The 72,089-nt window shown below is 43.8% G+C and overlaps 1 protein-coding gene and 1 gene segment (V, D, J or C); both read right to left on the bottom strand.

Moving 5' to 3' along the window:
* Nucleotides 1-13,112: 13,112 nt before the first annotated feature.
* LOC140461073 (uncharacterized) lies at nucleotides 13,113-55,872 on the bottom strand. The gene is made up of 11 exons (XM_072555856.1): nucleotides 55,769-55,872; nucleotides 55,290-55,646; nucleotides 33,719-34,036; nucleotides 28,907-29,209; nucleotides 28,505-28,822; nucleotides 23,693-24,052; nucleotides 23,291-23,608; nucleotides 17,344-17,646; nucleotides 16,936-17,253; nucleotides 14,887-15,207; nucleotides 13,113-13,832 (listed from the first exon to the last, which is right to left on the bottom strand). The coding sequence occupies exons 1-11, from the start codon at nucleotides 55,812-55,814 to the stop codon at nucleotides 13,450-13,452; spliced, it is 3,345 nt and encodes a 1,114-aa protein (XP_072411957.1). The 5' UTR covers nucleotides 55,815-55,872; the 3' UTR covers nucleotides 13,113-13,449.
* Nucleotides 41,851-55,255, bottom strand: LOC140460168 (igW chain C region, secreted form 1/3-like). The segment is given in 4 exon segments: nucleotides 41,851-42,014; nucleotides 42,503-42,808; nucleotides 44,016-44,330; nucleotides 54,083-55,255. Coding segments are annotated over 3 exon segments (585 nt in total).
* Nucleotides 55,873-72,089: the final 16,217 nt, after the last annotated feature.

Genomic DNA, 72,089 nt, shown 5'->3' with positions numbered 1-72,089 from the left:
TCTCTCAGGTGTAGTTGGTGCCCTACCCATACACTATCCAGCTCATCTCAGAACCTGGTGTTTGTGCTCCAGGGTTGTAAGTTGCCTTGGGAGGCCATAATTTGCTGCCTCTCCCCTGGAGTGAAGGGTTTATAATTTGCTTTGGGTTGTGAGTCTGTTCCTCCTCTGGTAACGGGCACTAAGTTATACTCTTGCATGGTTCATCCAAAAGAGGGAGCAGTTGGTCCCTGCTGGATGGTTTTGTAGGAGGGGATAGAGTCAATCTCCCTTTCCTCCCGTACTCTTTCTAATCTTTGTTCTAGCTCCTTTATCCTGTCCTCCAGATCCTCAATTCATTCTTGGCCTTTTCTCCACCTGCTAGTGAAGGCATCTACTTGTTCAATTCGGCCTGTAATTGGTACACTAACATTTCCCCTATCTTTTTAGTTTTATTTCGTTTCTGTTTATCTATCTATCCACTGTTATCCTAATGTTTGGGATGGATCCCAAACCCTTTTCTTCATTTGCTCTGTCAAACCCTTGTCTGTCTGCCTTGTATTTCTCAATAAGGGAAACTGCAGTATCCCCCTTAAAACTTTGATCTGCCATTTAGCAGATTGTGTAGCCCAGATAACACCAACAGTAAAGTGTTCCTAACCAGTGGGGACTTCTCTACCCCGTGGCCGATAATACTGTCCCAGTGCCGTCCGTACGGCTGGAACAGCCTCCTAACAAGGTGTGCTCCCCATTAGTGGGACTCTTTACCCTCCCGGCCACCGTCACTTTTCAAGCTCTGTTGTTCTACCATGGACTGACAGAGTATCATAGTTACTCAGAGTGTCCATGTTCCTCAGCTTGGTAACATGGGCTCCACTGAGATTTGGCTCTTGGTCAGAGTGATCAGCTCCTCTTCCTCACCACATTGGAAATTGCAAATATAAACAGCACCCAACTTTTAACTTAAACTCTAACTGGACTCTGTGTTGCTCACCCCTACAGAGTCCAATGTTACCTGGATTTGCCACTTGTGCTTCACAACTCCGAGTACCTTTGACGCTACAATTCCCACTTCAAATCCCAATCTTCACGTGGGGGAGGCTAGCCCTCTTAACAACTGGTTTAGGACGGGGTTTTTGAGACAGGCACTACCTTGTCCTCTGGCTGTTTCAGCACAAGCAGCAGGTTCTTACAACAGTTAATACAGTTACCACTTATTCTCCACAGACATGCACTTAATTTTGTTTTAACTCAGTACTGTAGCAAGTTAGACATTGCAGTTGGTATACCTTTTAAACTGTGTCCATGGCCCGGTCAGACTCTTCCTGTTTGCAGGTACAAATTGGTTCTTACCCTGGCTCCCTGATCGTGGCCTTTGACCAGGGCACCTGCTTGCAGCGCCCATTATTGTGGGGAAAATCACCAGCCTCAGAGTCAGAGTCAGGGTTCAACGACAGAGTTTATTGTACAAGGAAATACAGGAGCTCTGGGGAGAGAAAGACACCAACAGCACAGTGGTCAGCTGTGAGTCTTCTCTCAACCTGGAGCACATGTCAAGATACTTTTATATATTTTGTAAGATAATAGGTCAGTGATGAGGTCCTTGTCTCTGTAACATAGTTTGTTTATTGTAAACATGGCAGAATCGTTGTCAGTTTCAGTACAGATATTGTCAGTTTCAATGTCTGAGCAGAAGTCCATTGCTGTAGTAATTGACGCTAGTTGCTCTTCCTGAGAAGGACAATTACTGCAGCCCTGGCTATTAGCACTTTGTCTTGAGTCTGTATCAAACTGTTAGCATTTCTGTCAAAGGTGTTGGTGGACCCAGACACTTTGGCGGGCACTATGCGCTACTCATGTGTATTCTGTCCCCCACCCGCCTTAAACTAATCAGATAGGTTGTGAGTGCATTGTGCTGGCATTCTGGTGGCTCCAGGCAGTGTCTGTGTTTGCTCTGCTGCCTCTCGCCATATTGTGGTTTAGCGGCCATCTTGTGTGTCAAGTGGCCAATTTATGGCTCAGAGGCCATCTTGTGTGTCTGTGTGCCTATTGTCACACTGCACCGTGCCACCTCCCACTTCACTTTTTATCCTGTTCCCAATGATAGTCCCATTTCAGAATGTTTGTGTAACATAACCAATTCATCTTCCTATGATCAGGATTATTTATCCAATCAATTACTTTCCTAATCCTCTGAACAATTTTATATGAACCACAGAATTTTGCTTTCATTTGTTCATTTTGTAACAGCATCAATGCTAAACCTTCGCTATCCTTGAAACATTCCAATTGCTGAATGTTTCCTTGGCCATTCTTTCATTTTCACCTGTCAAACATTCAAATGCCTTTGTGCTACCCTACATGCTCTTGGGAGTCTTCCTTGAACCATAGACACATTAACCATTATTGAGGAATCATCTTATTTGTTCAAGAATTTCTCCCCAATTAACTTCAATAGACCTCTAATCTCATGACCAGAAACCAACCCAAACCAATTCAAAACCAGTGGATTGATCTGTGACCCTCTGGGAGCAAATAGCAAGAATCTAATTCTTTATCCTACTCCTGTGGGTATCCATGACAGTATGCCTTGATTGTGCTTTTGAGGGTCTGATGATCCCTCTCTAGAGCTCACTGTGTTTACGGATAATACACAAATGACTTCAATTATTTTATTCCCAAACTGTTCATGATTTGCTGGAAAGGTTTAGACACAGAGTCATAGAGTCGTTGAGATGAACAGCACGGAAACAGACCCTTCGATCCAGCTCGTCCATGTCAACCAGTTATCTGAACGTAACTTAGTCCCATTTGCCAACACTTGGCCCATATCTATCTAAACCTTTCCTATTCATATGCCCATCCAGATGCCTTTCAAATGCTGCATTTGTACCAGCCTCCATCACTTCCTTTGGCAGCTCATTCCATACACGCACATTTATCTGCAGGAAAAAGTTGCCCATCTTGGTCCTTTTTATATCTTTTTCCTCTCACCCGAAACCTATGCCCTTTAGTTCTGGACTCCCCCACTCCAGGGAAAAGACTTTGTCTATTTACCCTATCCATACCCCTCATGAATTTATGAACTTCTATACGGTCACCCCTCAACCTCCAGGGAAAACAGCCCCAGCCTACTCAGCCTCTCCTCATAGCTCAAATCTTCCAAACCCTGGCAACATCCTTGTAAATCTTTTCTGACCCCTTTCAAGTTTCACAACATCCTTCGCATAGGAAGGAGACAAGAATTAACTCAGAACCTTGACTAGACTATGATAGTAATGATCCTACACAATCTATTGACACTTTATTGAAGTTCATCAAAATTGGTACAGGTATCAAAGGCACTGCTGAGATTTTCCGACCGTCTGACATATGAGATATGTTTTACAAAACTGCATTATGTCTTTCTGAAGTCCTGGTCATGTAAAATACCTGATTATTGATACCTGTGCTTTCCATATTCCTCTATGCCATGCCATAAGAACTCCATGTACTATTCACAATATCTCCTCGTGATACCTGGGCAGTGCCATTATTTGATGAAGAACCATCAATTCTTCATCTGCAGGTCTGGTCATCAAACCTCTACTTTTAATACAATAATTCTCTTGAACTTCTTCAGCCTCAGCTACAGCAACAGCAGTGGAATATCTGTTTACATTTCCATAAGCATCTCAATCTTCTTATATATCTCTTTCTTTGCCCTTTTCTGTCATCTCTCGTTTCTTCATTCTGTTCTGATGCTCCAGCCACTGTAACTGAATATGTCCTGATACCAGTGTTTGATTGTGCAAAATCCCCCACCTCCTCTGTATTTCCTTTCAACCTAAGACCTTTTTGAGGACCTGAATTATTCTGCCATTCTTGCCCTGTCAAGTATTACGACCTCCAACGTATCCATCAGGTCAATCAACCTGGGTTTTGAAAGTCCCACAGACACTGCCGGGGCATGTCTGCCACCTGCTGGACATTCTTTGCCATTTCCAGTGCCCTGTCTGAAACACAGGCACAGAAACTGCTGTTTTCCTTCATCTTTCTATCTACCAATATCACACCCAAATCCTCATTGCCCAGTTTTAATTCCAGTCATGGCCAAGAGCCCTCAAACTTTATCACAACTCAGTGTAGTGAAGTACTAGAAACCAACCCCCCCCCCCCCCCCCACCCCCCTCCCATTTTCAGAAATCACTGCTGCAACAGTTGTTAAAGAGAAGATAAACTAGGTTTCTTGATGTTTCAAGTGGTTTACTGCACAGAAATGAGAGTAGGAACTCCTGATTGCTACAGACCTGGTAGTTTTCCTCCTGATCTGAACCAACTTCTCTCTGTCTTGTTCATAGTCCCAGTATGTTCAGCAAACAGACAACCAATCACATTGAGTCACAGTGAGTCATAGAGATGTACAGCATAGAAACAGATACTTTAGTCCAACATGTCTGTGCTGACCAGATATGCTAAATTAATCTTGTCCCATTTGCCAACACTTGGCCCATACCCCTCTAAAACTTTCTATTCATATATCCATTCAGGTGCATTTTAAATGTCATCTTTCTCAATTGATTCACTAACCATGTCGTTTCTGACTTTCCCTCTCTCTTCCTCCTTTTTAAAATGCCGTTGTTTGATCTTTTTTGCCCCAAAGTTCCAAAGCAACACAACAGCTTATAGAATTGTAATTACTGCTCCTGGAATGTGAGGAAATCAGCTCTAACACTGAAAATACCTGAAAAATGAACAGCTTCTGCAGCCACAATTTTTTTTCCCATCCTCCATCTTGGATTACCCAGAATCTGAAATTGGCTGGCAGAGGGCCTTTGTTACTCATCCATAATCCAGTCAGCTTCACTTGGGAACAAGTCCCTGGCTCCAGTTCATCTACACATTGCTGTATAACCCACAGCTGCACAAACATGGTTCACAACTGATAGCAAATTACTTGCTTTCAAAACATGCAGCTTCCTCGTGGATGCCCTTATTAGATCCCAGCTGAAGTATTGTGTGCATCTTTGAGCACAATATTAGCATATACCATATGTTTTACAATGGAAATTCATTTTATGGAATGGTGTTTAATTGTCTTCAGGGTTGAAACCTGGAAGCCTGTAAAGACCATGTCTATTTTAATTTGTGTTTCTTTAATAACCATGGAATGAAATGATCAAGAATTGTTCCAAAAACTAGGAATCACAGAATCAGAGATATGTTACTGTGCAGAACGAGGTCATTCAGTCCTTCATGCCTGTACCAGCTCACAAAATGATTATCATGCTCAAGTGCCAATCTCCTGCTATTTTTCCCATTCCTTCCACATTATATCTTTCCAATAAGTTACTCATTTCTCCCTTCAATGCCTCAATTTTCCCACACATGCAGCAAGTTCATTCTATTCCCCAGCTACTTCCTGAGTGAAAGAAACTTCTCCTCACTTCACTTTTGCCTCGTTTGTAGATCTTTTTAATCTGTGCCCTTTCCCTTTTCTTGTCCCTTTTGCAAACTGGAACTTGTTCTCCCTACCTACTCTGTTTAGCTCATTCACCATTTTTAAATGCTCGACCTGATTTCCTCTAAACTTTCTTCTCTCGAAGGAGAACAGTCTCCTGAATCTATCCCCATAACTGAAGTTCCTCATCCCTGGAACCATTCTTGTAAAGCTGCATTCTCTCCAATGTGCTCACATCTGTCCACACATGTGGCACACAGATCTGCATGTAGATCTCCAGCTGAGCTTTAAGAAGTGTCTTATACACATTGAAGATCACCTCCTTCCTCATGTACACGATATCCCTATTAATAAAGCGAAGGATGATGCCTGCTTTCCTTTCTATTCTCTCCACCTGAGCTGCACTTTCAGTCTTCAGTGCATACATATACGCTGAGGTAATCCTGCTTCTGCACCCCCACAGAACTGTATCCCCAATTTTGTGTTGTCTTTTAATGTTCTTGCTTCACCTTACACTTCTCTGCATTGAAAGTCATCTGCCACCCATCTGCCCATTCCACTGACCTTTCCACGTCCTTTTCAAGTTCTACACTGTCCCCTTCACAGTTTATAATTCTTTCAGGTTTTGTGTTCTCTACAACCTTTGAAATTGCCCCCTGCACACCAAGATCTAGATCATTAATATATGTCAGGGAAAGCAAGTGTTCAAAATCAGACCCCTGGAAGATTCTATTACAAACATCCTCCAGCCTGAAACACATCTATTGACCATGACTCTCAGTTCCCTGTCACTCAGGCAAACATTGTCTCCGTGTTGTTCCTGACAATTTTATTGCATGACCTATAACTTTACTGATAGATCTGTCGTGTGTCACTGTATGAACTATCTTCCGAAAGAAAAATATAGAAATTGTTGGGAAAGCTCAGAAGGTCTGGCAGCATTTGTGGAGAGAAATCAGAGCTAATGTTTCAGGTTGAGTGTCCCTTCCACAGAAGTGATAGTCGCGAGGAAAATGTTGGTTTATATGGCAAGGATAGAGTGGAGGGAGGGGGTAAGGAGTGTGCAATAAGTGGGTAGAGCGCCCAAAGAGAGAGAAGAACTGTAAGCCAGACAAAGGAGTTGATAACGATCTGGCTCGGAGGGTTTGTTCGTGGTTAACAATGGGTGGTGTGTAATAACAGGCTGTGTGATAAGGACATGGGAGAGTTAAAGCTGTAAATTTATTGAACACAATATTGAGTCGAGAAGGCTGCTGGGTCCCCATGTTCTTCTAACTTGCAGTGAGTTTAGCTGGAGCACTGCAGCAAGCCTGAGACAGAAATGTTGGCAATGCTACAGGGTGGTGTGTTGAAGTGGTTGGGTCTTTTTTGCAAGCAAAACGCCAGTATTCTTGAAAGCAGTCAGCTAGTCTATGCTTCACTCCCCCAAGACAGAGGAGACCACATTGTGATCAGTGAATGCAGTAGACTAGATTGTGTGAACTGCTGGTAAAGTGCTGCTTCAGCTGGAAGGTGTGTTTGAGCCTTTGGATACTGAGGAGGGAGGAAGTAAACCGACAGATATTACAGCTTCTGTGGATGCAGCAGAAGATGCCATGAGGCTGTGGAGGTGTGGTGGGAGTTTAAGAAGAGTAAACCAGGGTATCCCAGAGGGAACAGTCCCTGCAGAAAGCTGACGAGGGAGGGGAGGTGTGTATGTGTTTAAAACTCTCTTCTAAAAGTCTACGAACGTTACATCAACAGCATTACCCTTATCAAATCTTTCTGTTCCCTTTCCAAAACCTTTCGCTTCAGCAAGATAGTTAAACAGGATTTTCCCTATGGGAATCCATGTTGACTGTTCTGGTCAACCCATGTTTTTCCATGTTTATTCCATTTTCCCAAATATCTCTATTTTGAGAAATTAGCTCTTTCATTTAACCAACTTGTCCATGCTGCCCAGTTTTCACATTTCAACAAGTCCCATTTACTTGCTTTTGGTCCACATCCCTCCTTGCCTATCCCTTCCATGTCCTTGTCTAAATGTTTCTTAAATGATGAAATTGTATTCACTTGCACCACTATCCCTGACAGCCCATTCCAAACACTCACCACCCTCCCTGTGAAAAAACTGTCCCTCTGGATCCATCTGTATCCCTCCTCTCTCAGCTTAAACCTTAGCTCTCTAGTTTTAGACTCATGTAACCTGGGGAAATGCTGCTAGCTCTCTACCTTATCTGTGCATCTCATGATTTTCTCGACCACTACAAGGTCAGCCATCAGTCTTCTATGCCCCAGGGAAAATGTGTCCCAGACTATCCAACCTGTCCTTTTAACTCAAACCTTCCAGTCCAGGTAGCATCTGTGTAAATCTTATCTTCACTCTTTCGAGTTCAATAATATCCTTTCAATAGTAAGGTGACCAGAACTGCATGCAGTACTCCAAATGTGGCCTCACCAATGTTTGTACAGCTGCAACAAGATGTCCCAACCCCTACACTCAGTGCTCTGACCAATGAAAGCAAGCATACTGAGAGACTTCTTCACCACCCTATCTGCTTGTGACTCCACCATCAAGGAGTTATGAACCTGTACCCCAGATCTCTTTGTGCTATAATACGGCCCATGATATCTATTTCTTGATTATGTTCCTCCTGTCACACATAGATGAGATTTTCCCAGATTTTCTTCTGTTCCATAATGCCTACCAATACTTGGCCTTGAAGTGGGTGCCACAGACATCCAGATCTTGAGTCTAACTATCTGGACCAGACTAACTATCAGGACTCCATACAATCTAGTCGACTGTATTCGCTACTCACAATGTGGTCTACTCTACACTGGGGAAACAAAGCATAGACTGGGTGACTGCTTTGCAATACACCTGAGTCCTGTTGGTGAATAACACCCTGATACTGGATTCTTTTTCCCTGAGTTCATAGCTTTCCTGGTTCTCATTCTACCCTTAATTCTAGTGCCTGCCATGATAGGATTCAAACCCATATCCTCAGATATGGATTCTGGCTTAATACTCCAACGATAATACCACCGGGACAATACCTTCCCTCCTCATCAGCCATCTTCAACCTTCACTCCCTTCAGAACCAACACACAGTGGCAGCAGTGTGTCCCATCTACAAGAACCATTGTGGCAACCCACCAAGGCTCCTTTGACAGTTCCTTGTAAACTCACAACCTCTACCAGCTATAGGTAAAAAGGCAGCAGAAGCCTGGCAGCGTCATCACCTGCAATGCAGTGACCAAAGTGCACACCATCCTGATTTGGAGTCAAAGCACCTTTCCTTTACCGTCACTTTGTCCAAAACCTGGAACCGACTTACGAACAGCCCTGATACTCAAAGAATTGCAGTGATTCAAGACGATAATTCTCCAGAGCAATTAGTTCGGCAAAAAACACCGACCGAGTCAGCATCACACATACCCCATTAACAAATGAATGAAGAATTCACCAAATATCTATTTCTGGGATATAACACTCCTGTGGTTATAAAGCTGTGGTATTTCCATAGCTTTTCTTAATAGGGGTTTCCCGCCAATATCTTGCCCTGGTTGTGTGAGCTTGTTTACTGCATTAGACACAAACCCTCAGTCTGTCACCTACACTGTAGAATATTCACTCCTTCATCAGTTTGTGGATCTCCGATATCTGGTTCTGGGGACTGTGTCCCTCAATAACTGGGGTATTTGCTCATACACGGGGTTTCAGTTCTCCTCCAACATCAAGTCCTTGGATATATTTGCCCAGTGACTGTAGTCATTCAGTCCAGTACTTATTTCATTTCACCTTTCATTTTTATTGATTTCATTTCACATCAAAACTTTTACATCAATGAAAAGACTTTTTAAAAAGCTGCAGGCCGTAATCTGAATAACTTTTATTTCGACAATAATTTTCACAGGACCCAAGGGATCAGTCCTCCACCATCCATCCCATTCTTCCACTCCATCCTGATTCACCTTCCACTCTTCCCCCATTCCTCATTCCATGCTCCCAATCCCCATTCCCTCACCTTATCGTCAACTCTCCTATTTTCTCCCAATTCCCCTTTCAATTCTCCTGAGTCCATTGAAGTTTTATCTCCCTGAATGAGCTGTTGCAGTGCAGTAGCTGAGTATTTTCCATTGAAAGTTGGAAAGCACCATTCTCAGACATGACAATGACATTTCTGGACTATTCACATCTTGAATTCGTCTGAATGTGAGTCTTATCCATCTGTTGGTCATTGCTGAACCTGTAATACAGACAGTAGGGTAAGGTACAATTGTGTGACACAGGCAGTCTGAGCCAAAAATACAGATAGACAGAAAAACACAGGTGGACTTTCCTTACTGTGGGACACAGACCCCAAAAGTGAGATAGTCATTCCTTATTCTGGGAGATTGTCCCTAAAGGGACAGGTGGTCTTTCCTTATTCTGGGAGATGGACAAATTAGCCCACAAAAGGTTAGGTCATAAAATAAGTGCCCATCATGTTGGAGATAGTTGTGCTGGGACCACAACTGTTGACAATATATATTCATGACTTGGAGGGAGAAAGCAAATGTCATGTCGCAAAATTTGCAGGTGACACAAAAATGGGGAGAAAGGCAGGTTGCAAGGGGGTTACAAATAGTTTAAAGAAAAGTATTGATCAGTTAGGTAAATGGGCAAATAGAGTATGATCTGACAAAATGTGAAGTTATTGTTTTGGAAGGGACAACAAAAGATCAAGCAAATGGAGAAAAACTGCAGAAAGCTGCAACAGTGAGGGACTTGGGGATATTTATGCATGAAACACAGAAAGCTAACACAGTCACTCCTGATGAAAGATCCCAACCCGAAACATCATCTCCCCTGCTCCTCCAATGCTGCCTGACCTGCTGTGCCTTTCCAACTCCAAATTTCATTGACTCTGACTTCCAGCATCTGCAGTCCTTACTATCTCCAAACCACCACACAGGGTTCAGCAGGTAATCAGGATGGCAAATGAAATATTGGCCCTTTTTTCCAGGTGGGGGGGGGTTAAATTGTAAGGGTAGGGGCATCTTACTGCAACTGTACATGGTGCTGCTGAGGTCGCATCGGGAGTAGTTTGAATGGTTTTACTCTCCTTATTGAAGTAAAGAGATTATTTCATTGGAGGCCGTTCAGAGAAGGTTCACTTGGATGATTCTCTTCTGAGTAAAGTTTAAACAGTTGGGACTCTACTCGCAGGAGTTTAGAAGATTCAGAGGTGATCTTATTGAAACATGTCGCATTCTTCCGGGGCTTGACAGGGTCAATACTAAGAAGATATTTCCTCTTATGGGACAGTCTAGAAGCAGTGGACACAGTCTCAGATTAAAGTAATGCCAATTCAAGACTGAGATGAAGAGTAAATTCTTCTGTCAGAGGGTTGTATGTCTTTGGAACTCCTTACTGCAGACAGCTATGGGGCCAGAGTCCATGTATGTACTTAAGGCTGAGACCGATAGATTCTTGATCAATTGGGGAATTGAGGATGACGAGGAAAGGGCAGGAAAGTCAACGTGAGGGGTGTTGGATCAACTGTGATCCTGTTGAACGGCAGAGCAGGTTTGAGGGACCAAATCTCTCGAGTTCACTAATGCTCTTTAGGAAAAGAAACTAGTATCCTGACCGGGTCTGGTATTAAAGTGAGTACAGGCCCACAGCATTGTGGTTGATATTTAAGTGCCCTCTGGGCATTTAGGAATAGTCTAGCCAGCGATGATCGGATCCATGAATTTTTTTTAAAATGTCTGTCATTTCAAGAATTTGATGGATAAATTTGAGGCCATCTGCCCTTATCCGAAGAGATGATGGCTACAGATTAAGTTCTTGGTTGTGATCAGGGCCATAGTTATGCAGGACTCTGTTGTTCAGGTACATAACTGCTGACTTATCTTTCAGATGATGGAATATGCTGTGTAACCCAACAGAACAAGCTGTCCTTATTCTCAGAGATGGGTTCTTTAGGTCAGATCATCTGACCTTATTGTGGGAGATAGACTTAAGTGCTTTGATGTCTGAGCTTATTCTGGAACACAAGGCCTATGGGCCTGACCCCCTTCTATGGGGGGGATGATGACCCACAGACCCAGTGATGAGAAAAACTTCAAAGTATGAAAGGATCAACATTCAACTCTGAGTTTGTTTCTAATGTGTGAGCTCGAATCTCAGAGTCAGGTGAGATATTATGGTGATAAACTGAACATAAACCTTACACATATAGGCAGGATATGTTATTGTTCATTTGGTAGTGAAAGTTCCAATTACCTTAACAACAGTAACAAAGGTGCTGTAGAGAAAACTTAGAATAAAGAGAATGGCAAAGGCAGCAACTGTTAGTGCGTTGTCATCTCCCTCCATATCTTCCACTTCTTCCTTCCCTTCTTCTCCTTTCACATCGGGAGGGACTGCTAAAACAGAGAGATATTGTGGCTGTTAAAGTTGACTGTGAACATTTCATTAAGGTCACCAGCATCTCAATAATCTGAGGATAATACAATTAAGGAGGAAACCATGGTAGAGCTACACTCGGAGCAGGAAACTTTTAGAAAAGCTTTCTCTCATTCTCAATCTGTCTGATTTTGTCTCGACCATTGCCCCTATCTTCCTCCCTCTTTCACTGCCTTCCAACTGGCCTTCGCTGATTCTCTCCCTTCTTTGTTTCATTGTCACTCTCATTGTTTCTCTCTCTCTCTCTTCATCACATTCATTGTTTGTCCCAAAGGAATGCAGAAACAAACAACATGAACATTAAATTGTTTCCAAAATCTTAATCTTTCCAACTCTGTCAGTTCTCGGTTTCTCTGGTGCATTATCTAATCTACAGGCTGTAACACTCAAGTTTCTACCTCCTTGGCACTAATAACACTCAATGACCAGCAAACAAACAAGTCTCTTGTGCAGCACTCTGAGATTATCCCCACAGTCAGGATGATATCCTTGAAAACTTCAAATACGTCTTTCTTTTTGATTCGAGAGAATGTTTTATTTGACCTAATATTATACGAGACACAAAACTACCTTGTAATATCAATTGTAGAATAGAACATCTGCTCAATGACACAAAGACTTGTCGGTGGTGATGTGAGGGATGAAATGAGTCTGAAAGCCTACAATTCATGAATCACCGTGATGTGGTTTGGTCGTGAGCACTTTTGCTTGTGGGTCACAGGACCGTGGGTTCAAGTTTCATCACTGATCCTTGTGATCCTCAGCTAAGTTGACACTCCAATGTAAGATTGAGAAAGTGTTGCGAGTGGAGAAGAAGGTACCTCCTGATGAGGTTGATGTCTATGATCTCATGGCCATTTCAAAAGAGTTGGGCGATTCTCTTCAGTGTCTCAGCCAGTCATCATTTATCTCTCAGCCAACAGCAAAAAGCAGATGATCTGGTTATTATCAAGCTTTTATTGTAGAAACTTACTGTCTGCAATTTGAAATGGAGAAATCAAGAGACTAAAGGCAAGTACTGCTATGACATGATGATAATCAAAGTGTGGACTAATCACAGCAATTGTTCACATCAATTCGTCTAAAATCAACCAAGATGTAAGGTAAGGAAATCACAGTGGAGTGGGAGAGCTTTGTCAAGTAAAGATTCAAAAATACCTTTCACTCTGAACATGCTGCATTCACCACAGCTCATGTCCCAAGTTATTGATTTATTTTCTCCCAAACCCATCAACAATGATCACTTTAAACTAACACTGAAACTTTTCATGTCAGGTTTATTGAAATTTGATCAGTACATTGACATACAATTAACATTCTGCGGAGATTCACAGATATTTCATACATAATCAGGGGCAGCACACAAAACATTTCAAAAAAACCTGAGGATCTCAGGTATTTGGAGAAAACAATGTTGGCTGATTTAAAGATTTATTTTTACTCTCAAGTTCTGAGCAATGTTGGAATTTGTTCATGTTTGAAGCACATTGCTACCAGAAGAGAGGTTTCAAAGTGCTCACAACAGTTTTCTGGTTGTGTTAACCATCCATTTACAGGGATTATATAAATGGGTGATTGTATAAATCAGCAGATGTTATGAACAGGAGTTATAGCTATCAGTTAGAACAAGTGAGACATTAACCAGGTTGGGTTTACTGTGAGATTTATTAATGCTTCTGAACACATTTGCTGTAACTGACTCGTGTCCCACCACACAGGAATACGTGGTGCCGCTGTTCCACTCCTCTGCAGAGACCGTCAAGTGACTGCCTGAATTCCAGCCACCTCTGCTGTCCTCAGTCACTGGCTGATGCATGAACCCTGTCTTCAGAAGGGTATCATTGGCCATCCAAACCAGGTCGATCTCTGCGGGAGAGAATCCAGTGACCAGGCAAACCAGGGTCGCAGTGTGAGCAGACTCCATCTCATCCAGTGAAGGGGGCAGGAGAAAGACTTGAGGCTGAGTCTTAACATCAACTGTAAACAGAGAAAATGGAGGTTAGACTTCATATTTCACTCAGTCTGTATTTACCTGACACGTTTGTGTATTAACACAAAACTCAGCAATTTCTGCATCCCCAGGAATTCCTCTGAGATCAGGAACTAAAAGCATTTCTTTTCCTGTTGATTTTTCGGGGAGGTTGTGCAAGGATGGGATCTTCAATCTTGTTCATTGTCTCATCATGAGTGAGGATCACCTTTTCAGAAAGAGTGTCCAAATCATTAATGGAGCTGTGCTGTTCTTCAAATTAATTAAATTCCTTCAAACCATGAGTGATTTAAATGGATTAAACATGGAGAAACTGTTTCCAGTGACAAGCGAGTCAGAACAGACATTTCAGAGGAATGGCAAATGAACTGGTGGGGTATTAATTGAATTTGATTTGTTCTGTTCTTTATGATAACTTGGAATGCACAGTGTGAAAGAGGGTACAAGCAAATTAAAGAGTAACATTCACCAGGGAATTGGACAGAAAATTGAAAAGTTGTGAATGATAAGGTTGCTGAGATGGGGCTGATGATTCATGGGATCATTTGAAGAGCTATTTCAAAGAGCTGGCAGTGACAAGATAGAGCAAATGGCATCTTTTCAAAGTGTACTGTTTCTGAGATAAACCATGGAGAACCACGTCCTGAGGTCAACAGGGAGGTTTCAGACATTATTCTCATGTGGTGCTCTCTGCTCTTTCTCCTTTTCCTCAACGTGGATTCGCTCAGATCCAGCCTACACCTCAGACTGACCAATCTCCCTTACAGTCCAGTGTTGGATTGATGGGATGTTAATGTTGAAAATGCTGCTTATCCCTCTCTGTCTATCCTATTGCCATCAATCCATTCCCTAGGAGCTAGTGTGATTCACACCAAGGCTGCTGTGGTGATTTCAGGTTTCATCTATTCAGTTTCTTGATGGAGCTCGCACACATCGCTGGGCTTGTAACATAGTCTGACAACCAGAGTTAGGCTGCTCAGCATTCTGGAATTAAATCACTTCATTTACTAGGATTAGATGCACAGTTCCATGAACACGTACCTTGGGCTTTCCTGATTGACCTCTTCTCTGGCGTTGGCAAACTTCTGTCCTCCACCAAACACATACACTCTACCCCACTCTCCCATTCTGCAGCAGGGACTGTAAGTCTACTGAAGATGATCTCTTTATGTCCATTCTTCTTGGGACTCTGGGTCTTCACTCCATCTTGTCTCATGATTCCATCGACTTTCCAGGTTACCCTGACTCCCTCTAAATCAGTGTGAAGTACCTCACAAAGAATGGTTGCTGTTCTGTTCCTCCAGATCTCTTCAAATGGAGGCTTGCTTATGGTGACCGAGATTCTGGAATCCAAACATTCATCTGGGAGGAGAACGACAATTATTATCCTAACTCCCCAGTGGGATGTGTGTGCCACTTGTAAAGATGACAATTCATGCTCACCACCAGACATACAACTAATAACTTCCTCAACTCTTTCAGAGGGCAGTTATGAATCAGTGACATTGTTGTGTACATTTTACCTTTCTTGTCCTTTTAAAATCTCTCTCCTCTCATCTTAAATATACACCACACTCTTGAAATCCCCCATTATTGGGAAAAGATAACTATCATTAACTCTGTCTGTTCCCCTCATTATTTTATAAACTTCTATCAGGTCGCCTCTCAACTTCCGACAGTGGAAAAAGTTCCTGCTGATCCAGTCTTCTTTGTAACTCAAATCTTCCAGACCCAGCAATATCCTGGTAAATCTCTTCTGAACCCTCTCCAGCTGAATAATACCCTTCCTCTAACTGGGCAACCAGAACTGGACAGGGATTTCAGAAGTGGTCTCATGAATGTCCCATACAACCTCAACATGGCTTCCCAACTCTGAGACTCAAAGGGCTGAGTAATGAAGGCAAGTATGCTAAATATCTTTTTAACCGACCTGTCTCATGTGATGCAAACATCAAAGAATTATGTACCTGGACTCTTCAGTTCCTCTTTTCTACAACATTACCCAAGGCCCTCCCATTCATTGCATCAGCCCTACCATTATTTGTTGTACCAAAGTGTAATAGCTCGTATTTATCCACATTGAACTCCAGCCATTTTTTCAGCCCATTGACCTATTTGATAAAGATCCCTTTGAAACCTTAGCAAACCTTCTTCACTGTCTGATGTACTACTAATTTTACTAACCATGCTTTCCATATTCTCATCTCGATCTTTTATGTAAATGTCAAACAGAAGAGGACTCAGAACCGGTGCCCTTGGGAACACCGATGGTGACAAGCCTCCTACAGGGCTGAAGGAGTACGAACAGCTAGTATCTGTCTCTAAAGAAAGAACTACAAACCAATTCGGTTTTTCTCAAATTCCCACAGCTTCACGGTTAATTTTTCTAATTCTGACATTTTATTTCCAATCTTTAGTTGAATTCAAATTCTGAAACTGCCTGAAATTTGAACCATATTCTCTGGATTACTAACTGTACTTACTGGATTAGTGGTGCTGGAAGAGCACAGCAGTTCAGGCAGCATCCAATGAGCAGCGAAATCGACGTTTCGGGCTGTACTTGTGTACCTTTGAACATTGTCAGGGATTTCTCCTTTCTCAACAAAGGTTTTATTTTCAAACCCCACTCAAAAGACCTGAGCTCATCATCCCGACAGGTCTCCCCAATACCAGTCCTGAGGGATGTTGTGCTGCCAGACATGCCGTCTTTTACACAAAACATTAATCAGAAGGCCCCTCATCACACAGACCAAAGAGATCTCCTGGCTGCAAGTTCAGACAAGAGAAAGGGAGGTCTCCTCTGTGGCCACTCTCCCCCCATCTCTGGTTATTATTATATTGCTGTTTGTGGGCCCTTATTGTGCAGAAATTAGTTCATATATTTCTTACATTGGAACAATAACTGCACTGCTAAAAACACATTTGATCAACAGTGAAGTATTTTGGAACATATTGACTTTGTGAAAGGCACGACAAACCCAGTATGACTATGACATGTACATTGTTCATGTTGAAGCTGAATGATCCTAATAGAGTTTACAGCAGTGAGGATAAATGATTTCCATGTTGGAATTACGCCCAACACCCTACCTTCGATGTTCTTCAGTGTGGCACTGATGGTGGAGTTGGAGGGGGGATGAAACACTGTACAGACGACAGCTGAGCCTTTCCTCCACTCCTCTGCACTCACAGTCAGGTAATGTCTGACACGAAATGTCTGTGCCTGTTCTAGAGCAGTCAGTCCAGCGCTGGTGTTGGAGGAGATCAGAGTGCTGTCTTTCTCCCAGGAGACGTATACGAGGTCTGGGTAGAACTCAGTGATCACACACTCAAATGTGACTGTGTTTTTATTCTTGCTCTCTTGCGATGGTACAAGCAGCAGTCTGACCTTGGGACTTTTTGGCTCAACTGGAACAGATGGGCAAACGAGAAAGCTATTTCATCATTTCTCACGGGATTAACAAGTTCAGGTATTTAAGTTCTGATCTGATTGCCTACCTTTTACTCCACGTATTTGCTTTGACATTGGTGAGGATGAGGAAGCACTTTGGGCAGAGCAGACAAAATCGACCCCACTCTCCCACTCCTCAACACTGGTTTGGAGTTGACTGATGACCGTGGGTAAGCTTCCTTCTTGTATTAGCCGCTGAGTCTTAATCACTTCATGTCTCTTCTTACCGCTCACTTCCCAGGAGATCTGAACCTGGCTTGGATCAGAACAGACCACTGCACACTCCACAGTAGCAGTCTTATTGATCCAAATCTCCACAATAGAAGGATTTCGGAGAAATATAGACATTTCTGGGAATAAGAAAGGAAAAACCTCAGAAGAATGGCTATTGGTTGTTGTCAGTAACCCTCACAATTTTATTTAAGACAGTTTTGCATTGATCATGATCAATATGAAGTAAGGACAAGACGGAATTTAACTTTGAATCCTTTTTAACCTGTAAAATCTCCATCTGACATTGAATGAAGCTACACTGCAGCTAGAACGTTAAAAATAGAAACTTGGAGCAGGAACATGCCATTTGGTTCATTCAGTCTGATCATGCTGATCCTCTATCTCAATGCCATTTCCCTTCTCTCTTCCCATTCCCATTTATACCCTTAACCTCTATTTTCTTGTTAACCATGTTCAGTGACACGACCTCCCCAGCTTTCTGAGGATTCTGAGAACTCCACAGGTTCACCAGCCTCTGAAGAAAGTTCTTCTCAGTTCAGTCCAAAATGGCCTACCCTGTAGCTGAGACCATGACCCCTTGCTCTCCTACAATTCAGCAGTGGGTGTGAGTAACTTTTCGAACCTACACTCCAAGGTCTCTTTGTTCAGCAACACTCCCTAGGACCTTACCATGAAGTGTATAAGTCCTGCTAAGTTTTGTTTTCCCAAAATGCAGCACCTCACATTTATCTAAATTAAATTCCATCTGCCACTTCTCAGTCCATTAGCCCATCTGGTCAAGATCCTGTTGTAATCTGAGGAAACCTTCTTTGCTGTCCACTACACCTCCAATTTTGGTGTCTTCTGTAAACGTACTAACCGTACCTCTTATGCTCACATCCAAATGACTTATATAAATGAAGAAAGGTTGTGGACCCAGCACCAATCCTTGTGGCACTCCACTCGTCACAGGCCTCCAGTCTGAAAAGCAACCCTGCACCACCTCCCTCTGTTTTCTACCTTTGAGCCAGTTCTGTATCCAAATGGCTAGTTCTTTCTGTATTCCATGAGATCTAACCTTGCTCACCAGTCTCCCATGAGGAACCTTGTTGGACGCCTTCCTGAAGTCCATATAGATCACACATACCGTTCTGCCCTCATCAATCCTCTTTGTTAAATCTTCAAAAAACTCAATCAAGTTTGTGAGGCATGAATTCCCACGCACAAAATCATGTTGACTATCCCTAATCAGTCCTTGCCTATCCAAAAATATGTACATCTTGTCCCCCAGGATTCCATCCAACAACTGGCCCACCAACAAAGTCATGCTCACCATCTATAGTTCCCTGGCTTGTCCTTACCACCTTTCTTAAATAGTAGCACCACGTTAACCAACCTCCAATCTTCCAGCACCTCACCTGTGACTATCGATCATATAACACCTGATCAGGTCCTGGGAATTTATCCATTTTATGCATTTCAAGACATCCAGCACTTCCTCTTCTGTAACATTGACATTTTTCAATATGTCACCATCTATTTCCCTACATTCTATGTCTTCTGTGTCCTTTTCTACAATGAACACTGATGCAAAATACTCGTTTAGTATCTCCCACATCTCCTGCGACTCCACACAAAGGCTGACTTGCTGATCTTTGAGAGGTCCTATTGTCTCCCTCGTTACCCTTTTGTCCTTAATGTATTCATAAAAACCCCTTGGATTCTCCTTAAACCTATTTGCCAAAGCTATCTCATGTCCCCTTTTTGCCCTCCTGATTTCCCTCTTTAGTATACTCCAACTGCCTTTCTATTCATCTGAGGATTCACTCGATCTATCCTGTCTATATCTGACATACGCTTCCTTCTTTTTCTCAACCAAACCCTGAATCCAGCATTCCCTACATCTACCAGCCTTGCCTTTTACCCTAACAGGAATATACTGTTTCTGGACTCTTGTGATCTCATTTCTGAAGGCTTCCCATTTTCCAGCCATCCCTTTACCTTCGAACATCTGTCCCAATCAGCTTTTGAAAGTTCTTGCCTAATACCATCAAAATTAGCTTTCCTCCATTTTAGAACTTCAACTTCTTTACCCTTTTCCATCACGATTTTAAAACTAATAGAATTATGGCCGCTGGCCCCAAAGTGCTTCCCCACTGACACCTCAGTCATCTGCCCTACCTTATTTCCTAAGAGTAGGTCAAGTTTTGCACCTTCTCTTGTTGATACATCTACATACTGAATCAGAAGATTTTCTTGTACACACTTAATAAATTCTTCTCCATCTCAACCCTTAAAAAATGGCAGTTCCAGTCTTTGTTTGGAAAGTTAAAATCCCCTACCATAACCACCCTATTATTCTTACAGATAACTGAGATCTCCTTACAAATTTGTTTCTCAATTTCCCGCTAACTATGAGGGGTTCCATAATACAATCCCAATATGGTGATCATCCCTTTCTTATTTCTCCGTTCAATCCAATTAACTTCCCAGGATGTAGTTGTGGGAATATCCACCCGCGTACAGCTGTAATGCTATCCCTTATCAAAAACACCACTCCCCCTCCTCTCTTGCCTCCCTTTCGGTCCTTCCTATAATGTTTTTATCCTGGAATGTGAAGCTGCCAGTCCTGTCCATCCCTGAGCCATGTTTCTGTAATTGCTATGATATCCCAGTCCCATGTTCCTAACCATGCCCGGAGTTCATCTGCCTTCCCTATTCGGCCTCTTCCATTGAAATAAATGCAGTTTAATTTATCAGTCCTACCTTGTTCTCTGCTTTGTCCCTGCCTGCCCTTACTGTTTGACTCGCTTCTGTTCTCAACTGTACCAATCTCAGATTGATCTGTTTCCTCACTATCTCCCTGGTCGCAACCCCCCACCTTACGAGTTTAAATCCGCCCAAGAAGCTCTAGCAAATCACCCTGCCAGTATATTATCCCCCTTCCAATTCAGGTTGAATCCGTCCTTCTTGTACAGGTCACTTCTACCCCAGAAGAGATTCCAATGTCCCAAAAATGTGACTCCTTCTCCCATGCACCAGCTCTTCAGCCAAGCATTCATCTGCTCTATCCTCCTATTCCTATCCTCACTAGCTCATAGCACAGAAGTAATCCAGATATTACTACTCTTGAGGACCTCCTTTTTACATTCCTGCCTAACTCTCTATATTCTCTCTTCAGAATTTCATCCATTTCCCTTCCTATGTCGTTGGTTCCAATGTGTACAATGACCTCCTACTGGGCCCTCTCCCCCTTAAGAACATTCTGTATCCTCCCTGAGACATCCTTGATCCTGGCACCAGGGAGGCAACACACCATTCTGATGTTTTGCTCCTGGCCACAGAAACATCTGTCCGAGCCTCAGACTAGAGAATCTCCGTACACAATTGATCGCTTGGAACCCGATGTACCCCTCATTGCATTAGAGCCAGTCTCAATACCAGAAACTTGCTGTTTGTGCTACAATCCCCTGAAAATCCATCACCCCTTACATTTTCCAAAACAGCATACTTATTTGAAATGGAGATAGCCACAAAAGACCCATGCATTACCTGCTTATCTCTCTTACCTTTCCTGGAGTTAACCCATCTATGTGACTGTATTTGCAACTTTTCTCCCTTCCTATAATGGCTATCCATCACACCCTCTTGATCTTATTAATTCCTCATTGCCTCTAACTGTCTCTCCAACCGATCCATTCGATCTGATACGATTTGCAACCAACAGCATTTATTGCAGATATAATCCTCAGTAACAGGTAAACTCTCCGTAAACTCCCACATCCGACAAGAAAAGCACATCACTCTACTAAAGGCCATTTTTGCTTTTTTCTATCTACAGATCCAGAAAATAACTTTGTCTTATTCCTCTACAAAACACTGCTCCAGGCTAACTTAATACTTATGGCTTCTATGTTTAAGTTTAATCAAGAGACATATCTCAATAAAACATATAATCAAGAAAGAACCCACTCTTACTCATAACTGAAGACTTACTGTAAGACCACGCTTAAATCTATTTACTTACCTGTTTCTGTGCTGTCACCTCTCCCAAACAGGTTCCTCCAAGATCAGTTGTACATCTCACCGTTTGTTAATTCAAACAGCAAAGACAGTAACTGCGCAGTTTCACTGCTGTCTCACTGAGTGGTGAGGGTTTTTCTCTCTCTCTCTCTCTGTCTCTCTCCTGCACTGCCTGACCATGTGCTGCCTTTGTCTGTTCCTCTCCCTTTGAAAACTGCTGTTGTTTTGACTTTTCTTCTCTCCAAAGTTCCAAAACAATCCAACAGCATATCAAACAGCCACTGCTGCTCCTGGAATTCGAGGAAATCACCTCGAACACCTAAAACACCTCAAAAAAGGAGCAGCCTGTTACAGCCAGAAATTTTTCCCATCCTCCATCTTGGATGCTGAATCAATGTGAATGTCTCTTTTCCAGGTACTGGGATTACTTCAATTTTAAATGTGGTATCCTTGTTCAAATGTCTCTGTCGTCTCACGTCCTTCTATCTCTGTAACCTTTGCCAGACCTAAAACTCTCTCTTTTTCCAAGTCAGTGATGTAAATTGTAAATAGCTACAGCCAACTGGTATTTCTCTTATCCCTGCACCTTGCTTCCTGTCCATTCAACAATGCCTTTTGTATACAGAACACACTGCTGACACTGTGTCTTGGTCCAACATTTTTATCCTCTCTTTTTGAAATGAAGCATTTTGCTAAACTTCATTCTATTCAACGCGCTATTTAAATGCAAACTCAAGCTTTCACGCCTTGAGCAGAATAGTCAGACTAGAGGACTTGCCCTGGATGTGGGTCAGGGGTCAATTCAGAACTAAAATGGGGAACCAATATTTTGATGAGTGGTCAACTTCTGGAGCAGGTTCTCATGGGAAATTACAAAAGCAGATCATGGCAACAATGTAAGTAGATGCTGAAAGATTTCTTGCACAAGTCAACATTTTGGAGGCAGTAGGAAAGGAACAAGTAGCAGCTGACTTGAACTTTGGACACTATCATGTGCTGCTACAGTTTCATACCATGACCCATTTCCTGCAGTCACAGAGAGTCTAGTCACGTAAGAGTTAAAGTAAACTTCCCAGTCTATTTTACTGATGTCAACTTTTTCATTTCCAAACTTAATATGAATTCAGATTGTCAAAATGTCTTGGAGAGCATTCATATCAGTTCTCTGGATTATTAGCTGAACATTTCAGCTTTAACTCCTTGGTCGGACGTTCTCATCCAGATTACTAGGTTATATGTGTCCAAAGACCACTCTCAATCTGTACAACACATCGGTATCAATACTAAGGCAATGCTGCACTGCTGGATGTGGCAATGCTATGTCTGCCCAATCAAGTGGAACAAGAAGATCCCACAACCACTAACTTGAAGACAAGAACTGGGAGATCTCATCCATATCTTAGATAATACAACACTCTTCAAACAAAAGCAATAAAGCTTTCTTTCCTGATTGTCTGAACATTGCTGGGTGCAAAGTAATTGACTGTACCATGCATTAGAAGAGTCATTATACTTCCAAAGTACTAGGATTGGCTGGATTGTCAAGTGCTTTGGAGTTCTGAACTTGTGGAAGGAGTTACACAAAGGGCAATTGTGTTTTTCTTTCTTCAGTTGCCCTGATCTTAAGATTAGTTTCCCATTCACATAACTACAATAATGTACATCATTACTGTTAGCATTAAACATGACTGGCCCAATTACAGGTTATAGTAATGAAGAGACAAGTGTGTCAATGTTGGAGTCAGGTCCAGCACCTACCTTGAACATTCTTCACCTCCTTCCTGCTGTTAAAGTTGGAGGGTGGATGACTCACTGCACAGGTGAAGACTGAGCCTTTCCACCACTCCTCTGTGCTCACACTCAGGTAGTGCCTGACACTGAATGTCTCTGTCTGCTCCAGAGCAGTGGGGCCAGCACGGGTGTTGGAGGAGATCAGGCTGCCATCCTTCTCCCAGGAGACCTGTATGCTGTCTGGGTAAAATCCAGTGATCACACACTCGAGTGTAACTCTGCTGTGATTCTTGATCTCTTGGGCTGAAGGAGGCAGCAGTCTGACTTTGGGACTTTTTGGTGGAGCTGGAACCAACAGACAAAAGAAGGTATTAAACTCTTTCCTTTGAGGTTAACCAGGTCATGTAATTTTTTTAGTTTCTTACTGACCTTTTAAGCTCCTTGTTCGTTTTGACACAGTGGAGGAGGAGGGAGCACTTTGGGCAGAGCAGACAAAATCGACCCCACTCTCCCACTCCTCAACACTGGTTTGGAGTTGACTGATGACCGTGGGTAAGCTTCCTTCTTGTATTAGCCGCTGAGTCTTAATCACTTCATGTCTCTTCTTACCGCTCACTTCCCAGGAGATCTGAACCTGGCTTGGATCAGAACAGACCACTGCACACTCCACAGTAGCAGTCTTATTGATCCAAATCTCCACAATAGAAGGATTTTGGATAAATATAGACATTTCTGGGAATAAGAAAGGAAAAACCTCAGAAGAATGGCTATTGGTTGTTGTCAGTAACCCTCACAATTTTACTTAAGACAGTTTTGCATTGATCATGATCAATATGAAGTAAGGACAAGACGGAATTTAATTTTGAATCCTTTTTAACCTGTAAAATCTCCAGCTGATATTGAATGAATCTGAACTGAAGCTGAAATATAAGAAATAGAAACTTGGAGCAGAATCAGGCCATTTTGGTCATTCAGTCTGATCATGCTGATCCTCTATCTCAATGTCATTCCCCTTCTCTTCTAATACCCATTTACACCTTTAGCCCCCAGAAATCGATCTATTTCCTTGTTAACTGTATTCAGTGAAAATGACCTCTCCAATCTTTGGGGCAGAGAATTCCACAGGTCTCCCTCCCTCTGAGGAAAGTTCTTCTGATCTCAGTCCAAAATGGCCGAGCCTGTATCCTGAGACCATGACCCTTTGGTCTCCTTCAGAACAGTTCATCCCAGACTGGAAACATTAATTCTGTTTCTTTCTCTGCGGTTGCTGCCTGAACTACAGAGTTGCTCCAGAATTCTCTGTCCAGCTTGTCTGAATTGTATATGTTGCAATGAGATCATTCTTCGTGGGAGTAAATCAACATTAAAAATTCCCAGGACAGTTGAAACATTATCTTGCATTTCTTTGATTTTACATCTTGATCAAGAAAACATTGTGCAGGCAAAAAGAACACGGCAGAAATCATTGTAATCTGTTCCCTGTAAGTACGGTCAGTGCATTCACAGTGGGGACTGCAATTGAGCTGTGGGTGTGATTGACCTTTTGATGTGACGATGTTAATACAAGGCATCTGTGATTTATGAAGGGCAGTAAGAGAGACAGATATGAAATCATTAGATAAAGGAACAATTGAATCAAGACTTGTTTGAAGGGCTTCTGCCCAAAACGTCGATACTCCTCAGATAGTGCCTGACCTGCTGTGCTTTTCTAGCACCACACTCTTGACTGTGATCTTCAGCATCTACAGTCCTCACTTTCTCCTTGTTTATTCACAGGCTTCTTGTGATTCTGTGCATCATGTTGTGACGTAGAACATACTGAATCAATGTTTCTTTTCCAGTTGCACTGAGCTAGGATTGCCTCAATTTTATGTGGTGTATCTTTGTCCAAATGTCTCTGTTGTCTCACATCCTCCTATCTCGGGAATCTTTTGCAGGCCTACAACTCTCTCTTCATCTATGTCAGTGATACAGATCGTGAATAGCTGCAGCAACCTGGTTTTTCTCTTATCCCTTTGCTTTCTGTCCATTAACCACACCTCCATCCATGCTGGTATATGAGAGTGCTTTTTCAGCATTTGCTTCCCATCCTTAACTGTCCTGGAAGGTGTGGTGGTAAGCTGCAGTGCATCTGGGGTAGGTCGAGCTCCAGTCTAGTTGTTATGAAATGAGTTCCTGAATTGTGACTGTGCAACATTTATGAAGTTTCAATGTAGTTGGAGGTCAGACGGTGTGTGGCTGGGAGGGGAATTGACGGGGCACTGTTCTTTGACCTTCCAGCTGGTAGACATTTCTGGGATGGAGGCTTGTTGAGATGTTGCAGTGTACTTTGGACACAGAACACACTGCTGTCACTGCGTCGTGACCTAACATTTTTCTTCTGTATGTTTGAAGTGAAGCAGATTGATACACTTCACTGTATTCAAGGCACTATTTAAATACAATTAATACTTGGGTCTGGGCCAAAACTATCAGGGAACACTGGGATCCATTGGATTTCTTCAGTTGATGTTCAGCACACAGTGTCAGCCTGACAGGAATAAGCACGTTTTGAATTTACAAGGTTCTTGCTTCTCCCCCTGGCCTTTTATTAAAACAGATGGTGAACATTTATTGGTTCAGAAGATATTTATAAGGATGTTGCCAGGGTTGGAGGGTTTGAGCTATAGGGAGCAGCTGAATGGGCTGGGGCTGTTTTCAGTGGAGCATCAGAGGCTTATGGATGTTGATAAAATCATGAGGGGCATGGATAGAGTCAATAGTCAAGTCTTTTTCCTGGGGTGGGGGAGTACAGAACTAGAGGGAAAATATTCATAAGGGATCTGAGTGGTAACTTTTTCACGGAGAGGGTGGTGCTTGTAAGGAATGAGCTTCCAGAGGAATTGGTGGAGACTGGTACAATTACAACATTTAAAAAGCAACTAGATGGTCATATGTGCAAGAAGGCTGCTTACAATTACCAAGGACAATTAGGATTAAGCTACAAAGGCTGGCTTTAACAGGCAATGGTCACATCCTGTCATAGAATAAAAACTAATTTCCTTTCAACTGACTGATGGATTGAGATTGATTGTGTTCAGGCCTGTCATAGGATATCGTCAAAAGCTTTAAAAACATATTTTGATGTGCAGTCAATGATTTTAGACTGAGTTTTGTTTTGCACTGTGTTGAATTCAAACATTCTAATGTTTATGAGTTGCTCATTCCTACCTTCCACTATGGCCATGTCTGAACATTTCACAGCCCCCCATTACAGGTTACCTCCAATAATAAAGCCTCAATGAGTGAAATTGAGAAATGCTGATATTATTGGGTGATTGCAACTAATTCAATATATCATTCCTAAAAATTATTTTAAAAAAGGATTCCACCAGCATCTTTCTTGTGGACACGGAGTGCCCTGTCATTGACTAATATTGTTCCAGGAGACGGACAAACGATATTATTTTCATTTCGACTGCACAGGAATCTCATCCTACACTTGCTGAATTTGAATTTCTGTGTTCTGCTTCTTTAACCTTTCTCAGCACCACATCAGTGAAAGGGTTGAACCTACTGGTTCAATTGAAGATATCTGGCTGCTGTATCCCTGTCCATCCCTTTCACCCATTTCCAATTCTGCAGTCTTTCTGAGTCAGATGATACATTGTAAGTCTTGGCTACTAGAATCAGACCAGAGAGGTAATGGTCAAGCTGTGAGGCTGAATCTAATCCAAACTGGTCTGGTCAAGGTTACAAAACAAAATGACTGTATCGATAAGGATTGGATTGGTTGGGAGAATTTCAGATAGGTCTGTATCTCTTCCATGTTTGCATACTTTAATTAAGACAGTCACCACAGACTGATTTGCAATCCAAACAATTTGCAATAAAATTCAACGGACCATTTGATTCATGATCAATCACTTTATTTCACAGATTTGTTGGTGGCATTTATATTGGTGTTGTGCACCATCAGGGAGGGTCAGGTTTAAATTAGTCTGAAACAGGAACCTTGGCATACACCCAGAACAAGAGCAAGGAGGGCAAGAGCAAGCAGCATTTCCACCTGGAACGGGAAGATTTGTATTTCCACCTGGAACACGAAGAGTTGCAGATTTAAGATTTGTACATTTTCACCTCCCAATCCCTGTGCTGGGAATGTGGGAGCTCCACCCAGCCCCTGAATTCTGCAACACCCTGTTTATTTAGGAAATTCAAGGCACACCACCATGTAAACCATGGCAAGCTTTTGGACATTGACCAGAATAGTCAGATTAGAGGAGATGCCCTGCACTTTACGTGGGTCAGGGGTCAATTCAGAACTAAAATGGGGAACCAATATTTCACTGAGAAATCAAACTGTGGAGCTGGTTCTCTCGGGAGGCTGTGGAAGCAGATCAGGGCAGTTCAATGAAATGCAATATTCACAAATCAATATTTGGAAGGTATGAGAAAAGGAACAAGTAGGAGCTGAGTTAAACTTTAGACGCTCCCCATATGGCACCACAGTTTTAGGCCATGCCCCATTACCTTTCCTGCAGTCACAAAGGGTCTTGGTAGGCAAGAGTTCAAGTAAACTTCCCAGTCCCTTTCACTGATGTTAACGTTTTATTTCCAGACTTTATATAAAGCCAGACTATCAAAGTACTTTGGAGGGAGTTGATCTCAGTTCTGTGGCTAATTAGCTAACATTTCAGCTTTACCTTCTTGGTGGGACTTTCTCATCTAGATCAGAAAGTTGTGTGTGTCCAAAGCCCACTCTGTGTCATTGAGTGTATAATCAATGCAACACATCAGTGTCAACACTGAGGCAGTGCTGTTGGATGTGACAATGCCCTGTCTGTCCTGTCAAGTGAAACAAGAAGATCCCACAGCCACTAACTTGAAGATGACAACTGGGAGATCCCATTTATGCCCTGGATAATACTACAGCAGTAAAACTCCCTTTCCTGTTCACCTGAACATTGTGTGTGCAATTAAATGGCAGGTATCATGCACCACAATATTCATTAAACTTCAAAAAATTCCTTGTTGGCTGCATTGTAAAGTGCTTTGGAATCGGAAATTGTGGAAGGAGTTACACAAAGAACAATTGTGTTTTTCTTTCTTCAGTTGCCCTGATCTTAAGATTAGTTTCCCATTCACATAACTACAATAATGTACATCATTACTGTTAGCATTAAACATGACTGGCCCAATTACAGGTTATAGTAATGAAGAGACAAGTGTGTCAATGTTGGAGTCAGGTCCAGCACCTACCTTGAACATTCTTCACCTCCTTCCTGCTGTTAAAGTTGGAGGGTGGATGACTCACTGCACAGGTGAAGACTGAGCCTTTCCACCACTCCTCTGTGCTCACACTCAGGTAGTGCCTGACACTGAATGTCTCTGTCTGCTCCAGAGCAGTGGGGCCAGCACGGGTGTTGGAGGAGATCAGGCTGCCATCCTTCTCCCAGGAGACCTGTATGCTGTCTGGGTAAAATCCAGTGATCACACACTCGAGTGTAACTCTGCTGTGATTCTTGATCTCTTGGGCTGAAGGAGGCAGCAGTCTGACTTTGGGACTTTTTGGTGGAGCTGGAACCAACAGACAAAAGAAGGTATTAAACTCTTTCCTTTGAGGTTAACCAGGTCATGTAATTTTTTTAGTTTCTTACTGACCTTTTAAGCTCCTTGTTCGTTTTGACACAGTGGAGGAGGAGGGAGCACTTTGGGCAGAGCAGACAAAATCGACCCCACTCTCCCACTCCTCAACACTGGTTTGGAGTTGACTGATGACCGTGGGTAAGCTTCCTTCTTGTATTAGCCGCTGAGTCTTAATCACTTCATGTCTCTTCTTACCGCTCACTTCCCAGGAGATCTGAACCTGGCTTGGATCAGAACAGACCACTGCACACTCCACAGTAGCAGTCTTATTGATCCAAATCTCCACAATAGAAGGATTTTGGATAAATATAGACATTTCTGGGAATAAGAAAGGAAAAACCTCAGAAGAATGGCTATTGGTTGTTGTCAGTAACCCTCACAATTTTACTTAAGACAGTTTTGCATTGATCATGATCAATATGAAGTAAGGACAAGACGGAATTTAATTTTGAATCCTTTTTAACCTGTAAAATCTCCAGCTGATATTGAATGAATCTGAACTGAAGCTGAAATATAAGAAATAGAAACTTGGAGCAGAATCAGGCCATTTTGGTCATTCAGTCTGATCATGCTGATCCTCTATCTCAATGTCATTCCCCTTCTCTTCTAATACCCATTTACACCTTTAGCCCCCAGAAATCGATCTATTTCCTTGTTAACTGTATTCAGTGAAAATGACCTCTCCAATCTTTGGGGCAGAGAATTCCACAGGTCTCCCTCCCTCTGAGGAAAGTTCTTCTGATCTCAGTCCAAAATGGCCGAGCCTGTATCCTGAGACCATGACCCTTTGGTCTCCTTCAGAACAGTTCATCCCAGACTGGAAACATTAATTCTGTTTCTTTCTCTGCGGTTGCTGCCTGAACTACAGAGTTGCTCCAGAATTCTCTGTCCAGCTTGTCTGAATTGTATATGTTGCAATGAGATCATTCTTCGTGGGAGTAAATCAACATTAAAAATTCCCAGGACAGTTGAAACATTATCTTGCATTTCTTTGATTTTACATCTTGATCAAGAAAACATTGTGCAGGCAAAAAGAACACGGCAGAAATCATTGTAATCTGTTCCCTGTAAGTACGGTCAGTGCATTCACAGTGGGGACTGCAATTGAGCTGTGGGTGTGATTGACCTTTTGATGTGACGATGTTAATACAAGGCATCTGTGATTTATGAAGGGCAGTAAGAGAGACAGATATGAAATCATTAGATAAAGGAACAATTGAATCAAGACTTGTTTGAAGGGCTTCTGCCCAAAACGTCGATACTCCTCAGATAGTGCCTGACCTGCTGTGCTTTTCTAGCACCACACTCTTGACTGTGATCTTCAGCATCTACAGTCCTCACTTTCTCCTTGTTTATTCACAGGCTTCTTGTGATTCTGTGCATCATGTTGTGACGTAGAACATACTGAATCAATGTTTCTTTTCCAGTTGCACTGAGCTAGGATTGCCTCAATTTTATGTGGTGTATCTTTGTCCAAATGTCTCTGTTGTCTCACATCCTCCTATCTCGGGAATCTTTTGCAGGCCTACAACTCTCTCTTCATCTATGTCAGTGATACAGATCGTGAATAGCTGCAGCAACCTGGTTTTTCTCTTATCCCTTTGCTTTCTGTCCATTAACCACACCTCCATCCATGCTGGTATATGAGAGTGCTTTTTCAGCATTTGCTTCCCATCCTTAACTGTCCTGGAAGGTGTGGTGGTAAGCTGCAGTGCATCTGGGGTAGGTCGAGCTCCAGTCTAGTTGTTATGAAATGAGTTCCTGAATTGTGACTGTGCAACATTTATGAAGTTTCAATGTAGTTGGAGGTCAGACGGTGTGTGGCTGGGAGGGGAATTGACGGGGCACTGTTCTTTGACCTTCCAGCTGGTAGACATTTCTGGGATGGAGGCTTGTTGAGATGTTGCAGTGTACTTTGGACACAGAACACACTGCTGTCACTGCGTCGTGACCTAACATTTTTCTTCTGTATGTTTGAAGTGAAGCAGATTGATACACTTCACTGTATTCAAGGCACTATTTAAATACAATTAATACTTGGGTCTGGGCCAAAACTATCAGGGAACACTGGGATCCATTGGATTTCTTCAGTTGATGTTCAGCACACAGTGTCAGCCTGACAGGAATAAGCACGTTTTGAATTTACAAGGTTCTTGCTTCTCCCCCTGGCCTTTTATTAAAACAGATGGTGAACATTTATTGGTTCAGAAGATATTTATAAGGATGTTGCCAGGGTTGGAGGGTTTGAGCTATAGGGAGCAGCTGAATGGGCTGGGGCTGTTTTCAGTGGAGCATCAGAGGCTTATGGATGTTGATAAAATCATGAGGGGCATGGATAGAGTCAATAGTCAAGTCTTTTTCCTGGGGTGGGGGAGTACAGAACTAGAGGGAAAATATTCATAAGGGATCTGAGTGGTAACTTTTTCACGGAGAGGGTGGTGCTTGTAAGGAATGAGCTTCCAGAGGAATTGGTGGAGACTGGTACAATTACAACATTTAAAAAGCAACTAGATGGTCATATGTGCAAGAAGGCTGCTTACAATTACCAAGGACAATTAGGATTAAGCTACAAAGGCTGGCTTTAACAGGCAATGGTCACATCCTGTCATAGAATAAAAACTAATTTCCTTTCAACTGACTGATGGATTGAGATTGATTGTGTTCAGGCCTGTCATAGGATATCGTCAAAAGCTTTAAAAACATATTTTGATGTGCAGTCAATGATTTTAGACTGAGTTTTGTTTTGCACTGTGTTGAATTCAAACATTCTAATGTTTATGAGTTGCTCATTCCTACCTTCCACTATGGCCATGTCTGAACATTTCACAGCCCCCCATTACAGGTTACCTCCAATAATAAAGCCTCAATGAGTGAAATTGAGAAATGCTGATATTATTGGGTGATTGCAACTAATTCAATATATCATTCCTAAAAATTATTTTAAAAAAGGATTCCACCAGCATCCTTCTTGTGGACACGGAGTGCCCTGTCATGGACTAATATTGTTCCAGGAGACGGACAAACGATATTATTTTCATTTCGACTGCACAGGAATCTCATCCTACACTTGCTGAATTTGAATTTCTGTGTTCTGCTTCTTTAACCTTTCTCAGCACCACATCAGTGAAAGGGTTGAACCTACTGGTTCAATTGAAGATATCTGGCTGCTGTATCCCTGTCCATCCCTTTCACCCATTTCCAATTCTGCAGTCTTTCTGAGTCAGATGATACATTGTAAGTCTTGGCTACTAGAATCAGACCAGAGAGGTAATGGTCAAGCTGTGAGGCTGAATCCAATCCAAACTGGTCTGGTCAAGGTTACAAAACAAAATGACTGTATCGATAAGGATTGGATTGGTTGGGAGAATTTCAGATAGGTCTGTATCTCTTCCATGTTTGCATACTTTAATTAAGACAGTCACCACAGACTGATTTGCAATCCAAACAATTTGCAATAAAATTCAACGGACCATTTGATTCATGATCAATCACTTTATTTCACAGATTTGTTGGTGGCATTTATATTGGTGTTGTGCACCATCAGGGAGGGTCAGGTTTAAATTAGTCTGAAACAGGAACCTTGGCATACACCCAGAACAAGAGCAAGGAGGGCAAGAGCAAGCAGCATTTCCACCTGGAACGGGAAGATTTGTATTTCCACCTGGAACACGAAGAGTTGCAGATTTAAGATTTGTACATTTTCACCTCCCAATCCCTGTGCTGGGAATGTGGGAGCTCCACCCAGCCCCTGAATTCTGCAACACCCTGTTTATTTAGGAAATTCAAGGCACACCACCATGTAAACCATGGCAAGCTTTTGGACATTGACCAGAATAGTCAGATTAGAGGAGATGCCCTGCACTTTACGTGGGTCAGGGGTCAATTCAGAACTAAAATGGGGAACCAATATTTCACTGAGAAATCAAACTGTGGAGCTGGTTCTCTCGGGAGGCTGTGGAAGCAGATCAGGGCAGTTCAATGAAATGCAATATTCACAAATCAATATTTGGAAGGTATGAGAAAAGGAACAAGTAGGAGCTGAGTTAAACTTTAGACGCTCCCCATATGGCACCACAGTTTTAGGCCATGCCCCATTACCTTTCCTGCAGTCACAAAGGGTCTTGGTAGGCAAGAGTTCAAGTAAACTTCCCAGTCCCTTTCACTGATGTTAACGTTTTATTTCCAGACTTTATATAAAGCCAGACTATCAAAGTACTTTGGAGGGAGTTGATCTCAGTTCTGTGGCTAATTAGCTAACATTTCAGCTTTACCTTCTTGGTGGGACTTTCTCATCTAGATCAGAAAGTTGTGTGTGTCCAAAGCCCACTCTGTGTCATTGAGTGTATAATCAATGCAACACATCAGTGTCAACACTGAGGCAGTGCTGTTGGATGTGACAATGCCCTGTCTGTCCTGTCAAGTGAAACAAGAAGATCCCACAGCCACTAACTTGAAGATGACAACTGGGAGATCCCATTTATGCCCTGGATAATACTACAGCAGTAAAACTCCCTTTCCTGTTCACCTGAACATTGTGTGTGCAATTAAATGGCAGGTATCATGCACCACAATATTCATTAAACTTCAAAAAATTCCTTGTTGGCTGCATTGTAAAGTGCTTTGGAATCGGAAATTGTGGAAGGAGTTACACAAAGAACAATTGTGTTTTTCTTTCTTCAGTTGCCCTGATCTTAAGATTAGTTTCCCATTCACGTAACTACAATAATGTACATCATTACTGTTAGCATTAAACATGACTGGCCCAATTACAGGTTATAGTAATGAAGAGACAAGTGTGTCAATGTTGGAGTCAGGTCCAGCACCTACCTTGAACATTCTTCACCTCCTTCCTGCTGTTAAAGTTGGAGGGTGGATGACTCACTGCACAGGTGAAGACTGAGCCTTTCCACCACTCCTCTGTGCTCACACTCAGGTAGTGCCTGACACTGAATGTCTCTGTCTGCTCCAGAGCAGTGGGGCCAGAACGGGTGTTGGAGGAGATCAGGCTGCCATCCTTCTCCCAGGAGACCTGTATGCTGTCTGGGTAAAATCCAGTGATCACACACTCGAGTGTAACTCTGCTGTGATTCTTGATCTCTTGGGCTGAAGGAGGCAGCAGTCTGACTTTGGGACTTTTTGGCTGAACTGGAACCAATGAACAAAACAAAGATGGTGTTAAACATTTTCCTTTGAGGTTGGCACTGTCAGTGATATAATTTTTCATTCTCTTGCCTACCTTTTATGCTCCTTGTTCGTTTTGACACGGGAGAAGAGGAGGAACCACTTTGAGCAGAGCACACAACCTCCATCCCGTTCTCCCACTCCTCTGCTGTGGTTCGGAGATGGCTGATGACCATGTATTGGGTGCCTTCCTCTTTCTGTTGCTGTGTCGTAATTCCTTCACTTCTCTGCTTCCCATTCACATTCCAGGTGATCCGGACCTGGCTGGGATCAGAACAGACTGCTGTACACAACACAGTAGCAGTCCGGTTGATCCAAACCTCTTCCTTAGAAGGATTGCGAATAAAAACTGATATTTCTGGGAATGGGAAAGGAAAAGTTCAGAAGAATTGAAATTGTTTTGTGTCGGGAGTGACATGCCAGGATAGCAAATGTGGTAGGAGACGGACAACAGGAGGTGTCAGGAGGATTCAGAATGTTAATAGAGATTTTGCTGTTGATGAGAAATGGTGACAGATCAGCACAGAGGAGAATTTTGTCTTCAGTACTTTATAATGTGCAAAATCATCAGCTGATACTGGATGAAATCAAACACCAGTTAATCTCACATTGAATTGAACATTAGATAATCTCAAGATTGTTTAAACGTTGTCACATAGTCCTTGGCTTGCACTCTGACTGCGAAAACATAATCAGAGCATCAAGATCCTGCTCCGTCCTCTTTGAATGCATTTGCTATGACTCTGACCAATAGATTCACAATGAGGACTGTGATTGAGTTGTGGGTTTGGACAACATGTAACTGTCACAATGTTAATAAAATGGAAACTCTGTGAAATGCAGTGAGATAAATGCAGATGCTTCGCAAAAGATACAACGGAAAAATGGCTTATTCACTGAAAGCACCTCCAGCCCAGTCCCTGATTTGTGACATTGAGCAGATTGAAGCAATGAGGACCTCTCACCTCTTTTAGAAACAGCCTTGGAATGTCTCAATTTTAAAATGCTTATCCTTGTGTTTATGCCTTTCCTTAGTCTCCCATCTCCTTATGTCTGTCACACTTATCAGCTGCATATGTGTCAATGAACTCTACATTCCTGCAAATCTGACCCTTTCGACATCTCCCACGCCTTTCACTCCAGCACTGGTAGTTGTTCCTTCAGGCACCGAGGCCCTGACTTCGAGAAATCCATCCCTGAATCATGATTACATGTCCAACTCTCAGTCCTGTAAGGTGCTCCTTAAAAAACTATTCCTTCTCCCTGATATCTGCTCCATTGGCTGAGTGTCAATTTCTGATTGATAACTCTCCAGTGCAATACCTTAGGATCTTTTCCTGAATGGCAGCTTATTGTAGGTAACACTCTGTGAAGGAAGATGATTTGTTTGCAACAAACAGAACAGCCCATAAATTCAGAGGGAGTGTCAAAGATCCCCCTTTTGCTACTGTTTGGGGGTCATTTGGATAAAGCATGTACATCCTGCCCTACACTGGCATGTCTGAGTTGTGGGAGTAGGAAGTGGATGGTTTACGAAATGCTTCACACATTTTCCCCATTGCTACTAAATTTCCAAATGCTCGTTGTCATTTCAGATATCCCACACTCAGCACGTGTTCTGAACACTTTCCAGGCACATTGCACCCAAAAATCACAACTCCCTTATATATTATGATGTTAACTGTTGAATGCAATCTAAACATAACATCAAGACGAAGTCCTCAATAAGCTTTGAGAATCAACTCCCCGGCTGCATTTTCGAATGATATTCAACACACGGTGTCCAACAAGAACATGATTTTTATTCCCTTGAGATGGCTTTGGTTTCTCTCCCCTCCTCACTTTTCACATATGATACTGAACAGTTCCAAGACAAAAATATTGACAAATTGAGAGATTGATTACATTGAAGTTAATCACAGTCTGTTGTCAGTAAGTTGTAATCATTGGTTTAACATACACAATCCATAGGCAGTGTGTATAAACATTGGGTGTGGTCAGCAATTTGACAGCTTGGATTTAATATTCACATTGGTAATGAGAAATATTCTGATATTTGTAAACTGCTTAACCCTGCCTTCATAAATGACCAAATGTCACCATCTAACCGTCCCTAATGATCAGTGATCTCTCAGCATATAAGCTCTCAGAGTAGTGGAGTACACGCCTTATTGTTGTAAAATCCTGATACTGTTCAGCAAACGAGGTTCAATTTCATTTGCTCCTCAAAACCCATAAACTTTCTGAGCTGGGTATTTTGTGAGGATTGAAGTGTAATGGACTGCGGTCAATAACTGGGTAATGGGGTACATCGGCAAGATGGCAGCAGAGTGGACACTCCAGCTGGAGCTCCTCTGCTCCACCAGTTCCTTTTCTCTTTCCCTTCTCTTTGCTGCAGTTTTTGTTTCTTCCAAAACTTTTAACTTCTGAACTTACCCAGACAAATGGAGAAGATGATTCCCAGACTGGAGGGCGTCGTTGGCAAGACCTGGAGGTGAGTTTGAGACCAGGACGGCACAGGGGTAGAGTCTGAGACCAGGACGGCACGGGAAGCAAGTCCTTCTGTGAGTTCTAGACCAGAGGTCATCAGGCGAAGGTGACTCCTGGACTGGAGGCTGTCATGGGGAGATGAGTCCTGGACTGGAGGGCATCATGGGGAGATGGGTCCTGGACTGGAGGGCATCATGGGGAGATGAGTCCTGGACTGGAGGGTATCATGGGGAGATGAGTCCTGGACTGGAGGGCATCATGGGGAGATGAGTCCTGGACTGGAGGGCATCATGGGGAGATGAGTCCTGGACTGGGGGGCATCATGGGGAGATGAGTCCTGGACTGGAGGGCATCATGGGGAGATGACTCCTGGACTGGGGGGCATCATGGGGAGATGAGTCCTGGACTGGAGGGCATCATGGGGAGATGGGTCCTGGACTGGAGGGCATCATGGGGAGATGAGTCCTGGACTGGAGGGTATCATGGGGAGATGAGTCCTGGACTGGAGGGCATCATGGGGAGATGAGTCCTGGACTGGAGGGCATCATGGGGAGATGAGTCCTGGACTGGAGGGCATCATGGGGAGATGGGTCCTGGACTGGAGGGCATCATGGGGAGATGGGTCCTGGACTGGAGACCGTCATGGGGAGATGAGTCCTGGACTGGAGGGCATCATGGGGAGATGGGTCCTGGACTGGAGACCGTCATGGGGAGATGAGTCCTGGACTGGAGGGCATCATGGGGAGATGAGACCTGGACTGGAGGGCATCATGGGGAGATGAGTCCTGGACTGGAGACCGTCATGGGGAGATGAGTCCTGGACTGGAGGGCATCATGGGGAGATGGGTCCTGGACTGGAGGGCATCATGGGGAGATGAGTCCTGGACTGGAGGGCATCCTGGGGAGATGAGTCCTGGACTGGAGACCATCATGGGGAGATGAGTCCTGGACTGGAGGGCATCATGGGGAGATGAGTCCTGGACTGGAGGGCATCATGGGGAGATGAGTCCTGGACTGGAGGGCATCATGGGGAGATGAGTCCTGGACTGGAGGGCATCATGGGGAGATGAGTCCTGGACTGGAGGCCAAGATTACTGGACGCAGGTCCCAGGGGCAAGCCCTTGACTGGAGACCAGAGGGAGAAGGCAAGTCCCACGAGCAAGTCCTGGACTTCAGGTCACCACCGGGGGTGGGGGGGGAGGTTGAGTCCCTTGCAGACCGGAAGCCCAGTGTGGTCTGGAGGCTGACTTGGAGAAAAGTAGCTTGGGTAATTTTTAAAAACTTTTTATTCTTATGCTGGACATTGAGTAATGCGAGTATTTTTCAGAACATAGAACAGAATATTACAGTACAGTACAGGCCTTTTGGCCCTCAATGTTGCGCTGGTCTGTGAGATCCATCTGAAGCCCCTCTAACCTCCACTATTCCATTCTCAAAACCTTTCCCTTCCTCTGGTAGACTTTATTTATTCATCTTTCAATTCTATAACAAAGACTTAAGTATCTGTACCTAGGTCTCCTGTATATAAGATGGCGGCATAAGCAGCTACATTGCAAATTTTTCACTGTACTCGTTCGAGTGCACGTGTCAATAAAACCAACTCGAATTCTAATTCCAATTTGAATACAATACTTCACATTTCAACAGTCAAACTGTTCTCAAAGTTTACTTGACCGTATTGGGCCCAGTCGATTTCTCGTGTTCTCTCTCAGCAATTCCACTGACAACCAACATCTTTACAATAGAACAACCGTCTTTTACCAGATCAATGTGATTCATTCACAACCAACCCATCAATGGATTCCAGACATTTGTTGGTCACATTTATATTGCCTTCAGAGAGAGTGATGTCAAAGTTAGCTTCACACAGGAACCTCACCATGTAGTGAGAACAAATGCAGGAAGGGTTCTGTTCCGAAATCAAACTGGAAGACTGAATGATTTAGGTGGCATACATTTTCACCGTCATTGCCCTGCGATGGGAAATATGGAACTACACCCAGGGACAGAATTTTATCTTTTTGAACTGGCAGAAGGAGAGTTTGTATGAGGATGAATTATGTCAATCTTGCCATCAGGCTGAGGTCTTACCTTGAACAATCTTCACCTCCTTCCTGCTGTTAAAGTTGGAGGGTGGATGACTCACTGCACAGGTGAAGACTGAGCCTTTCCACCACTCCTCTGTGCTCACACTCAGGTAGTGCCTGACACTGAATGTCTCTGTCTGCTCCAGAGCAGTGAGGCCAGCACGGGTGTTGGAGGAGATCAGGCTGCCATCCTTCTCCCAGGAGACCTGTATGCTGTCTGGGTAAAATCCAGTGATCACACACTCGAGTGTAACTCTGCTGTGATTCTTGATCTCTTGGGCTGAAGGAGGCAGCAGTCTGACTTTGGGACTTTTTGGCTGAACTGGAACCAATGAACAAAACAAAGATGGTGTTAAATATTTTCCTTTGTGGTTGGCAATGTCAGTGATATAACTTTTCATTCACTTGCCTACCTTTTATGCTCCTTGTTCGTTTTGACACGGGAGAAGAGGAGGAACCACTTTGAGCAGAGCACACAACCTCCATCCCGTTCTCCCACTGCTCTGCTGTTGTTCGGAGTTGGCTGATGACCATGTATTGGGCACCTTCCTCTTTCTGTGCTTGAGCTATAACCCCTTCACTTCTCTGCTTCCCATTCACATTCCAGGTGATCCGGACCTGGCTGGGATCAGAAAAGAATGCTGTACACACCAGGGTGGCAGTCTTGTTGATCCAAACCTCTTGCATGGAAGGATTTTGGAGAAATAGAGACACTTCTGGGAAAGGGAAAGGAAAAATTTCAGAAGAATTGGCATTTTCCGGTATCAGCAGGTGTCAGATGTTTAAGGAAGGCTTAGCTGTCATGAGAAACAAGAAATATAGGGACAGAAGTGGCCTGGAACTGGAATTGTTTTTAATCCAGGACATCTGGAGCAGATACCTGATCATTAGAAAATCTAAGGGTTATTTCAAACATGTTTTGTGGTTCTCAGTTTGTAAGTTTTGACCAAGAATGTACAATCAGTGCATTAAGAAAGAGCCAGATCCATTTTGAATGTGTTTACCAAGTGATCAAGAATCCACTGCGAGGACTGTAATTGAGTTGTGGGCTGAGCAGTTTTCAGAGACAACACTATTAATAAATGTAATCTCTGATTTGTGAAATGGAGTGAGACAGAGATACAAACTGCTCAGCAAAATGAACAACTGAACAAATTTGTTTTTACATGGGTGTGACAGTGGATTGATTCCTGATGTCGAGTACACCAAATCAAAAAGAAGCTCATTTCTTTCAACCAAACACTGTTGCTGGCACCTCTGTGTTGGCATTGTTGGCTCATATCCCACTTGGGTACAAATCTCAAAGCTGGCAATTCAGGGCAGACCAGAGGGAGTGCTGCACTGTCAGAGGTGTTGTCTTTGGATGAGAAATGAAAATGAGGTCCTGACTGCTGTGTCAAGTGGAAGGTACATATGGCAGAGCACTATTCTGCAGAAAAGCAGGAAGGTTACTGCTGATGTTCTGGTCAATTTTATCACTCACTCACTGGGTCATTCTGTACAGGTTGGCTGCTGTGTTTCCTACATTATAAGAGTGACTTCACATTAAAATACTTAACTGGCTGTGAAGCACTTAATGATGTCATGTGGTTATGAAAACGATATATTAATGCAAATCATTCTTTACTTTTCCTCTCATTCAGGTCAGCACTGGAAGTTTCTGTTTTATGATTCCCATCGTAATGTTCCATTGCCTTGGCCTTTCCTCTATCTGTAATCTTCTTCAGCTCGACAATAATCTGGAAACTCTGTACAACTCGGGGTGTGAATCCTCTGTTCTCTTTGTCCAAACATTGGTGGCCAGATCCGAATCTGTGGAACTCACTGCCCCGGCCTCAGTGACCTGTTCTCTCTCTTTCTCTCTCCCCCTTCAAGACACTGTTAAAAACCACCTTACTGGCCAAGCTTTTGGTCACATCCTAATTCCACCATTTTTTGGCTCAGTACCAATTCCTCTCTGGCTTTTTACCAGCTTGGGCTGTTTTATCACATTGGAGGATATGTAAGTGCAACATGTCACTGATGATCATGCCTGTGAAGGAGGTTGGTTCATTTTTGCATTGGGACAGTAAACCCGGTGTATCATAGGAAGTAATAAAAGTCCTCTCTTGTTGGAGGTTGGTGATCATTTATACATAATATGTTCCCCATCCTCTCTAATTTCATTCAAGAGCTATTAGACTGGGAGAATAATGATTCATTGAATTTGTCATCTGTCCTTCTTCTTAGTTGCCTGTCATAGGATCACCATCACTTCAGATATCCTGCAGAATCAGTGTACAAACACATTCACTGTGCAAACCCCCACAACTGGGGTATCTGCTTTGATCCACACTGATTATTCTCTGTCTATATCATATTGAGTTAATACTTGCAGAGAGAATGATGACTCTGTCTGTGTCCTGGTCAAAACCATTCATGAACACTGTGTACCGACTCGTCTGGCTGCAGTTTGAGCTGATGTTCAGGACAGTGTCTGACAGGGTCACGCCTGTTATTAGCTTCAGATGTTCTGCTTCCCTCACCCACCTTTCAGACAAGATGTTGAGCAATTTCCTTCCAGGTTATCATTGATCATTCTATTAGTAACCAAGTCTTAATGTTTGCTTTCCCACAATCAATCCTCACAGGGTCAGAAGCACTCCCCATACCATTGTAAAATGGTGAAATCACAGGGTAAGGAGCAGTTCACTCCACATTCCCTCATGGAGACATTAAAAGGAACTTTGTCAATTTGAATTCCTTGTCAACATTGAGAACCTTTCATTGACCATTGTCAGTCTCCAGGATCGAAGGGAACTTCTCCAATTTTACTGTCCTGTGTTTCCACCCAAAACCTATCGGATTGTACAGGGCACCAGATAAGTCCTTATGGCCTGAATTACCAACTTGCCTCAGGACCAACATCATTGAAGTTAGAGACCAAATCCTACTTTATTGGATCAAGGTGGTGGCCCCCATGGGTGACAAATAATCGTCAAATTCTTCTCAACTTGGTGGTGAGGGTCAAACTGTGAGATCAGGACATTTCAACCTCAACCAGTCCAGGTCACCAAACAGTGACCATTTCAATAAGGAGTGGGAAACATTAACCAGGGCTGTCACTTCTCACAGTCTTTCCACTATCATTCTGACAGACTCCATGGGCTGGGGATTTGAACCTGCCAGATGACTTGTAATAAAATTCAACAGTCAATTCCATTCACAATGAGCTCACAACTTTATTTGACACCTTTGTTGGGCACAGTTATATTGGTGCTTTTCACCGTTTTTGAGGGTCACATTAAGGTTAGTGTGGTAGAGCAGTACTGGCACAAACTCAGAACAAGAGCAAGGAGGACAACTGTGGCATGTCGGTTTTTCACCTGGAATTGGAAGAAATACAAATTTAAGTGTTATACATGTTTACCTCTCCTTCCCTATGTTATGGACAAGCTCCCTCAAGAGATCTTCGAAACAGATCATGGTAATTCATTCAAATTCAGCATTGGAAAGATTTCTGTGATGAAACAGCACTTGGGTAGCACTGGGAGGAAACAGAAGGTGATTTGGACTGTGGATGGTTTCAGAAGACCATTTGATATCTCGTCTGATTTTCTTTCTACTGCAGTTACGTCGAGTAGCATGGAATGAGGGTTTTAATAGGCAGGCAACCCCACCCAGGTGGTCTTCCTGTTTCATACATTACATTACAATACTCCACTCAGATGTGACTTTAATATCAAAACAGAAAATACTGAACATCTCACCTCTCCCTGCAATGAAGGACAGTAATTCAAGTGTTCAGGCATTCAGTCAATAGGAGATTGGATTTCTAACAGGGTATTCTTTCTCCCCGTCAGACTCTACTTACCCTCTTGGTACTTCATGTTGATCCTGGTACTGAAGCTTGTAGCCTCATGGATCACTTCACAAGTGTATTCATCCCCTTTCTTCCAATCTGCCACCTGTATAGTCAGGTAAGAGATTGTTTCAAACAGATTGCCTTTTCCCTTTTTGGAAGGGAGTTTGGTACCCGATTGGTGCACTCCAGCTTTAAACCAGGAAACCTGGACACTGTCAGGATAGAATCCAGATAGCATGCACCCCAGGGCAGCAGTAGTTTGATTGTAGACACCCTCCGGCGATGGAACAACAGAGAAGACATGGGGAGCCTGAGCTGTGGAAAGATACAATATTTCAGATGATGTGATTGTTTTGGAAACAGACTTCCCCCAACATCAAAAGAAACCATCACATATTGATTTTGATTCACTTGGGAATAAACAGCCTGATGAGAATGACCATGAATGTGAAGTGAGCTGGGTTAGAGAGTGCTAGCAGCATATCTACGGTCTCCCAAGTGAAGTATCACATTTTACTGGGACCTGGAACAAAGGCAGGTAACTGGAAGTTGAGGTGGAGGTCACCCATGATCTAATGAAATGGTGGAGCAGTCTTAAGGAGCTGACTGGACTCCCCCTGTTCATGTGCCATGGCTCGGCAGCTCCTTCAATGCCATGCTCATATTATCTAGATATCTCTTGATGTCAAGAGCATCTCGAAATCTATGAATCTCTGTTTTGATCTGAATAACTGAGCTTCCACACTGAAAGATTTTGGGAGTGTGTGTGAAATCAGGTAAACAACCAGTAAAGGATGGAGAGGAATTGTTTCCATTTCCAGGGAGATCACTCGTAATAAGTGATACAATAAACCCAGGTTGGCATGAGGACGTTTTCCTTTGGAAATATAACAATTTGTTTGAATTTTCCTGAAAGGGGCCGGTGAAGCAGATTCAACTGTATTTTCCGAAAGAGAAACAAATTATTATTGAGAATACAAAACATTGGGAGGATCATGGATAAAGAGCAGAGCAGTGAAACAATTTTACATCTTTGATAATGCAGGCACAGATTTATTGGGCTAAATGACCTCCTTTCCTGTATGATTTTCTAAATCAGGATCTTGTTGGTGATATGTTAAAGGGTGGGTGCAGGGCTCTAATATTGGAGCTGGATCAGAAAGTGGACAAAGTTATGGGATTTGTTTCCTGTGTGTCACAACCCCACCACCCCAGCCCTCCCCCCTTTGCCCCAGTCCCGATATTCAGTTTCACTGACTTGAGCAGAACTAAATGCTGGGATTGGGACATCACAGGCGATGACATTGTTGCCCTGCCTTGGGTCGTTTGGGGTGATTTCTCATGGCTCTTTACTTAGCTCCCAGCAGCACTGCTGTTAAGTCAGGATAGACTCTGTGGCCACAAGAATTCATTTGTGGTCTATTTGGCAGAAACCTCCTTCACTGGTTGCTGAAGGTTCCTTTCCAACTTCATCCCCTGATCCTAGTACAGTTTAGAATGGTATGTAAGCTCTTGTACTAACGTGTCGGCTTTTTGACCTCGGCTGTCACCATTTCATCTGACTTGTAACCCGCTTTGCAATGGTAGACCTTGTTGGCATTCCAATCCGATGCAGAGACTTTGAGCACACTGCTCATTGTGTACGTCATATTTTGCCCCAAGACTGCTGGATAGTTATTTACTCCAGTTGTGATCACTCTATTGTCACTGGACCAATTCTGATTGATGCTCTTGGGCTGAAAATCCTTGACTAGACAGAGGAGGCTGATCTCATCTTGGTTGGAGCTTGTCTCACAGTAAGTACTGGAAGCATAAACTGCAGGTTTGATCTGGACATCTGAAACAGAAATAGATAGACCCAGTAAATAAATTCATGGAAATTAGATGAAACTGGAGAGATTGTGTTAAAGCTACAACCAGCTACTTCTGAAAACAATTACACTCTTACACAGAGAGTTTACACATTTATAGATCAGCTGTGGCTCAGTTGGTCTCACGGTCACATCAAAATCAAAAGGTCATGTGTTCAAGCTCATTTCAGAGTTGAGCTGATACTGTTGGAGTGTTCCACTGTTTGAACCACCATCCTCCAGATGAGAAATTGAACTGGAAACACAAACTAATTAATTAATCGATTAATTTAATATAGAACTGACAGCACCAGATGGTACTTCACATAAATGGAAGAATCTAGCTCCAAAATTATGGTGATAGTAATAATTGTTTTGAGGTGATATTGATTGAGAGATTAAAATACCATAGATTCAAAACAAGTGACATTTCTAACCTGGAGGCAATAGCAATATGGGCAAGAAAGGATTCAGGACTCGTGGAAATATATTGTCTAACAGGCCGTGAGTTCAAAACCTGCCCTGATTGAGATGGTTAAAGCTGTTGACTTGCATGGACTGGCACCAGATCACACAATCTGGAGAAGCTGACAGATTGTGATACAAGAGGCAAATGTGAGAACTGCAGATGCTGGAAACCAGAGTTTAGATCAGAGTGGTGCTGGAAAAGCACAGCAGGTCAGGCAGCATCCGAGGAGCAGGAATATCGACCTTTTGGACAAAAGCCCTTCATCAGGAATAGAGGGAAGGAAGCCTCCAGGATGGAGAGATAAATGGGGTTGTGGGTGGGGGGGGGGGGGGGGGGAATGGTGGTTGCTGGGGAGATGGTAGCAAAGAGTATAATGGGTGAATGGGGGTGGGGATGGATGTGATAGGTCAGAGAGGAGGGTGGGGGAAGGTAGCAAAGAGTACAGTAGGTGAATGGAGGTGGGGATGGAGGTGATATGTCAGAGAGGAGGGTGGAGGAAGGTAGCAAAGAGTACAATAGGTGAATGGAGGTGGGGATGGAGGTGATAGGTCAGAGAGGAGGGTGGGCGAAGGTCACAGAGAGTACAATAGGTGAATGGAGGTGGGGATGGATGTGATAGGTCAGAGAGGAGGGTGGGGGAAGGTAGCAAAGAGTACAATAGGTGAATGGAGGTGGGGATGGAGGTGATAGGTCAGAGAGGAGGATGGGGGAAGGTCACAAAGAGTACAGTAGGTGAATGGAGGTGGGGATGGAGGTGATAGGTCAGAGAGGAGGGTGGGGGAAGGTCACAGAGAGTACAATAGGTGAATGGGGTGGGGATGGAGGTGATAGGTCAGAGAGGAGGGTGGGGGAAGGTCACAGAGAGTACAATAGGTGAATGGGGTGGGGATGGATGTGATAGGTCAGAGAGGAGGATGGGGGAAGGTAGCAAAGATTACAATAGGTGAATGGGGGTGGGGATGGATGTGATAGGTCAGAGAGGAGGATGGGGGAAGGTCGCAAAGATTACAATAGGTGAATGGGGGTGGGGATGGAGGTGATAGGTCAGAGAGGAGGGTGGGGGAAGGTCACAAAGAGTACAATAGGTGAATGGAGGTGGGGATGGAGGTGATAGGTCAGAGAGGAGGATGGGGGAAGGTCACAAAGAGTACAATAGGTGAATGGGGGTGGGGATGGAGTTGATAGGTCAGAGAGGAGGGTGGGGGAAGGTCACAAAGAGTTCAACAGGTGAATGGAGGTGGGGATGGATGTGATAGGTCAGAGAGGAGGATGGGGGGAAGGTCACAGAGAGTACAATAGGTGAATGGAGGTGGGGATGGAGGTGATAGGTCAGAGAGGAGGGTGGGGGAAGGTCACAAAGAGTTCAACAGGTGAATGGAGGTGGGGATGGATGTGATAGGTCAGAGAGGAGGATGGAGGGAAGGTCACAGAGAGTACAATAGGTGAATGGAGGTGGGGATGGAGGTGATAGGTCAGCGGGGAGGGTGGAGTGGATAAGTGGGAAGGGAGATTGGCAGGTAGGAATGGTCATGAGGACAACGCTGAGCTGGAATGTTGGAACTGGGGTAAGGTGGGAGGAAGGGAAATGAGGAAACTGGTGAAGTCCACATTGATGCCCTGGGGTTGACGTGTTCCGAAGTGGAAGATGAGGCGTTCCTCCTCCAGACGTCAGGTGGTGAGGGAGCGGCGGTGGATGCAAACCCTTCAGGTTTTTCATGGAATTGAATCTGTCACACTAGGGACAGGCCAAGGATAGGAAGGGTAATATTTCAATTGTACAGAGAAATATGTACAACCACAGACTGTCAATCTTATGATTCAGTCTTTTAGATTTTCACCTCCTTCAATGACATATTGATATTATCTCCATATCTCTTGATGTCAAGAGTAACTCATTGTCTATGAATCTCTGTCTTGAGTTAAAGATTGAGCTTCCATGCTGCAAGATTTTGGGAATGTGTGTGAAATCAGGGAAACAACCAGTAAAAGCCAATGGATAGTTGGTGATTGTCAGAGGAAAGGGAGAGCTCATGCTGGGTAAGGGATTACATAATGAAATTATTCTTGAAGTTACCTTGGGAAAACACTGGACAGCTGGGAATTGGAGGACAAAGCAGAGACGGTCCACATTATCAAGCAGGAATCTTGCATTATTCAGGGGAACAGCAGATTGACATCAACCCCACAGGCTTGAATAGACTGGAATATTGTTTGGGTGTGAAGTCAATGTTGTGTCTGATTCACTCAGTTTGAAAATGGTTAATTATCTTGTGATCTTATTGCTGTTTTTTAAAATATTGGCTGCTGTGTTCCTGACATTCCACTGATCATGACCCTTCAACTGTAGTTCTTTGGCTGTGAAAAGTTTTACCAAAGACACAATGTAAATTCAAGCATTTTGAGAAAATAGAGAAATTAAATTAATCCACTGTGGGCTTCAGAAATCTGAGTATTAATTCTATTTCTATCTCCACAGATGCTGATAGAGCTGCTGAACTTTTCCAGTGTGGGTGACAGGATCATATCAGTCAACATCGTTTCGAGGTGACAGTCTTTCACATCCTGCAACCAGTGGGCAGTAAGTCTAGTTCATGATGGATCAGTGGATCAAACAGTGTTGGGAAGTGGGGGTCAGGAGATGGATCTGGGGATAACTTTGATAAATTCCTGAGACTGTCAGCATTGTGCTGAAGGACAGCAGTAATGAGGAGAATGATGAGCGTAACTGTATCGGCTGCAGAGAGCTGGAATTGATAAAATTCAGGGTGAACCTGGCCTTGAGTGATTCTGGTGAGAGTGAATCTCAGCCCAGGTTACAATCTGCCCTGGTCTCTTTCTGACTGTACTCAATGGGATTGAAAATCTGAGCAGCTGTAAAACACACAGATGCTTCACTGTAACCTGATGTGTTCTACAGCCAAGACCAAATTCACCCTCAGTGTATCCTCGGTGACACCTCTGTCAGGTCTGTGGGTAATTCTGACTCAGCCAGAGGCAAAGGACTCTCTGGTCCATGAGAGCTCAAGGTGCAACAGATCCAGGATGGTTCAGAGTTTTAGGAAATGAAGTCGGGGGGGGAGGTGAGGTGGGGGGGAGATTAAGCAGCCTGGGGTTATTTTCTTTGGAAGAGTTGATTACGGTAATGTTCCCTTATGGCCCTGGTGTAAAGCAGACAATAGCTGTTCACTCAGCAGTGGCTCAGTGGTCACAGTGTCACTTTAAACCTGAAGGTTGAGGGTTTAGCTGATTCTTGGAGCACAACATCTAGGTTGATATTACTGAGGGAGTGCGACACTGTTGGAGGGGCTGGTCTTTTAGATCAGACATTAAACTGACTTCTCAAAGTGTCGTCCAGTATTGATCCCCCCCCCTCCATCATCATTATAAACTGTCAGTATCTTATTGGTCTTGGGGTCCTGGTTTAATGACGTATTCACTGCTTCCCAAAACTGACAGCACTTCAAATCTATTCAAAAACTATAAACTGGTCAGGTATGTCCTGAACTCATGGAAGGTGCAATAAAAATACAAGTTATTTCCTTCGCAACTACTTTGAGCACATGACAATGAGTATTGGCTAATATAATAAAGGAGCTTTGATAGCTAGACAGAATATGCAGCACAGGATGTGTCCATTCAGCCCAACCAGTCCATGCTGGTATTACTGGTCCACTCAAGCCTCCTTTTATTATATTCATTCCTGGAGTGAGGGGGTCACTGTCTGAGGCAGCATTAATTACCTCTCCCTAATTGCCCCAGAGAACATGAGGGTGAGATGTTTCTTGAACCCCTGCTGACCATTTAAGCATGGACACCCATGCATGTTCGAAAAGGTGTTGCAGCATTTGAGGCCAGTGACAGTAAAGATCCAATAATATAGCTCCAGGTCAAGATGCTGTGTGGATTGGAAGGGAACATGTAGGTGGAGATGTTCCAAAGTATTTGCTGCCGTTGTCCTTCTAGATGGTGGTGGTTGTAGGTTTGAAAGGTGCTATTGAAGGAACCTTAGTGAGTTGTTGCAGTAGATAGTACACACTGCTGTCACTAAGTATTGATGGTGGAGGGAGCAGATGTTGAGGGGTTTCGATGGGATGCTAATCAGTTCTGTCATATTTCCTCATCTGAACCATCATAACCATCCATTCCCTTTCTCCTCACAGCCTTGTCTAGCTTCCCTTTAAATCCATCTCCACTCTTCACTTCAATGACTCCATCCTTTAACAATTTCACATTCTCACCACTCTTCGGCTGAAGAGGTTCCAATTGGATTCCTTGGGAACAGTCTCATACTGATGGCCTCAAGATATGCCGTTTAAGATAAAGATGAGGAGAAATTTTGTCTCATAGATTAAATTCCCTACAGTGTAGAAACAGGCCATTTGACCCAATAAGTGCACACCGACCGTCCGAAGAGGAACCCACCAAGATTCATTTCCCTCTGACTGTGCACCTAAGACTATGGGCAATTTGCCAATCCACCTGACCTGCAAATCTTTGGATTGTGGGAGGAAACCGGAGCACCCGGAGGAAACCCAAGCAGACATGGAGAGAGTGTGCAAACTCCACACAGACAGTTGCCCAAGAATGAAATCGAACCCGGGTCCCTGGCGCTGTGAGGCTGCAGTGTTAACCATTGAGCCACAATGCCGCCAAGAAGGTAGTGAATCTGTGAAATGTTTTCCTGCAAAGGACTGTCGAGGGTCTGTCATTACGTATATTCAATATTGGCATAGACAGATTTTTAATCACAAAGGGAATCAAGGATTATGGAAAAAAGGCAGGAAAATGGAGTGGAGGATGATCAGATCAGTCATGATCTCATTGAATGGTGGAACAGAATCAATGGGCTGAATGGTCTACTCTGTCTTAGATCTTCCCCACAAGGTGAAACCTTCTCCTTCTACTCCATTCGATCAAAACCTTTCAGAACATTAACAATCTTGATTTAGTCACCCCTCAGCCTTCTCTATCCAAGAGAGAAGACACCCGGTGGCCTGTCAATCCTTTCACTGTGTGTCAGTCACACACAGGAACTTAGGAACAGGAGTGGGCTACTGAGCCTCTCAAGCCTGACCTGCCATTCTAGATCATGGCTGACCATCCCCTCAATTCCATTCTCCTGCTTTATCTCCATTTCCCATAATGTCATCAGTCTCCAGATCCATACTGATTTCTGTCTTGAACCTGATCAATGATCGTACTTCCACAGCCCTCTGGGTAGAGAGTTCCAAAAGATTCACCATCCTCTGAAAGAGGTAGTTCCTCCTCATCTCAATTGGAAATGGCCTGCCTCTCATCCTAAGTCTTTTGGTTCCCCCGACTCTAATCGCCAGCCAAGGGAAACATCCTGTTCACATCAGCCCCTGTAAGAATTTTGTATTTTCAGTCAGATCACCTCTCATTCTTCAAAACTCTAGAGAATACAGACACAGTTTCCACAGTTTCCTCAATCCCTCTTCATTAAACAACCCTGCCAGGGATTAGTCTGGTAAACAACCATTGCACTGCCTGCACAGCAAGTATTATCTGTTCTTGGATAAGGAGACCAAAGCTGTACACAATGTTCTGGGTGTGGTCTCACCAAGGCCCTATACAACTGCAGTAAGGCACCTTTCCTTGTGGACTCATATTCCCATGTAATTAATCCCAACATCCTGTTTGCTTTCTTTGGTAATTGTGGCACCCACCTGCTAGGTTTGAGTGACTCATGAACAAGGACACCCAGATCCCTTTGGACACTCGCACTTCCAAATCAGACTTTCTGTTTTTTCCTGTCAAAGTGAATAACTTCAGACTTCTATATAATATATTTTAAAAGTCCAATTCTAGCCCATTCACAAAGCCAGTCCAAATCTTCCTGAAGCCTGTTTGGACCCTCCTCACAAATAATGTTCCCAGCCAGTTTGATGTTATCAGCAAATTTATAAACATCCCCATTGGTCCCCACATCCTTGTCATTTATACGGATTGTGAGCATTTGTGGAACTAGCATTGACCCTTGGAGTATCTCACCAGTAACAGTCTGCTGTCCTGAGAATGATCCATTTATTCCAACTCTCTGCTTCTGTCTCCATCCAGACTTATACATTCCCCCAAGTCTAATTTATTATCCCCAGTATGGGAATTTAAAGGCAGAGAGTCACAGAGATGTACCGCACAGAAACAGACCTTTTGGTCCAACTCGTTCATGCCAACCAGATATCCCAAACTAATCTCATCTCTGACACTCCGGGGAAAACAGCCCCAGTCTCTTCAGCCTCTCCCTGTAAATCAAATCCTTCAACCTTGGCAATATCCTTGTAAATTTTTTCTGAACTTTATCAAATTTCACAACATTCTTCTGATAGGAGGGAGACCAAAATTGCACACAGTATTCCACAACTGGCCTAACCAATGTCCTGTACAGCCGCAGCATGACCTCTCAACTCCGAAACTGGATGCTTTCACCAATTGCCTTCTTCACTATCTTACCTACTTTCAACTCCACTTTAAAGGAGCTCTTAACCTGCACCCCAAAGTCTCTTTGTTCAGCAACTCTCCCCTTACCATTAAGTCGATAAGTCCTGCCCTGATTGGCCTTTCCAAAATGCTCTGAAAAGTTTTCTGAAAATCCAGATGCCACATCCACTGTCACCCCTCTGTCTATGCTGCGTGTATCAGTGTATGGTGGCTCTTTGGTGGAACAAACCACTCAATCCACCCCCCTGTTACTGTCCCAGAGGGCTGTCAAATGTTTTCCTTTCAATATTAATCTGATGTTGATCTTTACAATAGAATCTGATTCTTCTGTCCTTTCAGCCAGAATATAACAGATCACAGAAACTCCCTGAGTAAATGAGGTTGCCTTAAATTTTATCCTGAATTACTAACTGTAAAAATTTTCTCAACTCCACCATCAGACTGACTGGACTGTGTCAGTGATAAGTTTGCTTTTAATTTATTCCCTTTTACCCTTATATCCTCCATCCACTTTCTCAGTGTCATTGAGAATTTTAAACACCTTTTCCCACCACTGAGCCAATCAGATTAAAAGCTCCGAGATCCTCAATAATAAATGCTGAGAGATTTGAAATGTCTGTTCAATGCTGACAGGATCTCACACCATACAGTGTACTGGGTCTCATCCAGTATATTACAGTCCAGTATCAACATCCTACTGCAGACCTCACCCCCTCACACTGAACTGATCCTTTCAGCATCTTTCCAGAATGTTCCAGCTTTAACCCCAGTGATGGGGGGAGGTGGGGGGGGGGCACTGTTCTATTGGCATTGTAGGTCACAGAGAGAGAGAGAGAGAGGAGAAAGGTAAAGGCTAAGGAATGAAAACAGGGAAAGAAGAGAAATAGAGACCAAAGAAAAGGGAAGGAACTGACAACAAAGGAAGAAAAGGTAGTGGAATACAAAAAGAAAGATGAGAAAGGAGGTAGAGCGCACTCAGTGAGTAAATTCAGACAAGAGGTTGAACAACGACAACTGCAGAAACACACCTAAAACTACCCAAGTACAAGAAATATTTGTTCAGTGTTTTATATTTTCCCGGTGAGGAAGAATAGGAATTGCAATCAAACAGACTGAGGTGTTTCACTCCAGTGACACTGACCCCTCACTCAGTGTTTGTGGTCAGAGATGTTCCCACTGCATACACCTTGTTACAATCAGACACTACAACGTAGAAATTCCTCCAGGGGGTGGGGGTGGGGGTGGGGTGGGTTCAGGGAGAACTGAGGGAATCGGATCACTTGCCTGTTCCACACAGTGCCCGGTATTCAATTCCAGGTCAGTCCCTGAAATTCAGGATCAGGCTCTGGGCAGGAGGAGTGACAAGTCGGAAACTGCCTGATCTGTCTCACTCCCCGGGAGGAATTTCTCTCCCAGTGAATCCAGGGAGATCGAGGAAACTTTACTGTGTGCTTTTTGTAAAATTCATCTTTTTAGGTAAATGTCCTCAGGGGGACATGTTGAAATCATCATTGTCCTTCCTGTTAATTTAGTTAACAATGTTATTAAAATAAATTCATTTTAAAAGAATGAAGAAAACTCATTGTAAAAAGCACACAGGAGAATATCATCGTGCTCAGGAATAATGATAGAATCCGTTTCCTTCACAAAACTCTTGTCCCACAGGAAAGTTGTGAAATATCAATTCAAGCTCCTTGATCTCGGGTGGATATAAACCTGTCCCTGAAAAAGGATCATCCCCTTCCTTTCCCATAAGCCTTACTTCCATTTGAGGGACCATCTCCACTAAAAGGAGCAGTGGTCAGAACTGGCTGAATATTAATAACCTTGTTCCACTGACACTAAACCCTTTGGACTTAGACTCACGGTGAGGTTTAATCACTGTCCAGCTCATATATTAGGGTGAAGTTTCCTTGTCAAATGTTTTAATCCAATGATTGTAAACATTGAAACAGTGAAGAGAAAAATATGATATCCATGAATTTAAAAATAATCAATTCCATGCTATTATTGTCCAAGAACGATTTCAACCAAGCAGAAACTCTTCTGTTCTCAACCTTTCAGCGTGGGTCTAGTTAGAGATTTCAGAGTGAGAGAGGGTTTAAAATCTCACAGCTAATGAAACCATTCATGTCAAAGCACACCCTAAATCCTGTCTCAATCAGACACAACTTCATTCCACACCCACAGCCTGTTTGCTGTCTGTCTGGACAGCTCAGTGGAATATGCTGCAAATTTGTTGGGATGAGGGATTTTTAATAAACACTCATCCCTGTATCTCACTCTGTCCAAATAATTTCTCTCAGTTCGCAAAATTATCAAGTGAAATCAGGAACTTAACACTTTTAAAGCTGTTCAACAAGGTATGAACTATAAAAAAAACAAAAATGGAAACCACTGTAACACCAACTATTAAATCACAACCCAATTGGATCCTGTCTTTTAACTGAGATTATAACAAAATCCCAATCTGCCTCCAAATATCCAACAGTCAAAAATCATTAAACCTACCCCAATCCAGCGAGTATCCTAAATAATGTAATCTGGATCAAGCTGAGCATGTTAAACAGATCCCAGAACCTTCATTCGGTTTTCTGAGGTTTAATATTAACGATTGAGAATAAATCTAGTCTCAGGTTTCAGCTCCAGTTACTGGGTATATTCTTGACTCTGCAGAAATTCACCTCTCTGGGATGGAATCATGTAATTGTCCAAAATATCTCACTGATTTTACTGCATTATCAAATTCACTAAACACACATTAAATACAAGAAATAGTCGAAAATAGTAGAATTGAGAAGTTTGTCTTACCTGAAGTCACTTCCAGGAAGGTTCCGCTCCCCCAGTAGTCAAGATAATACCACTGTGCTCTGTCTCTTCATTCACCTAATACAATAACTGACCCTGAGCTCAATATATAATAATCCCCAGGGAATTAACCATAAACTGTGTTTTAACCCAGAGCAGCAACTTCCTGTATTTTCATCTGAAATTCCATCCTGATCCTGTCCCAAATGTATCTATAAATGAGGTGTTTTTACAGTTTTCCTGTCTGTGGTACACCAACTCCTGCAAGTTATCCATAAAAAGAATCGCCTCCTCTTTGTCTTGTTTTCTCCCAGGAATCGACATTTTCCCTGACAATCCCAGTCAGTGTTTAGATATTTCACTCTGGGAAACAGGAATGTGAAATCCACGGATACACACTGTCATTAGGAGCGAGGCAGTTTGTGTCAGGTTTTGTGCTGCTGTGGTAGTATATCCATCACAGTGTTTCAGCTGGGCTCAGAAACCACAGCTACAGGATCCAGCCCGAAATCAAATGTCCCAAACAACTCTCCAGTCTGTATCCGAGTGTCTCCCACACTCCAGGAGTCAATGCTGGGGTTTTCAGGACTGTATGGGAAGCTGGGGGAATCCACAAGGAGTTTTCATTCTCCATCATCCTCTCTCTGTTCCTCACTGTTCTGTCCATCTTTCAAATGATATCTTCACAGAAAGTTGTTCCCATACCCAGATTATTGAATTGGATCTGATTTATTTCCACAGCTCAGGAAGTAAAGCCAGTGATAGCACCCGGAGAGAGCAGTTTAAATAGATTTCCAGTGGCAGGTTTTTGAATGGGGAGACCCCCGATCTCTCTCACTGTGTCACTCCAGTATGTATACACTGTGATAGGGAGCCGTACATGAACCTCCTCCCCTTTCCCTGACACTGAGTCCGGTCAGATTTCACATTTAACCCGATCACACTGACACTGCTCCAAGTGAGCAATGCTGTTCTGATTTTCCCTGCCCAGGGACTGCCCTTTTCGTGTTTCAGTCCAGAGAGATCTTTGTTCATGTCCCGAACTCCTTTTCTCATCATATCACCTGTGCCAGGAATCAGCAGTGAATAATCCCATTTCCCCATTCCCAGGACCAGCAGATCCCAACACAGTCAGGATGGGAATGAAGCTGTGCTGGTAGCTGGGGGGAGTGTGTGTGATAGTTCCTCCCGTTTCACTGATTCCCCAGACTGTCGATTCTCTCAGTGAGTTTTTGTCCCAGTCCAGCCCCATTTCGTCTCACTGTGTCTCTCGCACAGTAATACACGGCGGTGTCATCCACTCTCAACTGGCTGATGTCGAGGTAGGCAACTGTGGTGGAGCCTCTTGAAGGGACGAATCTGCCTCGAATTCCAGGCGCGTAGCTACTGGTGCCACCTTGCTTGTAATCAAGTAACCATTCCAGCCCTTTTCCAGGGACCTGTCTCACCCAGTTTATCCAATTGCTATCCAGGCTGATCCCACTCACTGTACAGGTCAGTCTGACAGACTCCCCCGGCTTTTTCACAACTGACTCAGGCTGTGTCAGCACGATCTGAGAGCGGACACCTGTGAATAACAGAGAAACAGAAGAGAGCTCACTTTAATAAACTGGTCAGATAAACAGAGAGTCCCAGAATCTGGGAAGAAGCAGCCTCACTGTGTGGGGAGAAAGCCCCGGGAACTCTCACCTGTCAGACAGAGCAGGAGGACACAGAGATAAGGAGTAATCCCCATTGCCGTGTGGAAGCAGAGACAGAGTCAGACACTCCAGAGATCCGGCTGCTTCAGGGCACCTTTGTCTGGAGCTGGAGTCAGTGCTGTTTAAATAGGGGAGTGAAGTGAGTGAAGGTTCACCAACTTCCCCAGCAGCTCCACCCACTGAACCAGAAACAGAGCTTCCTGTCCACGTCTCCAGCAGAGATTTCACTTCTCTCCAACAGGCAACAGATCCACAGCAATAATCAGGTTAAAGATCCTGTCACACATTGTCCTGGTTCATTATTTCAAAATTAAAGAGCTTGTGAACAACCAACAAACTGAGAGGCACCAGTCAGTGCACAGATATCCCCCTGAGAGAGTGAGAGAGAGAGAGGACTGAGAGACACCAGTCAGTGTACAGATATCTCCATGAGAGAGAGAGGGGACTGAGGGACACCAGTCAGTGTACAGATATCTCCCTGAGAGAGGGGGGGACTGAGAGACACCAGCCAGTGTACAGATATCTCCCTGAGAGACGGGGGACTGAGAGACACCAGTCAGTGTACAGAAATCTCCCTGAGAGACGGGGGACTGAGAGACACCAGTCAGTGTACAGATATCTCCCTGAGAGAGAGAGGGGACTGAGAGACACCAGTCAGTGTACAGGTATCCCCCTGAGAGAGAGGGGACTGAGAGACACCAGTCAGTGTACAGATATCTCCCTGTGAGAGAGGGGACTGAGAGACACCAGTCAGTGTACAGATATACCCCTGAGAGAGAGGGGACTGAGAGACACCAGTCAGTGTACAGATATCTCCCTGAGAGAGAGAGGGGGGACTGAGAGACACCAGACAGTGTACAGGTATCCCCCTGAGAAAGAGAGGACTGAGAGACACCAGTGTACAGATATCCCCCTGAGAAAGAGAGGACTGAGAGACACCAGTCAGTGTACAGATATCTCCCTGAGAGAGAGAGGGGGGACTGAGAGACACCAGTCAGTGTACAGATATCCCCCGAGAAAGAGAGGACTGAGAGACACCAGTCAGTGTACAGATATCCCCCTGAGAAAGAGAGGACTGAGCGACACCAGTCAGTGTACAGATATCCCCCTGAGAAAGAGAGGACTGAGAGACACCAGTCAGTGTACAGATATCCCCCTGAGAAAGAGAGGACTGAGAGACACCAGTCAGTGTACAGATATCTCCCTGAGAGAGAGGGGGGACTGAGAGACACCAGTCAGTGGACAGATATCCCCCTGAGAGAGAGGAGACTGAGAGACACCAGTCAGTTTACACATATCTCCCTGAGAGAGAGAGGCAGCAGAGAAAAGTGGCCGAGCAGAGGCTGATAACTAAGTTCGGTACCCATAAGGGAGGGCCTCAATCGGGACTTTGGGTTCATGTCACATTACAGGTGATCACCATTACACTACACACACACACACACACACACACACACACACACAGATATTCCGACACACACACACTCTCACATACACACGGACACAGGTACACACAGACGTGCATACAGACCCACACACACCCTTATAGACACACACACTCCCACACTCACACATACACCCCCTCACAGACTTAAGACACTCTGCACTCACTACACACACACACACATTCTCTCACTCACACACTTTCTCACACTCACAACCCCCACCCCAGATAGACACACACACACACACACACACACAGACAAAGACCCACATGCACACATATATTTTGTGGGGTGAATTTGTACTTGCAGAGTTACATTGTACTTTGCTCAAAAACTGCATACATTCATGTAGAACTCTGAGCTCAAAAACTGCATGAATTTATGTAAAACTCCGTTATCTCACTTGTTAGATTAGAATCAATTTAAACATCATGGCATAGACAGAGGACACGGGGGCCAACACCTTCAACATGTTGTCTAGCTACCACCATTGTTAACAGCTAACCTGAGAATGCAACTTTAAAAAAAAGGTTTTGTGATTTGCACATGAAAGAAGTGAAACTATCACTGTATTCTAACAGATGAAAGGCTTAACAGACAATCAATTTTTTCAATGTATAATTTCAGTTACATCACACTGTAAATTTTTGCTAGAAATTCAGTGTTACGATCGAGCCCTCCACTATCACCTGATGAAGGAGCGCTGCTCCGAAAGCTAGTGTGCTTCCAATTAAACCTGTTGGACTATAACCTGGTGTTGTGTGATTTTTAACTTGAGAGAGAGAGGGGGGACTGAGAGACACCAGTCAGTGTGCAGATATCTCCCTGAGAGAGAGGGGACTGAGAGACACAAGTCAGTGTACAGATATCTCCCTGAGAGAGAGGGGACTGAGAGACACCAGTCAGTGGACAGATATCTCCCTGAGAGAGAGAGGGGGCTGAGACACCAGTCAGTGTACAGATATCTCCCTGAGAGAGGGGGGGGACTGAGAGACACCAGTCAGTGTACAGGTATCTCCCTGAGAGAGAGGGGACTGAGAGACACAAGTCAGTGTACAGATATCTCCCTGAGAGAGAGGGGACTGAGAGACACCAGTCAGTGGACAGATATCTCCCTGAGAGAGGGGGGGGACTGAGAGACACCAGTCAGTGTACAGATATCTCCCTGAGAGAGAGAGGCGACTGAGAGACACCAGTCAGTGGACAGATATCTCCCTGAGAGAGAGGGGACTGAGAGACACCAGTCAGTGGACAGATATCCCCCTGAGAGAGAGGGGGGACTGAGAGACACCAGTCAGTGTACAGACATGTCCCTGAGAGAGGGGGGACTGAGAGACACCAGTCAGTGTACAGATATCTCCCTGAGAGAGAGGGAGGGGGAACTGAGGGACACCAGTCAGTGTACAGATATCTCCTTGAGAGAGAGAGGGGGGACTGAGAGACACCAGTCAGTGTACGGATATCTCCTTGAGAGAGAGAGAGAGGGGACTGAGAGACACCAGTCAGTGTACAGATATCTCCTTGAGAGAGAGAGAGGGGACTGAGAGACACCAGTCAGTGTACAGACATGTCCCTGAGAGAGGGGGGACTGAGAGACACCAGTCAGTGTACAGATATCTCCCTGAGAGAGAGGGAGGGGGAACTGAGGGACACCAGTCAGTGTACAGATATCTCCTTGAGAGAGAGAGGGGGGACTGAGAGACACCAGTCAGTGTACGGATATCTCCTTGAGAGAGAAAGAGGGGGGACTGAGAGACACCAGTCAGTGTACAGATATGTCCCTGAGAGAGGGGGGACTGAGAGACACCAGTCAGTGTACAGATATGTCCCTGAGAGAGGGGGGACTGAGAGACACCAGTCAGTGTACAGATATCTCCCTGACAGAAAGAGAGGGGACTGAGAGACACCAGTCAGTGTACAGATATCTCCTTGAGAGAGAGAGAGGGGACTGAGAGACACCAGTCAGTGTACAGATATCTCCCTGAGAGAGAGAGAGGGGACTGAGAGACACCAGTCAGTGTACAGATATGTCCCTGAGAGAGGGGGGACTGAGAGACACCAGTCAGTGTACAGATATGTCCCTGAGAGAGGGGGGACTGAGAGACACCAGTCAGTGTACAGATATCTCCCTGACAGAAAGAGGGGGGACTGAGAGACACCAGTCAGTGTACAGATATCTCCTTGAGAGAGAGAGAGGGGACTGAGAGACACCAGTCAGTGTACAGATATCTCCCTGAGAGAGAGGGGACTGAGAGACACCAGTCAGTGTACAGATATCTCCTTGAGAGAGAGAACGGGGACTGAGAGACACCAGTCAGTGTACAGATATCTCCCTGAGAGAGAGGGGACTGAGAGACACCAGTCAGTGTACAGATATCTCCTTGAGAGAGAGAGAGGGGACTGAGAGACACCAGTCAGTGTACAGATATGTCCCTGAGAGAGGGGGGACTGAGAGACACCAGTCAGTGTACAGATATCTCCTTGAGAGAGAGAGAGGGGACTGAGAGACACCAGTCAGTGTACAGATATGTCCCTGAGAGAGGGGGGACTGAGAGACACCAGTCAGTGTACAGATATCTCCCTGAGAGAGAGGGGACTCAGAGACACCAGTCAGTGTACAGATATCTCCCTCAGAGAGAGAGAGGGGGGCTGAGAGACACCAGTCAGTGTACAGATATCTCCCTCAGAGAGAGGGAGGGGGAACTGAGGGACAATAGTCAGCTGCAGATATTTCCCTGAGAGAGAGAGGAGTGGGTGGGGTGACTAAGAGACACAAGTCAGTGTCCTGGTATCTTCCTGAGAGAGAGAGGACTGAGAGATGCCAGTTCGTGTACAAATAACTCCTTTATGAAGCTTGGCACCATCCAGGACAAAGCAGCTGGGTTGTTCGGCACCTATCCACCACCATTAATATTCAACACATCCACAATGGCAGCAATGTGTACCATTCACAAGATCAACTGTATCAATTCACCACGGCTCATTCGACAGCCCCTTCTCAACCCATGACCCCTACCACATGGATGGACAGGGGCCGCTTCTGTATGGGATCACCATCACCTACAAGTTCCCCCGGTAACTCACACACCATCCTGAGTTGGAATGACATCACTGTTCCTGCATCATCACTGAGTTAAAATGCTGCAAGTCTCTCCCTAATAGTTTCGACTGCAGCAGTTCAAAAAGACAGATCACCCCACTTTCTCAAGGGCATTTTTGCTTATGAACAATAGTCCAGCTGATGATGCCCACATTCCATGACCAAGCAGTAAAATATAGAGCAATAATCACAAATTGTCTTTCCTGGGATCGAGACAATAGTGTGTTACATTTCTGGGCAATGGGAAAGACCCCTCAGCCCATGCCATTAAAATAATCCCTTTTTGATTTCTGTCAGTTTGTGAGAGGCAGCACTGACTGACTCTGTATCCTCACCACCTTGTTACCCTCTCTAATAACACTGTACTGACATCACTAACAGCACTGAGTGTCTGTATATCACCCTCACCAGTAACACTGTCTGAACTATTAGGGCTGACCTTGTATGAGTGAATCACTCTGTCTGTCAATATCTCTGTCTTGTCCTTTCTATGTATTTACTAATGTATATATACATCCATGAATGAATTCACAACATGTGAACTTGTTTATTTCTATCTCAATCAATATATACAATATATGTGTCTTTACTTCGGCTTAATCATGTTGGTGAACATTCACAATTTCAGCTTCACAGTTGAATGGCCAATCCTTGTTTATGATTTGCAGAGCTGAGCAGTGGATGAGGCCAGAGCGATCATCTACTTTTTACTGACCACCCCCTCCCCCATACCCCACAACCCCATCCCCAACCCCAACACCTATCCAGCACAGGTCAGTGGCTTGCTCACAGAACTGGCCCACTGCTGCACTCGAGTTAAACAACGGAAATGGCTTTTTAGACGGAGCCCTTATCAACAAGGAGCAGTGTTACACACACCCAAAAGTAACCTCACCCTATCAGCAATGATTGATGGAAACCACACTCTAAATGTTTCACTGACTGTGTCAGATCCACATGCAGCAAATTGTTTCTGAGCTGAGAACGTTGTCCAGCCTTGAATGTCCCCCTCCTGTGTTTTCCCTCCTGTTTTCTCCTTCACTGTTTATCCCTCAGACCTCACTCAGTAAGACCCTGTTGTGGAACCTCACCCAGGGCTCACCAAGGCCACACTGACCTTGACTGACTCAGTCACTGATGGGATTGAAGGAGTTGTTCAGTCACTGATGGGATTGAAGGAGTGTGGGGGAGTTCAGTCACTGATGGGATTGAAGGAGTGTGGGGGAGTTGTTCAGTCACTGATGGGATTGAAGGAGTGTGAGGGAGTTGTTCAGTCACTGATGGGATTGAAGGAGTGTGAGGGAGTTGTTCAGTTACTGATGGGATTGAAGGAGTGTGAGGGAGTTGTTCAGTTGCAGATGGGATTGAAGGAGTGTGGGGGAGTCGTTCAGTCACTGAAGGGATTGAAGGAGTGTAAGGGAGTTGTTCAGTCACTGATGGGATTGAAGGAGTGTGAGGGAGTTGTTCAGTCACTGATGGGATTGAAGGAGTGTGAGGGAGTTGTTCAGTCACTGATGGGATTGAAGGAGTGTGGGGGAGTTGTTCAGTCACTGATGGGATTGAAGGAGTGTGGGGGAGTTGTTCAGTCACTGATGGGATTGACGGAGTGTGAGGGAGTTGTTCAGTCACTGATGTGATTGAAGGAGTGTGGGGGTGTTGTTCAGTCACTGATGGGATTGAAGGAGTGTGAGGGTGTTGTTCAGTCACTGATGGGATTGAAGGAGTGTGTGGGAGTTGTTCAGTCACTGATGGGATTGAAGGAGTGTGGGGGAGTTGTTCAGTGACTGATGGGATTGAAGGAGTGTGGGAGTGTTGTTCAGTCACTGATGGGATTGAAGGAGTGTGGGGGAGTTGTTCAGTCACTGATGGGATTGAAGGAGTGTGAGGGAGTTGTTCAGTCACTGATGGGATTGAAGGAGTGTGAGGGAGTTGTTCAGTCACTGATGGGATTGAAGGAGTGTGAGGGAGTTGTTCAGTCACTGATGGGATTGAAGGAGTGTGGTGGAGTTGTTCAGTCACTGATGGGATTGAAGGAGTGTGGGGGAGTTGTTCAGTCACTGATGGGATTGAAGGAGTGTAAGGGAGTTGTTCAGTCACTGATGGGATTGAAGGAGTGTGGTGGAGTGGTTCAGTGACCACTCTTTCCCAAGTATGTTTCCCAAGATTACATCCTGCTTAACAATCTCCCTGACAGCAAGACCCAGTGATGGAGGGGTTCTGTTACTGCACTCATAATCCAGAATCCTGGATTCACAAATCCCACCAGTTTGAGAACTTGAAATCCATTTCACAACGTCAGCATTTAAAAGTAAGCAATCGAGTCAGGAAGGAATCCAGTTGTCCTTTCCTGGTTTGCACATTGGTTCAGAGCAGGTTCTGATCGAGAGAATCAATACTACAGGGAATAGAATGGTAGGGTGGGGGATCCAGGCATAGTCTTGTTGATGGAGATGTGAGCATTGATGAAAATTCAGGAGATTTCTTCACTTGTCTTTCATATCCAGAGAGTATTCCCCAATAGATTTTCCTCAGGAGATTAAATGGTGTTGATAAACTTTTTGGATAAGGGAGTGTGTCCATAAAATGTGGAAGGAGATTAAATCCCAGGACAGTGTGGGTTGTAAATGGGCTGTGAATGACCCAGAGTTATTGGTTGTCTGATGATTCAATTGTTCTCCATCACAAGGTTAATTCACTTTGTTGTTCACCAGTTAATCACCATCCCCAATCTGAGACAAACTCTGTTTTATTGGAACATAGAATATAGAACAATACAGCGCAGAACAGGCCCTTCAGCCCTTGACGTTGCACTGACCTGTGTACTAATCTCAGTCCATCCCCCACCACTATCCCATCATCATCCATGTGCTTATCCAAGGATTGTTAAATCTCCCTAATGTGGCTGAGTTCACTACATTGGCAGGCAGGGCATTCCATGCCCTTCCCACTCTCTGGTTAAAGCATTTCATTTGGTGTCTTTGTTTAAAATCTTGATCAAGGTCTTCAAGTTTAGGGTGAAGATTATCTACTTTAGAGACAATTTTGTCTGATATGGAAGGTACTAGCTATGAAGAGAGGTCGAGTAGGTTAAGATTATTTTCATTAGCAAAGCGGAGATTGGGGGGGACTTGATTGAGGTCTACAAAATCATGAAGGGGACAGACAGGGTAGATAGAGATAAGCTTTTTCCCAGGGTGAGGGATTCAATAACGAGAGGTCATGCGTTCAAGGTGAGAGGTGAAAAGTTTAAGGGGAATACACGCAGAAAGTACTTTCCACAGAGGGTGGTAGGAGCCTGGAACGCGTTGCCATCAGAGCTCGTAGAGACAGACATTGTAGATTCATTTAAGATGCAACTGAACAGACACTGTGGGGAACAGAGGGATACAGCTGCTTAGGAATCGGGCGATAGGTTTAGACAATGGATTTGGATCGGCTCAGGCTTGGAGGGCTGAAGGGCCTGTTCCTGGGCTGTGAATTATCTTTGTTCTTTGTGCTGTTTCTGTCCAAGGGATAGGTTGTTCTCCACTCATACAGGGAGATTCATTTTTGACCCTCTTTACCCTTCACATTCTCAGACCTCTTTTCAGTAAATATAAGAATGAAGAATTGGTGTCAGTCACTAAATCAGAACCTTATTTCCATATGTAAAACACAGTGCTTATTCTTTTTAGTAACTTTATTCCCTCTGGGAGGGCCCCTGTTCAGTTTCAGTGGTGCTGCCTACTCCGACAGGAAACGTTAAGAGAAGGAAATAGCCCTGAGGTTGTTGCCAAGTTTCACACATCTGACAGCTCTGAATTAAAATATCAAACCTGTTTCTCATAACACGACAGCTGCACACTGTGAGATTCTGTTCAAATACAGAGGAAAATCAGACCTGGAGGAGACCGTTCAGCCCCTCGATGTTGTTCCATTATTCACAGGCAGATCATAACTGAGGTGTACTGACCTGTCTCAGTTCTAGATCCTTCAATGCTTCTTTCAGAAAATTGCTGTCAGTCTCAATGTTGAATTTTTCACTGGATTCTCCGGCTTCATCAGCTTCTCAGGGGAGAGAGTTTGAGATTTCCCCCACCCTTTGTGTGGAGGAATATTTAATAGCATCCCTGAATGACCTGGTTTGAATTTAAAGATCTGCACCCCCACCACCACTGGAGAAATCATTTCTCTATATTTATCCTATTGAATCTTTAATCAGCTTGAACCTCTCAATTCAATCACTCTTTAATCTCCTAAATTCCACATTTGAGGGAATATAAGTCAAATCAATGTAAATGCCACCTTGTTGTAACCCTGTTAGCTGGTATCATTCTGGTAAATCTCCACAGCTCCCTCTCCAATGTCAATCCATCCTTCCTGAGCTTCATTCCTGATATCAAGTGACATTCTCAAGTGATGGAACCAGAATTCTATTCAATTCCAGCATCAATTCCCTGTCTTTGTATTCCAATATTTATCATCAACTGCTGAACATTGAGAGATTCTATAAAAATGTGTTTGACAGATTAATTCAATCTCAAACGTAGCAGTTGTCTGTCACACATGAAGCAAACCTTCTGCCTTTACATTCATATCCTGCAGGATTGGTCATTCCACTTGTGGGATATTTATTTCAATGATCTGTCTGATTGATGTAAATGATGAACTCTGTGTCTCAATGATCATGGTGCACTCTCCCTTCTCATCCCCATCCTGCAGCCTTTCACACACTTGATCACCCAGTGTCCAGTGTCCTTCTCCAGTGTCCAGCAGAGTGGGACTGTCCTCACTGGTTCCACACTTATCTGTCCAGTCATAGCCAGTGAATTTTTAATATTCTTTCAAGGGATGTGAGTGTCATAGGCAAGGGCAGCATTTATTGCCCATCCCTAATTCCTCGAAAGTGAGGGCTTGCTGGACCAGTTCAGAGGGCAGTTGTGTGTCAATTATATTGCTGTGGGTTTGGAGTCACAAGGCAAAAACCTTCATACACTTGTGATGCCAAAATATATAGGCTATGGGCCAAGTGATGGAAAATAGGGTTCGAACAGAGAACATTGCAGTGCAGTATATCACAGGCATTCGATGTTGTACCGAACTGTGAAACCAAACTGAAGCCCATTTAACCTCCACTATTCCATTCTCATCTATATCCAGTGACCATTTAAATGCCCTTAAAGTTGGCGAGTCTACTCCTGTTGCAGGCAGTGTGTTCCATGCCCCTATCACTCTCTGAATAAAGAAACTATCTCTGATATCTGTCCTATATCTATCACCCCTCGTGCTAGCCATCGCCGTCCGCTCTACCTAACCCTCTGATTATCTGATATGTCTCAATTAAGTTACCTCCCAACCTTCTTCTCTCTGATGAAAACAGCCTCAAGTCCCTCAGCCTTTCCTCATCAGACCTTCCCTTCATACCAGGCAACATTCTAGTAAATCTCCTCTGAACCCTTTCCAAACCTTCCACATCCTTCCTATAATGCGATGACCACAACTGTGCACAATACTCCAAGTGCGGCTGCACCTGAGTTTTGTCCAGCTGCAGCATGATCTCATTGTTCCAAAACTCAATACCTCTATGAATGAAAGCTAACACAGCATATGCCTCCTTCACAACCCTATCAACATGGGTGGCAAGTTTCAAGGATTTATGTACATGGACACCGAGATCCCTCTGCTCATCTGCACTTCCACGAATCTTATCATGAGCCCAGTACTCTGCATTCCTGTTACTCCTTCCATGGTGAATCACCTTACACTTTTCCGCAATAAACTCCATTTACGACCTCTCCGCCCAGCTCTGCAGCTTATCAATGTCTCTCTGTAACCTACAACATCCTTCATCACTATCCACGACTCGACTGACCTTAGTGTCACCCACAAATTTACTAACCCAACCTTCTGTGCCTCATGCAGGTCATTTATAAAAATGACAAACAGCAGTGGACCCAAAACAGATCCTTGTGGTAGACCATTAGTAACTGAACTCCAGGATGAATATTTCCCATCAACCACCACCTTCTGCCTTCTTTCAGCTCGCCAATTTCTGATCCAAACCACTAAATCACCCTCAATTCCATGCCTCTGTATTTTGTGCAATAGTCTACCGTGGGAAACCTTGTCAAACGCTTTACTGAAATCCACATACACCACATCGACCGCTTTAACCTTATCTACCTGTTTGGTCACCTTCTCAAAGAACTCAATAAGGTTTGTGAGGCACAGCCGACCCTTCACAAAACTGTGTTGACTGTCCCTAATCAACTTATTCCTCTCCAGATGATTACAAACTCTGTGTCTTATAACCCTTTCCAACACTTTACCCATAACCGAATTAAGGCTCACTGGTCTATAATTACCCAGGGTTGTCTCTACTCCCCTTCTTGAACAAGGGGACAACATTTGCTATCCTCCAGTCTTCTGGCACTATTCCTGTCGACAATGATGACATAAAGATCAAAGCCAAAGGCTGGGCAATCTCCTCCCGGGCTTTCTAGAGAATCCGAGGATAAATCCCTCCCAGCACAGGGGACTTATCTATTTTTACACTTTCCAGAATTGCTAACACCTCCTCCTTGTGAACCTCAATCCCATCAAGTCTAGTAGCCTGTATCTCAGTATTGTCCTCTACAACATTGTCTTTCTCTAGTGTGAATACTGACGCAGAGTATTCATTTCACTTCCCCTGTTAGGGGTGGTGGAGTGGTGCAGCGGGAGTACGCTGGGCCCATAATCCAGAGGTCGATGGATCAATACCATCCTCTGCTATTGCTCAATGTCTCCTTGAGCAGCTTTCCTTTCTAACGGTGTTCTTTTAATGCTACTGGCTGTGAATCTTATCAGATCGAATGGATTGGTTGGGGAGACAGTTAGAAGCAATGAGGAATTTGCAACAGCAACAGTGTATGATGGATAACAGTTATAGGATGGGGGGAAACTCTCAGATACAGTCACATAGATGGGTTAACTCCAGGAAAGATAAGAGAGGTAGGCAGCTAGTGCAGGAGTCTTTTGTGGGAAAAACCCATTTCAAACAGGTATGCCGTTTTGGAAAATGTAGGGGGTGATGGATTCTCAGGGGAACGTAGCACGAACAGCCAAGTTGCTGGTATTGAGACTGGCTCGAATGCAACGAGGGGTATATCAGGTTCCAAGAGATCAATTGTGTTCGGGAATTCTCTAGTTCGAGGTACAGACAGATGTTTCTGTGGCGAGCAGCACAAAAGCAGAATGGTGTGTTACTTCCCTGGTGCCAGGATCAAGGATGTCTCAGAGAGGGTGCAGAATGTTCTCGCGGGGGAGAGGGACCAGCAAGAGGTCATTGTCCACATTGGAACCAATGACATTGGAAGAGAAAAGGTTGAGATTCTGAAGGGAGATTACGGAGAGTTCGGCAGAAATTTAAAAAGGAGGCCCTCGGGAGTAGGAATATCTGGATTACTCCTGATGCTACGAGCTAGTGAGGGCAGGAATAGGAGGATAGAGTAGATGAATGCATGGCTGAGGAGCTGGTGTATGGGGGAAGGATTCACATTTTTGGATCATTGGAATCCCTTTTGGAGTAGAAGTGACCTGTACAAGAAGGACGGTTTGCACCTAAATTGGAAGGGGACCAATATACTGGCGAGGAGATTTGCTCGAGCTGCTCGGGAGGATTTAAATTAGTAAGGTGGGGCGATGGGACCCAGGGAGATAGTGAGGAAAGAGATCAATCTGAGACTGGTACAGTTGAGAACAGAAGTGACTCAACCAGTCAGAGCAGGCAGGGACAAGGTAGGACTAATAAATTAAACTGCATTTATTTCAATGCAAGAGGCCTAACAGGGAAGGCAGATGAACTCAGGGCATGGTTAGGAACATGGGACTGGGATATCATAGCAATTACAGAAACATGGCTCAGGGATGGGCAGGACTGGCAGCTTAATGTTTCAGGATACAAATGCTACAGGAAGGATAGAAAGGGAGGCGACAGAGGAGAGGGGGTGACATTTTAGATGAGGGATAGCATTACAGCTGTGCTAAGGGAGGATGTTCCCGTAAATACATCCAGGGAAGTTATTTGAGTGGAACTGAGAAATAAGAAATGGATGATAACCTTATTGGGATTGTATTATATACCCCCTAATAGTCAGAGGGAAATTGAGAAACAAAGTTGTAAGGAGATCTCAGCTATCTGTAAGATTAATAGGGTGGTTATGGTAGAGGATTTTAACTTTCCACACATAGACTGGGACTGCCATAGTGTTAAAGGTTTAGATGGAGAGGAATTTGTTAAGTGTGTACAAGACAATTTTCTGATTCAGTATGTGGATGTACCTACTAGAGAAGGTGCAAAACTTGACCTACTCTTGGGAAATAAGGCAGGGCAGGTGACTGAGGTGTCAGTGGGGGAGCACTTTGGAGCCAGCGACCATAATTCTATTAGATTTAAAATAATGATGGAAAAGGATGGACCAGATCTAAAAGTTGAAGTTCTAAATTGGAGAAAGACCAATTTTGACGGTCTTCGGCAAGAACTTTCGAAAGCTGATTGGAGGCAGATGTTCGCAGGTAAAGTGACGGTTGGAAAATCGGAAGCCTTCAGAAATGAGATAACGAGAATCCAAAGAAAGTATATTCCTGTTAGGGTGAAAGGAAAGGTTGGTAGATACAGGGAATGCTGGATATCGAAAGAAATTGAGGGTTTGGTTAAGAAAAAGAAGGAAGCATATGTCACGTGTAGACAGGATAGATCGAGTGAATCCTTCGAAGAGTATAAAGAAAGTAGGAGTATATTTAAGAAGGAAATCAGGAGGGCAAAAAGGGAACATGAGATAGCTTTGGCAAATAGAATTAAGGAGAATCCAAAGAGTTTTTACAAATACATTAAAGACAAAACAGGAACTCGGGAGAGAATAGAGCCTTTCAAAGACCAGCAAGACTTGCGGCCTTTGTGTGGAGCCGCAGAAAATGGGGGAGATACTAAATGAGTGTTTTGCATCGGTATTTACTGTGGAAAAGGATATGGAAGATATAGACTATAGGGAAATAGATGGTGACATCTTGCAAAATGTCCATAATACAGAGGAGGAAGTGCTGGAAGTCTTGAAACACATAAAAGTCGATAAATCCCCAGGACCTGATCAGGTGTACCCTAGAACTCTGTGGGAAACTGGAGAAGTGATTGCTGGGCCTCTTGCTGAGATATTTGTATCATCGATAGTCACAGGTGAGGTGCCAGAAGACTGGAGGTTGGCTAACGTGGTGCCACTGTTTAAGATGAGTGGTAAGGACAAGCCAGGGAACTATAGACCAGTGAGCCTGAACTCGGTGGTGGGCAAGTTGTTGGAGGGAATCCTGAAGGACAGGATGTATATGTATTTGGAAAGGCTAGGGCTGATTAGGGATAGTCAACATGGCTTTGTCCGTGGGAAATCATATCTCACAAACTTGATTGAGTTTTTTGAGGAAGTAACAAAGAGGATTGATGAGGGCAGAGTGGTAGATGTGATCTATGTGGACTTCAGTAAGGCGTTTGACAAGGCTCCCATAGGGGACTGTGTGACATATCTGCTGGCCATCCTTTGACACAGTATCCTCTGTCCTGAGCACATTCTCCATCACATTCTGTGCTTCTCTGATTTCGTTCAGTCACTGAGAATTACAGATGGATTTTTGGTTGTTTTTCCTGTCATCCGAGCTATTGGTAGTTTGGATAAATCAGATCTTCGAATGAAACCTGACCTGACAGATCACAATTGCATTTTGCTTTGTTTAGTTTATGTGGTGGTTCGTCACAGAAACATATTCTCGCAAGGCTGCAGATAAAATGAATGAAGGGCTTTTGCCTGAAACGTTGATTTTCCTGCTCCTTGGATGCTGCCTGACCTGCTGTGCTTTTCCAGCACCACTCAAATCAAAAAACTGAAGAAAAATCATGTTAACTAAACGCGCAAGCACAGTAAAACAAAGTTTCAACCTATTACTAATATCTCTGATATCGAGACTCAAGTCCATTTGCTATCACAATTCTTTAGTGTTCTCCTTTACTGACTCTGGATAGTTTCTTTGCATTGAGTTGTGGAGACAATTCGATCAGTCCTTTCCAATTCTGCTGACATGGACCTTTCGCAAATCGGCGAGTTTAACCTTTCTCGGTTCGAACCAATTACATGATTGTGGAGGTGTCGGTGTTGGACTAGGGTGGACACGGTCAGAAGAAAGACAACACCAGGTTTATTTGAACAACAGGTTTATTTGAAATCACAAGATTTCAGAGCGCTGCCCTTTCATCAGGTAAAGTTCACCAACAGATTGCAGACCAAACTCTCCTGGTCCAGAGGTTTTGTGAACTAAACCCTTATACTGCAGTAAATTGATCCCTGAACTACTCCAATACTTTCTGAGAGAGAAACTAAACTTGCTTCTACATTCAATTCTGGTGCTTTCTGAAAGGATTTTTTAAAAACTGAAATGCTCCTCCGAGTTTTCTTAGATCTATGAACAAAACTCATGGCCTTGCGTGTTTATCCTTCCTGCTGTAAACACGAGAGTGTAAATATCGTGTATTAACACGACAGGGATCTGCTTTATCTGTTTTCAGACAAAATGCTGGTTCTAATCACTGGGCTGAAAGAAGTAACACAAGTAACCAACATCCACTTGCTTCCAAATTGAACTCTGATTATAATAAAAAATAACAATCATGTAAACATTCTAACCTTTTGTCACATTGTGAGAGTAAAAATTTCTGCCTTTTTAACAAGGATTATTTGATCTTGATCAGGCCTTGCCCCCAATATCAGGGATAAAGCATTTGCCACAATCTGTTGCTTTCTGAGTAAATCCTGTGTCTTTGCATGAAACCTCTTCATCCTCAGTCAGAATTGTTGTACTCACGATGGAATTCTTGCTAACTTGTAATTGAAGAGACTCACTTATGGTTTGTGGCCTGTCTCTGTCTTGAAATGGAGAAACATACTCTGTGAATGTCCATGTAGCAGCTTGTCCTTCTTTCTCTATCTCTTTATTTGTCTACTCAGTCTTTTACAGTGATCTTGATGCAAACTAAAATGGTCTCTGTATTCCTTCCCTCAGTATCTAAAAGAACACACATCCCAGGCCTGTAGAAGATGTATCTGCTTCAGTCATAGTGGGTAGTTCTGGGTTTGGACATTGAGACTATCCTTGAGCACCAGCTTGTTGGTTCTGTCACGAGTGAAACAATCCTTTGTTTAATTTATCTTTATCTTTATCCAAGAGTGGATGAGATTTTATTCTGACTTTGTTTCTGGACGTCAAATTATGTGGAATGTCCAGTGACTACAACTGGAAGTTTAGCTCTGGAGTTTATAGTCTGATATGGACAGACACAGGAACATCCAAATTAGCAGCAAGAGGAGGCTAAATAACCCCTCAAGCATGTTCCACCATTGAGTAAGTTCATGGCCTCAAATTCATATTCCTGCCTCACTCTGACAAGCTTTGATTCCCTCGTTTGTCAAGATCTATCGACCTTCACCTTAAAACTGTTCAATGATCTTCTTGGGTTTCCTCTTCCTCTACTCTGCAAATCAGATGCAAGTCAGTACAGCCTCCACTGTTTATAAGTGACCAACCCTGGTTTTGAGTCACATGTAAGGGTATATCTGAGATGTTTCTCTCATGATATTGGGGAGTTGCACTCAGTTCTTCCATGATCTTCTGTTTTGTACACCCTGACACGACCTGAATAGTTTTTTCTTGAATGATGCCTGGAGAGATCGTTCCCTGTCCACAGCTGAGAATTAGAAAGAACGAAA

Source organism: Chiloscyllium punctatum, chromosome 36, assembly GCF_047496795.1.
Source record: "Chiloscyllium punctatum isolate Juve2018m chromosome 36, sChiPun1.3, whole genome shotgun sequence".
Classification (NCBI taxonomy): Eukaryota; Metazoa; Chordata; class Chondrichthyes; order Orectolobiformes; family Hemiscylliidae; genus Chiloscyllium; species Chiloscyllium punctatum.
The sequence above is the reverse complement of the archived record's forward strand: the minus strand, read 5'-3'. Positions and strand labels throughout refer to the sequence as shown.

Bases quoted from the DNA above. Each gene is read 5' to 3' on its own strand.
- LOC140461073 (XM_072555856.1), bottom strand. From the start codon at position 55,814: ATGGGGATTACTCCTTATCTCTGTGTCCTCCTGCTCTGTCTGACAG. The intron at 28,823-28,906 runs GTCAGTAAGAAA...TGTTGGTTCCAG, and splicing joins ACGAACAAGGAGCTTAAAAG to CTCCACCAAAAAGTCCCAAA. The intron at 13,833-14,886 runs GTACGTGTTCAT...CTCTGTTTACAG, and splicing joins GTCAATCAGGAAAGCCCAAG to TTGATGTTAAGACTCAGCCT.